At 36.7% G+C, this 72089-nt stretch overlaps 1 protein-coding gene across 1 annotated transcript; it reads right to left on the reverse strand.

Moving 5' to 3' along the window:
* Nucleotides 1-4784: 4784 nt before the first annotated feature.
* Nucleotides 4785-56025, reverse strand: TARP (TCR gamma alternate reading frame protein). The gene is made up of 6 exons (XM_090287370.1): nt 55983-56025; nt 55578-55887; nt 20821-20894; nt 10886-11215; nt 7478-7525; nt 4785-5353 (listed from the first exon to the last, which is right to left on the reverse strand). Exons 1-6 carry the CDS (start codon nt 56023-56025, stop codon nt 5211-5213), a joined length of 948 nt encoding a protein of 315 aa, XP_090143496.1. The 3' UTR covers nt 4785-5210.
* Nucleotides 56026-72089: the final 16064 nt, after the last annotated feature.

Genomic DNA, 72089 nt, shown 5'->3' on the forward strand with positions numbered 1-72089 from the left:
GAGCTCAGGAGCTAGTTCAGTCACTCTCTGGCCTCAAGCCTGGCTACATATTCGAATTACTGAAGGAGGCTGTTTAAAGTCTGACACCTAGCCTGAAGGAAGTCTAGGCCTTGGTGCAATTTTAAAGGCTCCAAGAAGAGAGCCACTGATATAATGGGTAAAACAGCAGATTTTAAGTCAGATGGCGCTGGAATCGTGTGGACTATGACACTACTCCATGATTGGCCTTGGGCTTATTTCTTAGCCTATCTGGTCTTCCCATCAGTGAAAGAAGCGTTATGCCTGTACTGTGTGGTACAGTGAGAGCACTAGACACAGAGCATGCAGACTGCCTGGCAGAATTCCTGTTGCTCACTATGTTATAGGTACTTGCTCTTGTTCGAACAAAACAAAAGAAAGCAAACAAAAGTACCCTAAGAGACCCTGAAAGAGACCATGCATTCACCCAAGTGAGTTTTCATGGCTCACCCAAGTGTTGGGTTTCTAGCTTTTTGGCTGAATTGCATCATGTTGCTATAGTATCTGGCTATCTTATCACTCAGAATTAGCAATAATTTCTTTTTGTGTGTGTGTGTGTGTTTTGCATACCTTTTATTTATTTATTTATTTTTTTAATGTGTTTTATTGATTATAATATTACATTTGTGCCAATTTCCCTTCCCTCTGCTCCCCTCCACCCGGTGGCCCCCCTCCCTCCAGTTGTCCCCCCCTTTTAGATCATGTCCATTAGTTGTGCATACAGTTCTTCTCAACCTCTCTCTGTCTATTCCATACCCTCCTACCATGATCCTTAATTCCTATATCATCTCCCTCCCTCTCCCCATTCCCCCTCCCTGTTGACCTCCCCCCAATATGTTCCCCGTACCTATAGTTCTTTTTCCACTCTCGTTGCCTGTTTAGTTTGCCTTTGTTTCAATTCACTAGCTTCTGTTGTTTCTTGTGATGCAGTTTTCATTTTAGATTTCATTGTCTTGATCCTCCTTTTTCTAAACCAGTCCCTTTAACATCTCATATAACAGTGGTTTGGATCTAATGAACTCTTTCAGTTTTATTTTGTCCTGGAAACACTTTCTCTGTCCTTCTATTCTGAATGACAATTTCGCTGGATAGAGTATTCGTGGTTGTAGGTTTTGGATTTTCATTACTTTGAATATTTCTTGCCAGTCCCTTCTTGCCTGTAGGGTCTCCCTTGAGAAGTCAGCTGATAGTCTAATTGGGACCCCTTTGTACATAATTCTTTTCTTCTCTCTTGCTGCTTTTAAGATTCTCTCTTTATCTTTAATTTTTGACATTTTGATTATAATGTGTCTTGGAGTGGTTCTCCCTGGGTCCAGTTTTTTTGGAACTCTCTGTGCTTCCTGGACCTGTAAGTCTATTTCCTTCCCCAAGTCTGGGAAGTTCTCCTTTATTATATTTTTACTCAATTTTTCAAGTTCTAGTTCATCTTCCTCGCTCTCTGGCAAACCAATGATTCTTATGTTGGGCCTTTTATAGCTGTCCCAGAGGTTTCTGATCCTCTCATCGTTGCTTCCCATTTCCTCTCGCTGCATTGGTTGACTGCTTGTTCCTTCTCCATATTCCAGTTTGTTGAAATGAACTCTGGATTTTTTTTCCTCACCATCTGTCTCGTATGTGGTTTTGTTCCTTTCAGTATGAGTGTTTTTCGCTTCTTTCTCATCTTTTTCCAGATCTTTTGTGAATTCTGTAAGCCACCTGATAACAATGGCCCAGAACTGAGCATCTGACAGGTTTCTTATCTGTTCATCTGTCAGGTTCTCCATCTGTTGCCTGGTGAGCTGTGCCACCGGGATTTCTATAGTTGTCTGCCTCATTTTGACAGATGCGTTTTGTTTTCTTGGGCCGGCTGTAGGGGGCAGTGCCTGTGTACTCGTAATGACCCAGCGACCGGTGCCATTCGGCAGCCTTTCTTGCTGCACCGTGGTGCTTTGTCGTCACAATCCAGCGACCGGTGCCTGTCCGCGACCTATTTCGCAGCCCTGCGGCGCTTTCTTTGGGGGCGGGGGTCCAAGATGGATTCACACAGTCATTCCGCTAGGAGACCGGGATCCATCCTCCCGCCCCCCTGGGCCTCACTGTTCAAGGCGATGTGGTGGCTGCTTTCCCCAGCGTTGGGGTCGCGAGCTGCCGGGGGTTCGACTGCAGCCGGGGTTGTTCTCCCCGCCGCTGTCCCAGGTGCCACCGCAAACAGCACCGCCCCCTTTCGCTTTTCTTACCTGCCCAAAGGGCGCCGCTGGTTTATAACTTCGTATGTTGGGCTTCCGTGTATTTTTATTTTCTGGAATTTCTAGTTATCCTTTGTTTTGAAGTAGTTGTATTCCTCTCTAGTTGTAGAGGGAGACCTAGCGCGTCCGTCTAAGCCTCCATCTTGGCCGGAAGTCCCAGCAATAATTTCTAATTAGTAGTTATATAGGACTTAGATTAATGTAAAGGGAAAATCGAGTATTACTTAATTGTAGCCTGCTTGATTGACAGAAAGCCTTCAAAAAAAATCTGAGTTTATGTAAAATATCCCTAAACAGTGGGGAGAATTCATACTGGGAAAAAATTTTTGAGAGTTGTTTCTTTATAGTTCGACTTATTTTATGGTGATAAGTGTGTGGAGTATGCTAGCTCTATAAACATTAGAATTAGTGCTTTTAGTGGAATTGTATAAATCATTTCCATCACACACCTGTGGATGCAGCCTGTTGCTCTGGTATTATTTTATCCAAACAATTGGCATGGACATTAATGACACATACCTGATTTGGTGGATGGGAGGTCAACATTTAAAAATCTTCCCAACATGAAAATGTGTGGCAGGTTGCATACATACCTCTAATTTTATGAACAGGATAGGAGTAAGGAGAGAAAGTCTATGCAGAGAAAGAGGCAATTCTCTTCATCAGCGTTCAGCCTAGTAATAAGGAACTATTTCTGTCTTAATTCAAACCTAAAGGAACCTGTTTCTACTGCACATAGTAGCAAGTAATGTAGAAGTTATGAGCAGAACCCTGGTAGGCAGGCGCCTTGAGTTCAAACCTTAGCTGTGCTTGTTATTAGCTAACTGGGAATATTCTTTATCCCCTCTTTGCCTCAGTTTCCCCATCTGTAGAACAGACATAATTGTACTTGTTTCATGGGTTCTTGTGAGAAGCAGATTAACACATGCTTAGACCAGTACCAGTAAGCACTAGACAAGCATTTGCTATTATTACTTCATTAGGATGTAATCATTGAATTTGTAAATTGTGCTAGAAATCTGAGATTATTTATAATTTAAACACTTTTTCTAAAGATAGGTAAATGTAGGCAATATGACATGGTCAGGAAGAAATGACACAGCTAGTTCGAGCCAGAGCAAGTAACTGAGGCTCTAACTAGGGAGTGTGAGGTGAAACTTCTGGTCCAGTGTTTCTCCCACCACACCAAATGGCAGTGCTGCTGTAATGGAAAAGTCCTGGACCAAAAATGAAGTATACCTACCTCCTATCTCAGAAATGCCCACGGACATGCCAGAGGCTTCCACACGCTGATTCTCAGGTCCTCAGGACCCATTCAGTCTAAGGGAGGTGCTGGAATGTCAGAATGTTTCACTCAATGACAACATCAAAGGTCTTGCTTTGCCTGAGACTATCATTTTATTTCATTAACACCCCAAAAGAGGAACTGAAAATCCAGGACACACATAAAATAAGGCAGAGTTTTCATACCATTGATAATAAAGGGAGCAATTATGGTTCTACCAGAGTATACAGATGAGGAGAAAATAGAGATGCAACCACAAGCCTTTAAACTGTCACAGACTTTGAAGAATGCCTTTAGTAAAGAAGCAGTGCATGTTTTCTTTTTCCACGTTGAAAGTTGGTAAAGGGGAAGCCACAGATACTAGGTAACAAAATACGGACTCTGAGTTTAGAGAAACCTGGCTTCAAATGACTATTACTTACAAAATGGTGACCATGAACAGATAATGTAATCTCTCCAATCTGTGAACTGTGGACTATGCCTTCCTCCAAGGGCTCTGAGAGGATCAACGGGATTGCCTGGTGCATACCAGAAACTCACTGAGTCCCTATTCCACCCAGGGGAATAATATTAGAGATGATTGTCAGAGTAAGAGTGAGTGTGCATGTTTCTGCATGATATATGATTTCTAAAGTAGAGCAACTAACAATAGTCATTCATGACCTACATGTACCAAACATTATTAACTCATCTAATTCACACAATTCCAGGAGACCAGGCACTGTAACTTCATTTTACACCCAAGAAAATTATGGTATATAGAGTTCAAATAGTTTGCCTAAGGTCACACAGATGCCAATACTCATCCCAGGATTCAAAGCTAGACACTTAGGGTTCGGAGTAGAGGGCTCAAACCTCTACTGTACTGCCTCTCCAGTGTCAGTGCCATTCTCATGGATTACTGTGAGGATCAGGAAACTTGATGCTTGTGAAACACTGCTATAGCTCTGAACACACAGTGCCAATCATGGTAGATATTATACTATCACCGTTGGATTTTGCAAACCAAATGATTATGAATATGATGACCTTTGAAAAAGAACTAACCTGGGCACATTCATTTGGTTCTGGCCTCCTTTGGAACCAGGGCCCCAAAGAAAGGATGATAACTACTGTCTCAGGGAAAGAAACAGAAATGTGTCAGAGTATTGACCATGATGACAATGCTGAATTTGAGAGCTCACTTGCCATGTTCTTTCTTATCTAGGACCCTCAATTAAATGTATCAGATTAAAGTAAATAGACAAAATACTTGATTTTTAAAAAACTTTATTGTGCCTATTATAAAAAACAAAATACAGAATACAAGTAGCAAAGACAACAACTTCAGTATGTGAAATGGAAAGCTTTGAGGCACTTATCTGAATAAAAAGTGCTAAGGAACATGACTAGGAACTGCATGCTGTCTGTTCTCAGAAGGCATGATTACTTGGGTTAGCTAGAGAAGCTGATCGAGATTATGGGAAGAGTGGTGCTGAAGGGCACCCTTTGGCCCTGCACCTTAGTAATGGCAGAATTTGTTATTGTTACAGAGAGAAATTTTATTTTGCCCTGTGGTTTGAAAACCATTATGCAATAATAGAAAAATGATCCAAACCTAGAAAGAAAGTCCAGCTAGACCCCCAGCAGAAACTCAAGGGAAAATAAATGAAGAAAAATGGATCCTTTTGTGCCATCATCTGTTATGAACTCTTCCCATGGTCACAGACTGCTGTTCTCCTAAGCAGACAGAAGGAAATGATGGCAAAGTAGACCAGGCACTTGAGGAGGAGGAGGAGGTAGGTGTAGTAGGCAGAGGTATTGGTGAACTGCAACTGCAATAAATCTAGGAGAAGTCATTTAATTAGCTTCATCTGTCCTTTTGAAAGGTTAGGAAATATTAATGGGAGGGAGTCATATGATTTACTTTTATGGTCTACATTGAAGTGACACCTCCATACCACCAAACCCCAAAATAAACCAACATTTACCACCACCACCACCAATAACAACAAGACAACTTAGAATCTATCTTGCAGGTCAAGTCACTTAGAACCCTCCAAAATATTAAAAACTAAGATTGTGTTTTTAATGAGAGAGTCCAATGAGAAAAAAGAATTTGTAGTAAATAATTTTTATCATTTCTTTACCCCCACTATGTCTCTAATTAATAATAAAAGCTAATATTCTTCATTAACCACTAACCAAATCCTGAACACTCTGTGAGCTTTGTATGCCAAACTTTAATCTTATATAATTATTACAGTACCTATGAAATTATTATGTTGGTTCCCATTTTAAAAATAAAATGAGGACAAAGAAGAAATTTGCCTGATATCATGCACTTAGTAAGAACCACAAACCAAGTTTCAATTCCAGCAACATAACTTAAAAAACACATTCTTAGTTACTCTATAATTTTGTATCTCCAAGTGCAATAGATAATACCCTGATATCAAAGGTTTAGGCATTAATATAAGGTTGGGTTGTTGACTTAGAAACATCTGAGTCATTGCAGGTGCATGCAATATGATTCCTATTAAGGTTACAATCCTTGAAAACATGGTGGTATTCACAGCCAGTGGGTGTGAGGTTTTAGTGGAGGGCATTGTGTTAACTGGAAGAAAGTGGTCAATCCAAATCCTCTGAAAGTTTAAGAGGTCATAAATCTCTCACCTGTCTTCCCTGAATGTCCCTCATTGTGGCTATGATACCATAGGGCAATTGCATTTAATATCCTTTAAGTTTTGCAAGAAATATATGATGTCAAGAAATAATTGATAACATTGATGGTGGGTCAGACTGCTACTCAATAAACCACAAGGCCAAGTCCTTTCCTGTGGAAATTTCCCTTTGACATGCTTTATCTTCATAGTGTCAGAACTCCAGAATAATTAGCACTTGGTGTGGAAAGGGATCTATAGAGCTGCTGTGCTCAGAACTCCTTTGTGTTGGTCAGGTAAGATGTTAGCTGAGGTCTGAACCTCCTTGATATTGGAAACGGAGGAGAGGCCAGCAGGGCTAGAGCCAATGCTTCTAGTTGCTTTCTTTGTACATACATAAGGAGAAAGGGCCAGAAACTTGTACATATTCTATGCCAGCTAAATGAGATACCCTATGCTGGACATTCCACATATGTGACCTTATCTCTTCAGCAACTGGGTTAGTTCTAATTATGTTGGCAGACAAGGAAAGTATTTCTCAGAGAATTTAAGTATTCATATTCATGCCACTAATAATTAAAAGAACTGTGGTTGAAGTCCAGTCTGTGGTTCTCCGAGGCCAGGCACTGCCCACAACCCCCACCCTAGCCATGCATGCATCCATTGAGTTTTGGGGTCTTGACTTTGGGCTTTCTTGTTCTTGCTCTATGACTCGCCTCTTAGAAGAAGAATAGAGAACCAAGTAAGTATATGAACTCTTTATTCTGATGGCCTGGGTTAAGACCCTGGATTTAGCTGTTTGGCATGGTATAAGGGACTTCATTTTAGCTCATTGCTCTCATCTGTCAAATGAGAAAAATATATTGTACACTTCCACAGGAGTATGAAGAGAATTAAACAAGAAAATGCTTTCAAAACACATCACTACACCTTCTGTATAAAAAATGTTCAGTAAATGTCAGTTCATGTTATTAACTACTAACAAGGAAAAAAGACAAAAAGATATCTAGAAGTAACTTGATATCATGTGTTCCCTAGTCATTAGAAACAAAAGCCATACAAATGAATTAAGTACAGTGTTGAAATAATACCAAGCATATGATGGTACCTGCTAATTCATAATCATCTCATACTAAAAACTAGCATTTGCTATAGTAAGATGACTACAAGGAAAGCATAAATTGGCTTAAAATATCACTCAGTCTATTCTGCAAAATCCAGCGATTCCAGAGAAGTTCAAAACTTATGTTGATGAGGAGGGAAAAAATGCTATAGGATGACATAAAGCAAATATATGCAAAACGTACCACTTTGATCTTTCAGACAATCTTCTTTTGTAGGATTAATGCCAGCAACTTCTACAAGAAATGAAAGCAACTGTTAATGAATTGTTCTTAACCATTATTTGCCTGTGTGTGTGGATAGACAGACACATAGATGATAGATGATAGATAAATATATTATGAAGATAGATGATTGATAGACAGATAATATTGAGAGAGAGAGAGAGAGAGAATCTTCCTATAGAGAGGAGAGAGCCATTAAAAACATAAGCCCAACAATTCCAGGAGGAGATGCCCAGATTCTATGTAATTCAGTAAATCTAATTCATGTATTGTGTCTCTGCACATGAAGATGTTGAAGTTCAGGAAGGATACAATTTTTCTTTTTAATCATAACTGGAGTGCACTATCCAAGATTACCTACTTTCCTCCTGTATTCATCACTCCTAGCACAGTGTCCATTGCAAAGTATCTGTTCAATAAATACAGCACTTGTTGAATGGAAAAAAATAAACAGCAGAAGGAGCTGCTCTACAGTCCTCAGCATACACTACTGACATAAACAGTTGCTACCAAAATAAACTTGTTTAATTGTAGAATCCATAACAGAACCTTACATATTTGAAGGAGTCCGGTGTAGGCAAATTTCCCGTCTAAACCATGCCTTTCCCATTCATTTATATCCCCAATGACCCCAGCTCATGCACATAATTTTCTGGAGTTGTGGTCTTTGTGGACATGACACCAATATCAATAAAATATAATGTCCATTGAGTGATTATTAGTGTGCAAGACTGTGTGGCATAGTGTAGGTTAAATGCTTCACATGCATTACCTCATTTAATACCCCAGTAACACTGAAGTGAGTTTTATTTTGGAGGACTCCAGGCAACAGACAAGGAAATGAGGGTCGAGAGTACTAGTAACTCGCTGAGAGTCATATCAATGAAGGCAGAGCCAGCATTCAAAGGATTGTAGTGGGAAATTAAATGGAAGAGAATATGTGGAAGACACTGTGTAAAAATAACCCATAGAAATAGAAAATAGTCTGTAGAGAGAAAACATAATTCCAACGTTGTGGACACTAAAATATCTTCTCTTCTAGATTTTTTCAGTATACTTAGCAAATGACGTTTCTAGTTCAGGAGCTCAGCATTTCGGTGCAATTCTTTCCAGGAATAAAAGGATAAACCAAATTAAATTTATAGTTCTATGAATGTATAAAACCTGAGGTGAGAGTTGTATTTATCTATAATTTTTTTTAAAAAAGACATATTTAGATATAAGATAAAATTTCTTAAAAAGTTCAGGGACTGTTGGATGGGGGAAAACAATGGCAATGGTTGCTTTGGTTTATCCTTTTCTACTAGATGTGTTCCTGTCCATATGGCTAGAGTTCTGGTGTGCAGTTATAGGCACTCAATGAGATCTTTTCTTGGTGTGCACTAAAGAAATGAGTGTGAGGTATAGACTTTGGGGTAAACCCCAAGATTGAAACTATTAGTATAATCATTTTTAGATGTTAAAATAGCCTCAAAAACTCACTTATTGTCTCTTAAAATTCTCTTACTTTCCTTACAGTGACTTTATTCATTAAAATATAAATAAAAATACTCTTATCTCCATGTATTGCTTGAGGTAAAAACAATAAAGTAACAATTTTTCCTAATAAAATCTGTGTGTATATTCTAATACTTTTTTTAATCTGGTCAAAAACTTGAACTAGATTAGTGTTGTCTCCCTTCAGAATCACTTCATTGATTTGTGTTTCCGTGTTGTATTATTAGCTTTTATCAGAGGGAAAAAAAACCTTACAAGAAACAGCATTAGAAATTTGCTGTAGAATGATGTTAACAGAAATGCCCTTATTAGCTTTATTGTCACGAGAAGCTCAAGGGAGACCTTTGTTTCAGAAATTAAGTGCCAAGTAAAACCTCTTATCAACTGGACCTTCTCTCCTTTAAGACGGTTATCCCTGATCACTATAAAAGTGAAAATATAATAAAGTACTTAACCCCAGTGCTTATATTAAACTTGTGCTTTGCATATTTGCTTGTTCTCTGTTTCTTAGCTGTAGAAATAGAAAAATTAGGGCTGTTTTGACAATCTTACTTTAGTTTTAGGAAAGGATATAAATAAATACATATAGATAAATAAATACATCTATGTTATATTTTTGAAAGAAAGCATTTTCACTGATATTATTTCATTTGCTCTTCATCACAGCCCCAGTAGAAAGCCAAGGCCAGGTTCAAATCAGGTTTGATCATTGGCGAAACTCAAGTCTGAGAGGGGAAGTCTTACTTCTGAAATTCAGACGGTTACATAGCAAAGGCCTTAGCACGTCTTGTTATATGTTTGTTCCCCACTGCTTGAAAGGCCCTTTGACCACTGTTAAAGTACCAAGTGGTTCTTCCTATGGGCACTCTGATGCCTTTGGTCTGTAATGTTAATACTCAGGACTTTAGGGTCTGAGTCTCATGAGTTAGCAGACCACTGCTGAGGCTAGGGCACATTCAGTGCTCTGCCCGCACTGTCTAAATACGTACAAAATCTGAATCAAAGGCACTCCTTTGAGACATCATACCTAGATCTTGAGTGACCCTGTATGTTTAAGGAAAGAGTATACTCTCTTCACTGTGTGCATCCTTCTTGGGACAGCAGTTCATCCTAGTGTATTCATCCATGTCCTTCCAGGCCTGAAACAAGCTAATACTGCAGTACCTGTTTGTTTCCAATGGCAAGAAATATGCCCATTATGTAGAGTGGAAATCTGTTTCTACATGTCAGCCACACCCAGTCTTTCATTATGAAAGTTACCTACAGTGGTATATAAAATACAAATCTGAAAAACCTAGAACCATACAAAAACTTCAGGGCTAAATAATTATTCTGTTTTTGTTGTTGTTGTTGTTGCAATTTGATCCAACTCCCTCAAAAGGACACCATCTGTTACCTAACAATTCATTGATTAAACTTTGAGTATAATAAGACTGAAGTGATTGTGACTTTGCTTGCTGACTAGAAAATTCCTAAAAGATATATAATTGTTCTTATTTCCTGATCAAGATTTTCAAAAGTGGAATCTCTTTTTGAGCATTTATTGTGTGATAAAATGCTAGGTGCTTTCAGGTATGTTGTTTCATTTAAACCATAAAACAACCCTAAAAAACATCATCTGACTTTAATATTTTGCATAATAAAACTGAGGCTGAGAAAAGTAAAACTTTTTATTTTTTTAATCTTTTTATGTTCCAAAGCCTATGCTCTTTTGATTCTGCAGAAAAATAACAAGAAATTTATGCTACTATTAAATGTGCCAACATTTAAGAAAGATGTACATATACATTTTTTATTAATACTTCACAATCACTAGGGGCATTCACTTTGGGAAAGGGAGTGTTCTGAGAGGTTATATTTATATATACATACCTTTATTTACTGAAGGAAAAATAATCTCTTGGTCAACGCTTCTTTTATTATTCTCGTGTTTGACGATGCATCTATGTTCTTTATCCATTGACTTTGCAGTCACGGTCAGCCAGCTGAATTTCATGTATGTGTCATTAGTCTTAATGGTATTTCCCTGCTGGGATGCCAGAATTGTATTGTCATTCTTTTCCTTCCAATATACCTTAATAACATCAGGGAAAAATTTCTCAAGAAGACACAGATATGTGCCAGCCTTATGAAGGTTTATTTCAGCAACTGAAGGAAGAAAAATAATGGGCTTGGGAGCAATATCTGAATCAAGGCTTCTCTCTGTGAGGAGAAACAGAATAGCAATTAAGAATTAGGGAAATACAAACATTGTGTGGTTTGGAACAACCTGGCATATAGTAAAAGGAAGAAAAGCTGCCATTGAATTAGTGCTTATAATGTCCTTTATTCACAATATATTGTGATGTATTTATTATTGTTCTTATTTCTGAGGGGAAAAGAGGTTCAAGAGGTTACATAATTTGCCCAAAATCATAGCTATTAAATGGCACAGCCTGAATTAAATCTTGGCCTGTGTTCTTTCTCCACATGCTAAAATGGGTTATGACTTTTAACTGCTCTAACATTTGTGAACTTATTAATTTGTTTTTAATTTCTTTGATATTTTCATAGGTGGATGGTGGATGAAGGGAATAGGGGAAAAGACCAGAAAATAACTTAGATTATCTCTCTTCAGATGAGAATATTTGGTGGCTTATAAAGTGGAAACAAAAAAGACACGGACAACAGTGTGACCATTGCCAGAGAGAAAGGGGGGTGAAGGGAGGTAGAACAGGGTAAAGGAAGGATAAAAGGTGACCAATAGAGACTTGAGTTTGAGTGGTGAATGTGTCATGCAATATTCTGATGGTGTATTATAGAATTGTATACCTGAAATGTGTATAATTTTATTAACCAGTGTCACCCCAATAAGTTCAATAAAAATAAAATATAAATTAATTCCCTGGCCTATCCCATAAATTTTGTAACTTAATCTCTCTTTGGCTATACATACTCATGTTCTGAAGCTCTGTGTTAACTCATTCTCCATTTAACTAATTCTGGAATGCACTGTATTATCTTTTTTCCATAAAAATAAATGCCTGGAGAAATTTTTTTTTTCTCTAAATGCACAATCACTTTTTAAAATGGGAATCTACTTCAAGTTACTCTTTTAGTTTCAAATATGCCCATGTCCAGTTCCTCGTTCATATCTAATTGTATATAACATCTTAATTTTACATTTGAACCACTCTAAATTTTTTGGGACAGCATTAAAACTACACCTACAAATTATTTATGACTCATTGAATTTAGAAGCAAAATAGCAATATTTTAGAAATTCTATTAAAACTTCTATTGATTATTTTCAGAAATGCTTATATTAATCTAGCAAGTAAATGCCCCTAACAGAATTTCATTTGACCTTAGAAAAGATTCACCAAAAGCATGTTTTATTTTGGAATTTCACTTGAAAATTAAACATATTACACCATATTTTAAATACACCATATTTTGGCCCTGTGTGTCTCCCTTAAAATTCATATCTACCCTATATGGCTGATGAGCTATTTCTAGAGCTTGATCATTTTCTTTGTTTTCATCTGCCAAATAAAACACATACATGATTGGAGTAATGTTAAAAGTTATGCTTCGAGCTCTTTGTAGATATAATGTCAAAATATATAACAAAACATCAGATATTTAAAGACATGTCACATGATGGCTGGAATGTTACTTGTTTATACATTTATTATTAATCTAATTATTGAAATTATAAATATTAAAACCCTTTCCAGTCTGATTTCTAATTAAAATACAAGTTCTTTATTATATTGTCTTTGGGTTAGTTTGGTGTTAATTTAGCAATTTAATAGGCAATTTTTTAAGAAAAAAAGGACTGAATTTTTTATTTAAGAAGGGAAAAAAATCTTGAATATTGCTGCCTACGGAGCAAAGCTTCCTATTTTTATACTAAATCAGTAAGCAAACAATGTTGAATTTTTTATTATGTTGAAAACATAATTAAGTCATAATGTGTTTATTTTAATTTTATACATCTTGCTTTTAGTGCAACAATATTTTATTGACTATAATAGTAAGACATTGTATTATTTCTCCAACCATATACTTGGTTTTTAATTTTAAAAGCATGTTATATAAAATAATATTAATTTATAATTTTGCACTATATTTACATAATTTTAGTCTCTAGTCAATATATTAAATTATCTCATTTTTGTCCAGGAATGTTTTTTCTTCATAGTAATAGGAATTGAAAACCAAATGACAAACTTGTAACATTTCTGTGTAGTAACACAGTATTCTCATTGCCTGTCCCTTTTCCTTAGCTAGACTTTTCGTATGTCATTCTTTTCAAGATAAAATGAATCTTGAACTTCCAAACCTTTCTCAATGTAATAGTTAACTGAGTATTAAATAGTGTACTAAATATATGGTTAGGACCTAAATTTGAATAATTGTCATGTATGTTTTCTTTTTAAACATTTTTAAAATTCATTAACAGTGTTTTTATGGGCAAATATTTTTCATGATGCATATAATAGAAACAAAGTTAAAAAGTAAATAAGTCTTCTAATACATTTCTCTAAAGTCATTAGCATAATCAAATAATACACCTGAGTTAAATTGCCTGAGTTATTGATATTTATTCAGATGCAGCAGCAAGAATTCTATATAAATTTACCAAATTTTATATAAATCTCAACCTATTTTCAACAGAGTTATGATATTTCAAACCTATATATTGATATTGTGTTCTTTATTTTCTTGTAAATAATCTTTTATCAAATTAGTTGTAGCTATTTTATGTTTATGTATAAATTTCAGTTATGACATTTCTAACTATATTTGATTGACTTTACATACTGACCATTTTCTTTATGAATTTAAGCTTTTTAAAATCAATATGAGTATAAAGCTCAAAGTTATTGACTATGAATTTTGAGGCCAATAAATAGTAGTGTTAGAAATATCATTTAAAATAATGTATTAAGATTTAAAGAACATAAGTCAGCAATAAAAATTAAAAACAAACACATGTTAATCTCATTTTTCTTGCCAAGGGTAAGAACAGTGGTGGTAAAAAGAAACCAATACCTCCAAACTCATTTTTTATGAGTAGTCAGAAGTACAGCTGAATTCTCTGGGGAATTTCTGCTCTGTCAGTGTTATTGGCTGCAAACAACTCTTTATACTGGATACAATTCTTCTTTACATTTGAATTGAGGGAAAAGGCTATGTGCAAGTACTTCATTCACACCATTTCAATTAATTCTCATACAGCCTCTCTGGATGCATACTTATCCTATTTTATGCATTAAGAAACTGAGGCCAGAGAATAATTGACCAAATTCACATAAGGAGTAAGTAGTGAAGCTGGAACTCCATGTCATCCTGACTCCAAAGCTCAGGCTCTTTTACAACACCATTACAACCATTAGAAATGGAAATGTGTCAACTTTTGTGTTTGGGCCAAATGCTTCCATGATAATTGTATATGTTATTCATGAGCATTTTGTACAAGTTCATCTACACACAAAAGCCATATCCTGTTATGATGGTGCACAACTTTTTCTATGTACACCTATAAGAATTTCTACATCTAATCCCCATCACATTCCTGTGTTATCTAAATATTCCAATTTAACTGTTTCTTGACTTTTCTACATTATTTTGAAAAATTGCATTCTTCTGATACCTACCTGTGATGACAAGTTTTGTTCCATCACCAAAGAGTTTTCTGTCAAATTTACACAATGATTCAACCAGTATCAAAAACTGTTGACTAATTTAGTTTCTCGGAGTTTTTGGTGGAGCTATGATCGTCTGCAAATCAAGAGATCAGTGTTCTGCTTCTGGTTCATTTTGCTCATAACAAGTTCTGTGACTGAGCCAATAAAGTAAATTTAAGTTTTTGGTGTTTTATTTATCTGAAAACAATGATGCTAGTTTAAATTAATTCAACATCACTACTAGTGAGACAAAAATGAAACAAGATTTGCAAAGCAATTTGATTAAAAATGCTGTCGAAATAAGAGATTATAATAATTATTAACTATTTGATTGTGATGACTTCATGCTCCAACCTGATTTTTTAATCTCATGGGACCAAACCTTGTCCTTTTTAATAAGAATTCAGCACTTTGGGGATGCAATGCATTCCACTTCGCTCTAATATGTCTGAAATTCTCAAAGCCGTCACCTCGGGAAAGATGGCTTTCACACACCTAATTAACACACAATCATTTGTCTTGTCTTATCAGCATTTCCAGTGTTAAAAAATTAAGAGAACAGTGGCTAAAGTCTAATGATATGCAGTCAGTATACATAGATGCTTCACTTGTATTGTCCGAAACCAATAGCTCTCTCCCCAGTCAACAAACAGCACAATATATTTGCACTTTTAATCTTTCACTAGAAATTTCATCCTCAGACTGACATCTTTCTAGCTGACCCTGAAAGTTTGGCTTGAAGCTCCTGGCAGCGGGCCTTCAAACCAGAATGACAAGAGAAATGACAGGATGCCTGTCCTCAAATCCTCCTATTGTCATGTTAGATCGCTAAAACGTTACCTGCCTGACATTATCTGCTGAGGGTCACCATCTGTGAATGACATCAAATGATATAGTGACCATAAAATTGATGCAGTGGATGTGTACAATGTGTTTATTTATAGACCATTTCTTCCATTTTATAAAATGGATGTTGAAGACAGTATTCACTTTGCTTCACTTTCCTCCTAAAGAACTCATGTATTGAAATCGTTTTCTAAGTAAAAAAAAGAAAGAAAGAAATACTCTTTGAAAATTTAGAATGCTTCATTTTATCAATTAATAAAAAGTAGGTACTACACTACAGTTTTTGCTAGACTTTTTTCTTAAGTTCACTTTTGAAAAACTGAGATTTAACTGACGTAACTCTCCTACCTTTGAGTTAAAATTTTACCCTGTGCTTCATGTTGGATCATTACAAGCCATTTTTCTTTTGCTTTCTTTAGTGTTTTTGATTTTGTACTTTTATTTTATGGCCTTACTGTAACTTTGATTTAGGTCTTCTCAAGCAGATTTTGGAAATAGGCAGTTTCAATAAATGACAAATAGTTTGTGCATTATTTCTTTTCCTGCCCATGGTGCTGATAGTTTAATAATGTCTAACTCAAAATGACATGAGGGCTGAGAGGACATGTTTATAAATCCTAGCTCTGTGATATAGATACAGAATGTGTGGAATTCAGACAGACTAAATGTGGCAGAATGTAAAGTGAGGCTTTCTTTTCCAAAATTATCCCTCACAAAGCAGGGGTTGCCTTATATTTCAGTTCTTGTGCAATGTCTAATATTAAAAGATGCTCTCCTAATAGTGTGCTTTGATTTAAAAAATAGTACTTAGACAAGATATCAAGCTAAACTAAATTAATTTTTTAAATTTATTTTAGAAACTTAATACTAGTTGTAGAGCTAGCAATGATAATAGACAATAAAGAAATTTAACATGGACTTAGTGTATTACTGAAGATTAAAGCCTCTACAATTTATGCCTACACTACATGTATAGAATAACAGAAAAAATTTAAAAAAGTAATTTTCTTTCATTTTGTAAATGGTAATTATCTCTTCAGACTGAATATCCAGTGACATCATCATACAGGGATCACAGAACAGACACTCAGTAACTTAGAAGTTGCTCTAAAGTACATGTTTTAGATGCATGGGAAGAGTGGGAATAAAATTTTTAATGAAATGTGATGGCAAAAAATATCACCTGATGTTTGTATTGATTTTTCACCTAATATTTGTTATGGCATAATTTTTAACTTTGTGGCTATAATCTAATTAAGGTACTAAATGTTATACTTGGATATTTGACTTTAATATATATTACTCTAAATTTATACATGCAAGTTGTAACCCCCTGTTTTTACTTCTAGATATTTCTACTGAAAAATGAGAGATCACCTTACATTTAGGTTAATAATAGTTGAGATAATGTTTATCATATTCTAATCATTTTTAGAAACAAATAACAATTAGTCTTAGAGATTGAAAATATTTTGCAAATACTGACCATTTGTTATAAAGCAACCTGAAGACTGGATAAAATTAGTAAACTTAGCTGTACTCAAGATTTCATAAAGAACTCCCATTCAAGGTAATCTGAATTCTGGAGAATTGACATTTTTATTACTGACCATGTCCCAACATTTGTGATAGTTTATTTCCAATATTTAATTTCACTTAATCCTCACAACATCCACTTCAGATTGTTGTTGTATATATATAATGAGTAGATAGAAATATATGAAAATAATAAAATGATCTATCAATAATAAATTCCATTTTATATTTTATTTAAATAATTTTAAATAATTTTTAAAGTTTTCAATTACAGTTGACATACAATATTATATTAGTTCCAGGTGTACAACAAAGTGACTAGACATTTATATAACCTACAAAATGATCACCCTAATAAATCTAGTACCCACCTGGCACCATGCATAGTCAATATTATTGACTATATTCCCCATGCTGTACTTCACATCCCCATAAAAACTTGTAGAATTTTTATAAAAAATTTATTTGAGACAAACAGTGGAGATGCCTGGAAACAAGATCTCAACAAACTGAGAAAAATACTTTCTTTTTCTTACTTATTTTAGTATTTTCCAATTTTTCCATAACTGGCATGTACTATGTTTATAATTTTAATAAAGCAGTAATCAGTGAATCAAAATGTATTTGCTAGAGAATGATTAAATAGAAACTGATAGACCCAGAATGAAAGTCTATGATAATTTTCCCTGTCTCACACTCTCTTAAAAAACATTTTTTCAGGACCCTCATGAATTATACCTGGAACCATTATTTAATTCGATTGCTACAATTTACATTGAGTATGTAGTCAGTTGGAAAAAAAGAGAACCAGAGAAAGTTGTTTTCCAATTTCATACGATCACAACCACTACAAAAACCAAATATATCCATTCTTTTTTTCAATGCTTTATCAATTTTGTGAAAATTCTTTCAAAAGTCTTTGAAAAACCTTCATTTGAAAGGATCTGGTAAGCTAAAACATCCTTGTGAAATGTTTTCCCTCATTCAGGCAGGCAAGGTTTCATTTTTAAGGCTAATGAAGAATGAACAAATTTACTGAACTGAATTTAGAATAAAACAAATCCAGTTTATGACATTCTTAAACATTATCACACAGTTAAATATTTTGATATTAATTATCCTCGGATCAAATGACAACTCTAGCAATTTTTTTTCATTGGTTATTTCGGGTATCAAATAAATAAATTACATAAGGGTCTTTAAAAACCTTTCAACATAAAAATATGAAATGGACTGAACATCTCCACTACTTAGGTTCCCAGAGCTGCTCTTACTAGTTAATTACTTATTCATGTTGTCCATGCTAGATCAGGAAGCAACTGCCTCCCCAAACCTGGTTGGAGTCATTAACCTCTCTGGAGATCACCATGATATGTGACCAAACTGGGACTGGATCCAAAAATTCTGAGCCCGACCCAGCATGTAGTCTGCAGCACCTGCATTACCTGCTTCCCTTCCTTTCCTTAACTGGAGAATTTAAAGAAAATTTACCTGTAACAGTGAGCTGTGTGCCAGGACCAAATATTTTCATTCTCCTGACTTCATTTGCCCACTATCTGAAAAGCCTTTATAGAAACTTTGTTTTGTGCCTGTTATAAAGTTGTACCCATATTTTCAATAGTTAGATAAACATATAAAAATTGACCTCGTGATATTAAACAAATCTGAAGCTCAAGAAAAATCACATCAGATATAAAGGTAGCCCAGAATTAAAAAACTGGCCCCTCTCTGCCTGGTCACCTTAGGTTATGTCTTTTCTCATCTTGACCCATGTTGGATAGAATGATTTTATCTTTTCTCACTGTTTTCCCTGAATCTTCTACCTCTCCTCCCTTGAAGAGTTTTCACGTATAATTTTTTTGTTGCCTTGAGTATAATTTAGAGTTAATATTTCTTTAATTTTCAAAGAGAAACAATAGAAATAATATATTTGCATATTTAATAGATGTATTTCAATATGTTTTATGGGTATGTGTTATTTATATGTATCAATATTAAGAGGTGGATATCTGGATTGATTCTAAAGTAACTTCTTTGTAGAATCCAATTCACACTGATAGACCAGATGAGTTGTTACAGAGTGTTAATTCTTAATGATTATCTAGTAAGCTATTTATTGCTGAAAGACTGCTCCTTTGGACTTACCACCCTTACAGTTTCAGGGCATTTACTGCACTTGCTGTGCTGCTTAACAGAGGATACTATTCGGTTTGGTATTTCTGCAGTTGTCCCATCACAAGTGGAAAGGCAGCAGTGAGTTATGCAATTTAATAATGCAATTTGGTACAACTGATTTAGTTTCTTCACCAGCTACAATATCTAGCAAATTTGATGCCAATACAGAAAGAAAATTGAGTGGAAATATGTCAAAATGACTTGGCATTTTATAGAAATACCCTAATAATAATTTTTAGGTATTTAATAGATGCATATTCAACATGACTTACTTGATGTTTTGGGGAGAAGAAAGGAGTGCCATGATTAGAAGCAGAAGCATTGTTTTAACACAAATTATGAGCTATTTCTCATTAAGTAGTCAATTAAAGAATTCATTTCAATGGTCAGACTATAGAAGAGTAAATATTCAGAAGAAAAGAAAAGCATGACAATATTTCTAATATCGCATGATGGTCCAGACAATGTACTTTGGAGTAGACAATCTCTATTGAATCCTAAACTTTGCCATAGGAACTTATCCTGTGACTTGAGGCAAATAACCAAAATACTCTAAGCCTCAGTTTTCTCATCTATGAGGTGGAAATAAGAAGATCTCCTGTACAGGGCTATTGAGGAATTAGATAGGCAATAAAACTGTTAATCATGTTGTCTGGCTCTCAATAAATATTAGCTAATATCATTCTCTTTAATGGGATGGTCTGGGATCATTTTATTGAATTCTTCCATGAAACAAAATGTATGTGTTTCATAAGCAATAACTCTTATATAAATTACAGAAGGAAATAACTCATGAACCCAAGAACTTCTGTCTCTATGGTAGGCACAGGCCAAAGAGCAGGGCACCTAATCAAGCCAGAATTTAGAATGCTTATATATTAGACTAGAAGTTTTTTGAGGGTTGGGACTACATCTCTTTCATTCTTTTATCTCTAGCATTCAGTACATAAATTGTCTTCTATAAATGTTTGCTGAGACAATGAATGAACAAATGAAGATGTAAAACCCTTAACACACTTTTCATAGACTATGGAACTCAACTGGCTTATTGAGCTAATAATTACATTAAAGGCAGTATAACAAGACTAGTAATAGCATAAATTGTAATGTTCTCTACTCATTCACTGTAAGAATTAAGTTTTTGCACTGCTGTTAGGGATGAAATAAAAACCAAATAATTTATCAGATCATTGAGAGAACTAAGCACTATGTTTTATCTCAAAACATAGAGATTATTAATAAAAGTGTTTCAATTAAAAGACTGCCTACAAGTATCTTAAATCCATAATCTATACCAATGGTTTACAGAGATGATACTCAACATATTTTAATTTCTAGCCCAAGTCTACCCTTTTTTGTGTATGTGTATTCTAAGAAAAAAATTTTAATTGACAAGCAGAGAAGGTAATAAATCATTTAAAAGTAGTTTTGTTTCCATATACAGTGACCAGTAGCTGCAAAATTGCTGTTCATATGTTGAGACTGAAAATGTGCCAGTCAGATTAGGGTCATTATAAATTGTTTTTATCTAAATAGCATCTACTAGTCTTTCAAAAATAGAAAAAAGTTACTTACCAGCAGGGATTACTATGAGCTTTGTCCCTTCTGCAAATATCTTGATCCAGCCTGAGCTAACACACTGGTTACAGCTCCTACAAAAATTTCTCCATTTTCCTAAGCTTCACATTATGACCTACATTGCAAAAAAAAAAAAAAAAAAATAGAAGAAGCAATTTGACCATCTTGGTTCCTTTCTAAGTCCTTAAATATAGGTTTTGTGGCATGTGATATTTTATATGTTTTCCTCAGATAAATTGACCCAGATGTCTGTTTTCTATCAAGGCAATAATTATTGAAAAGAATTGGTAGAAAATGAAAAGAATAAAAGCAGGAAAAGGAGTGACCAAGCCCAACAGGTTAACCACAACTTTTCTAAATTACCAGAAAATGTATTCAGAGAAGACTTTTTTACTGCCAGGTGTGCAATTGTGTGAAACTTCTCAGCGATTGCATTAAAGGAAAGGCCCTTCCTTCTGTTCTCAGAAACACCAAAGCTGTTCCTCTAGTGGCTTGGAAATGTGATTCTGAAAGGCAAAAGCTCTTCAGTAACTGAAAATGTAAATCTGCCAACACAAAAATGTTTAATAAATGTGAACAAACTTCTCCATTTTTTAACAACGCCACATTTATAATTTGAAATTGCGATAATTTACCAGGTGACTCGAAATGAGAAAATAATTTCTTGAGGACACTACTATTACTGGAATAAAAGAATAAATTTGTAGAATTCTATCTCCTGTGAAATAACAGATATCTTATTTAAACTCAAATTTAAAAACAAAATCCATTTGTATGATATGTCGAAAGGAGAATCCTCTTAAAAGCTGTTTGTAATCTTATGCCTTTTATCTTGGATCAGGGGAAAAGAAATGGTTAGAAGCAGCTGAGTGCTCCTCAGAATATGCAGGTTTGTCCATCTGCTCAGACCCAGAGAGGACATGCCCTGGTGACTCCCATGTGCATGTCAGATCCCCGTCAGAGTTGGGTACCCTGAGAAAATACTGCCTCTGTCCCTGAGAATGAAGCTGGAATGTGGTCAAAATGGGAAACTGTCCATTCACAGCACAATCTAGACCTAACACAATGAGAAAGGATGTGAGGGATGAATAAAAGTTTTGTTTCATATGTTATTTTTTAACTGAGCATTTCAAGTTATTATTACTTAGCAGTATCAAATATCTTTTGTACCTATTGTAGAGGTAAATAGTACCCAGTCAATTCTTTTCTTTATTTCCTTATTCTAAGATCAGAGAAAAGTCATTTGGAGCTTTAAGAGTTGTCTATATGTCGTGATCTATGAAAAATTTAAGTGATAAAATGCAAGAGAGTAAGGTGTTACAAAATCTTTTATTAAATTTACAAGAAAATATGAGAACTATATGAAGAAAACAGTATAAGATTTACTAAACGGAATAAAATAAAACCTGAGTAAGTGATAGATATACCATATTCATGAAGAAAAACCTTAAAATAAAAATTATGTTAATCCTTCTTAAATTCAAATATATAAATTGACTTCTATTACAATCATAATTTTAAAATATTTTATATTTTTTGCTATGGTGTAGAGTTGAGGGTGGGCAAGATAATTCGATTTTAAATAATATTGTGGAAAATAAATATGAAATAAATGAAAAACAATTTTTGTAAAATAGTGAATAGACATTGGACACTTATTTCAAAGCCACTGATATAACATGATAATGGTGTAGAATTTTAAACAAAATAAAATAGAAATTCTTTACAAAATTTCCAAAGTGTATGTTGATATTAAAATATGATATGGATCCTTCCTACTTTGTTCTTCTTTCTTAAGATTACTTACACTATTTAGGGTCTATTTTTTGGTCCCATTAAATTTTTGAAATGTTTGTGCTAGATCTGTGAAAAGTGTGATTGATATTTTAACAGAAATTGTGTTGAATCTAGAGATTGCTGTGGATAATATAGATATATTAATTGTATAATAGATATTTTAATTGTATTAATTCTCCCAACCCATGAACATGATGTATTCTTCCATTTATTTAAATCTATCTCAAGTTCTTTCTCCAGTGTTCTATAGTTTTCTGAGCACAGTGCTTTTACCTCCTTGGTTAAATTTATTCCCAGGTACTTTAATTTTCTTGTTGCTCTAGGAAATGAGATTTTTTTCCCTAGTTTCTCTTCCTGATATTCATTGTTGGTTTATAAAAATGCCATTGATTTCTGAATTTTGACATTGTATTTTGTTATTTTACCAAATTCATTTATTAAGTAAAGTAGTTTTTTGGTGGAGACTATGGGGTTTCTATGTACACTGTCATGTCATCTGCTAATAATGACAGTTTTACTTCCTCCTTTCCAATTTTGATGCCTTTTATTTCTTTTTGTCATCTGAGCTCTGTGGCTAGAATTTCTAATACTATATTGAATAAAAGTCGTGAAAGTGGACACCTTTGTCTTGTTTCTGATCTTAGGGGGAAAGATTTTGATTTTTGCCCATTGAGTATGATATGGGCTGTAGGTTTCTGATATATGGCTTTTATTATGCCCCCTCTATTGCTATTTGGCTGAGTGTTTTTATCATAAATGGTGCTGGATTTTATCAAATCCTTTTTCAGCATCTATTGATATGATCACATAATTTTTGTTCATTTTGTTTATGTGGTGTATTGCATTTATTGATTTGAAAATATTGCACCATCCAAGCATCCCCTGGATGAATCCCAGTTGATCATGGTATATGATCTTTTTAATGTATTTCTGAATCCAGATTGCCAGTATTTTGCAAGGATTTTATCATCTATGTTTATCAGAAATATAAGCCTATAGTTTTCTTTGTTGTGTCTTTACCTGGTTTTGGAATTAAGATGATATGGGCCTCATGGAAAGATTTAGGAGTCTTCCCTCTTCTTGAATTTTTTGGAATAGTTTGAGAAGAATTGGAGTTATGTCTTCCTTAAATGTTTGGTAAAATTCATTGTGAAGCCATATGGTCCAGGGTTTTTGTGTGCTAAAAGTTTTTAATTACTGCTTCAATTTCACTTGTTACCTGATATCAAGCTATACTACAAAGCCACTGTAATAAAAACAGTCTGGTACTGGCATAAGAACAGACACAGATCAGTGGAACAGAATAGAGAAACCAGAAATAAACACAAGTCTCTACATCCAATTAATATTTGACATGCGCAACATGAGCACACAATGGAGTAAAGATAGCCTCTTTAATAAATGGTGTTGGGAGAACTGGACTAGTACAAGCAAAAAATATGTAAACCACACCACTAACTTACATCATGCACCAGAATAAACTACAAATGAATAAAAGACTGAAATAGAAGTCATGACAGCATAAAAGTTTTAGAGGAAATCATAGGCAGAAAAAGTTCATGTACCTCACATAGCAATATTCTTGCCAATATATCTCTTAAGGAATGGGAAATACAGAAAAAAATAAACAAATGGGACTACATCAAACTAAAAAACTTCTGCACAGCTAGAGAATCCATCGTCAAAATAAAAAGGGAACTGACTGTAGGGGAGGACATATTTTCCATTGATACATCAGAAAAGGGTTTGATCTCCAAAATATATAAATAACTCATCTGACTCAACACCAAGAAGACTAACAATCCAATTAAAAAATGAACAAATGACCTGAACGTTCACTTTTCCAAGGAGGACATAGAGATGGCCTATAGGCACATGAAAAGATGCTCAACATCAAAAGCCATCATAGAGATGCAAATTAAAACCACATTGAGATATCACTTTACACTTGTCAGAATGGCTATTATTTATAAATGAATAAACAAAAAGTGCTGATGAGGATGTGGAGAAAAGGGAACCCTAGTGCATTGTTGGAGTGAATGCAGACTGGTGCATCCACTATGGAAAACAGTATGGAATTTCCTTAAAAACTAGAAATGGAACTGCCTTTTGATGCAGTGATTCCAGTGCTGGGAATATACCCTAAAAATCCCGAGTCACCGATTCAAAAGAACCTATGCACACCTATGTTCATAGTGGTGCTATTTACAATAGCCAAGTGCAGGACGCAGCCTAAATGCCCATCAGTAAATGAGTGGATCAAATAGCTGTGGTACGTGTACACAATGGAATACTATGCAGCAGTAAGAAAGAAGGAATTCCTATTTTTTTTGTGACAGCATGGATGGAACTGGAGAATACTATGTTAAGTGAAATAAGCCAATTGGTGAAAGACAGCTACCATATGATCTTGGCCCTAACAGGAATCTAATGTACAAAATAGAATCACAAGCAAGGAAACCAATGGATCAGACTGAAACTGACCAGAGGGGAGGGGGAACGGGGATAATGGTGAAAAGAAGGGGAAGAGATTAGACAAAGAACATGTGTAAATGACCCACGGACATTGACAACAGTGTGGGTATTGACTGTAGGAGTGGAGCGTGAGATGGGCAGATGAAGATAATGGGGGAAAAATTGAGACAACTGTAATAGAATAACAATAAAAATGGTTTTAAAACAAAATACAAAAAATACAATGTTATATAAATATTAAAATGGTACAGATACAATAGATTACTTAAGATCTGACTTTATACTATTGATGATCTACTATGAAAATGAAAATAGTTCTCTACCTCATACCATATAAAATAGCATCCAAGTAAATTAAAATTTAAATTAGAAAGTAACTGGAGATATCAGCTAGTAAGAACAAGTAGACTTATTGTGTCCATTGCTAGAAGAGCTTGCTATGGAAAGTGGGTAGGAGATACTTTTACTTTATACTTAATTTTTAAGAAAGAGGAACTTAGAAAATTTTTACCCCATAGTATTTTCAAATGAAAATCTTTTTTAAAAATATAAATAATTAGCACTTAAAGAAAGAAACATATCAGATCTATACTTTGAGAAGATAAATATATAAGCAGGAAGATAGGCTGGTCAAAATATATTTCAAAGATGATGATCATAAGCCAGTAAGTGGAATCCGAAGACCCATGTTACTGTACTGATAGTTAGTGGGGATAGCAGAAAGGCTGATGCAATCAATATTAATAGATTTATTAGAGTAGTAAGAGAATTCACAGGAGGTAAATAAAATTACCATTAAGGAAGTTGAAAGTGAAGTAAAAGACATTTAAAATAAGAAAAATCGGTTCCAATTTCAGGTCTTTGACTCCTAATGATGCATCCTGAGGCCTTTCTTAATGCCTTAGTTTCCTTATCTTTAAAATGGAGATGATAATATCTACTTCTCAGGACTTTTGTATAATGGATTTGGAACAGATGATGCAAAAGTTCACCCACAGGAAATTCACTTTCTAAGAAAGAATTGAAACATATTAGTCTTGTATACAAAAATCAATAATTTCATCTATAACTCTTCTTTATGTAACACACACACATAAAAACTCACTCACCACATTCTGAGGTGACTAGCTAAGGAAACAAAAATTCTCCTTCAAACATGGTAATGAATAAATAAATATATAAATAATGAGCAAATCAAGTGAAGTAAACTCAAATTTCAACAGAATTACTTGAAGTTTTACATCACTTTTTTATGTTTGATGATGATTTCATAGTTAACCAACTACAACCAAGTTTAGTAGACCATCAAAAGTTATGAAGGTATCTGTCTTGTTGAGTTCAGGGAAATAATCCAGGACAAATTCAGACATGTAGCTTGGGGATGAGGGAGCACACCCACCACCTCTCTTGAATTTCAATGGCCCCTTCCCCAGCAGGGGATATTCCCAATTCTGCCAGAAGCCCTTTCAGAAACAGTTGGTGTCAGGCTGGCAGGAAGAGGCAAGCAAAAGCAGATCCTGCTGTACCTTGAAATATTTGCTGACCCATCCTTTGTCTCTGTGTTAGTAAAAGTTGAACTTCTATCACAGCTTAGTCTTTTCTGTGTGAAATCAAGCTCAGTGGATGTAACCACAAACTGTGGATCACTTATAGCTTCGAACAAGCTGCCATGGGCCAGACATGGACAGCATCTGACATTGATTTACACCAACATCAGACAACATCAGAACAGAATCCAAAGGGAAATCCTAGAAGGCAGGTATTAAATTCTACTGATATAAATTCAAATTAGTTATTTTTTATTAATTTTTCTCTTTCATAACTATTTTATTAATTTTTTTCTTTTTCTCTATTTTTTCTTTCATATCTCTTATTTTACTCTTTCCTTTACTTACTATGGCAAAGGTGCCACATACACCCTAGGCTCTGTTGGAAGTTGCTCTGTTCAGCAGAGGCTTCGTGACCATGGCAGAAAAAACTTTTACCCAGGACACTTTGTTATGTCTGGGGGAAGGAAGGTGACTGCCTCTCTAGTGGAGACCAGCAGCTAGACCTTCTTCCCTCATGCCTTTTATTGGGGAGGATACACATGAGAGATACAAGGTCAAGATTCATGAATCATCAATAGCTTGGAGGCGTTAGGGTTACAGCTAACAATAACAGATTACATGTATGAGTACAGGGGGCACAGTGATCAGTCTGTGTTATGGTTTATTAAACATCTTGGCACCACACTGGCATTAGGTGCAAGGTTTCATACATTTCTATCTTGAAATAATTTATATTATACTACAGATAAAGAAAGCAGAGCAAGTTCTAAAGCATAATAAGCATTTTTCAAATCTAATTCCTATGGCAACCATCTGAGTGGTTTCAGTCATGTTCCTTACACAACCTTATGTTGAGACTAAGAGACAGGCATGGCCGGGATTGCTGGCAGAAGTCATGCTCAGGCCGGGGCTACAATTTCCTAAACCACGAGGAGTGGTTGCCCACACTTACTGTATTTTTCTTCTTTCCTTTTATTATTTTTTATGCTTTCTCATTCGTTGTTCTTTTTTGCCATTTTATTCTTTCTATTCCTTACTCTTATTTCTCTTCCTCCCCTCCACTTATAATCATTTTTTTCACCCTTTGGTCATCTCATATACTTTTTTTCTTTTTTACTATTCTGTTTCTCTTTTCTTATTTTTTGCTCTTTTGTTATTGATTTTGCTGCTGCTGCTGTTGCTGTTATTGTTCTTGATTTTTTCTTAAGTTGATTTGTTTTGTTCTGTTAACCAACAGTTTGCAAGATGGAGTTGTGGTTGAGTATCTCAGTTAGCCAGCCATGGAGGATATCTGACCAACAAATGAACCAACAAAAATAAGACCTAATTACAATAGAAGAGCCCATGTGCCACACACAAGGACATTACTAGAGTATCCAGCTCAGGAAAGGTCAAGGAGACTCTACCAATGGGTCCCAAAGGACTCTTACCACATAAGGCCACCCCATGAAGACTGGGAGTCAAAATGCATCTAACACATAGAAGCAAACACAAAGAGAAAACTAAAGTGAGGACATAAAGAAACAACCTCAAATTAATGAATGTGGGAAATCCTCAGAAAAAGAGCTAAATTAAGGCAAGCAAATTTTCAGACATACAGTTCAAAGCAATGGTTATCAGAATGCTCAAGGAACTTAGTAAGAACTACAAGGAACTTCAGGGGAACTACTAGGACCCTGGTATTGCACGAGCATGCAATAGGACATAGAAATTATAAATAAGGATGAGTTAGAAATTAAGAGTGCAATATCTGAAATGAAGCATTCACTGGGAGAATTTAAAAGCAGGCTAGAAGAAGCAGAGGATTGAATTAGCAATGTGGAAGAAAGGTAGAAAAAAATCCAATCAGAGAAACAAAAATAAAAAAGACATAAAGAGAACAAGGATAGTTTAAGGGAACTTTAGGACACTGTAAAACATAACAATATCTGCATCATAGCAGTACCAGAAGGAGAAAAAAGGGAATGAGAGAGAGAGAACCTGTTAGATGAAATGACAGAAAAATTCCCCAACTTGTTGAAGGGAAAAGATCACACAAGTTCAGGAAGCATAGAGTCCCAATCAAAACAAACCAAAAGAGACCACACCAAAACTCATCAAAATTAAAATGGCAAAGTTTAAAGACAAAGAGAGAATCTTAAAGGCAGCAAGAGAGAAGCAGTTAGTTACCTATAAGGGAGCCCTTATGAGGCTGTCAGTTAATTTCTCAACAGTAACACTTCAGACCAGAAGGAGTTGACAGAGAGCACTTAGAGTAATAAAAAACAAGGACCTGCAAACAAGATTATTTTCTCCAGCAGGCTATCGTTTAAAATTGAAGGTGAAATAAAGAACTTCCCAAATCCACCACCAAAAAAGAGCTAAAGGAGTTAATTATCACCAAACCAGCACTACAAGAAATGATAAAGGGATTGCTTTAAGAAGAAGAAGAAAGAGAGAGAAAAATGAAAATATAAAGAAAAAATTGTAATGAATAAATACTATCAAAAATAACCTTGAAGATGCGTTCATGGTCCACTACGCTGGGCATGTAACCAGCCCATCCACAGCAGGCCCTGTGCTAATGCAGAAAAGCCTGACACCCGCCTGCCCCAGGGCACAGCCGTTCAGCCTGCCCCTGACCTGCATGAGTGAGCACACTCTACCCTGGCTGAGGCCAAAGGAGGGTGAAATGAAGCAGAGGCACTTTGTAAAAGTTTTGGGTACCAGATCTGGAGGAAGAGCTGGGAGAGCAGGGGATTATATCCCAGTGCAGAATCATCCACAGTGCAACGAAAGAAATCTCTTAAGCAGACTACTCCTCTCCAAGTGGCATCAGCCAGAAGCAGAAGATCAACAACTGTATACAAGAAGGTCATACCACAAAGGCAGGAAACAATAGCAGGTCAATCTAAGAACAAAAACACAAGAAGAACCGCCCAAAATGGGGAGAAGGAGAAATAAAACCCCAACAAAGGGAAAGGAGAAATTCCCAGAAGGAAGGATAGATAAAATAGAGGAAAAAAAATTATCAGACATGGAATTCAAAACAATGGTAGTGAAGAACCTCAATGAACTCAACAAACTCAGAGAAAACTACAATGAACTCCAGGGGAACTACAAAGAACTCCAAGGAAGTGACAAGGAACTTAATGAGAACTACACCAGCATAAAAACACACACACACACACACACACACACATAGAAACTATCAATAAGAGCCAGGAAGAAATGAAAATACAATTACTGAACTGAAGAACACAGTAGAAGCAAACAAAAGCAGACTAAATGAAGCAGAGAACCAGATCAGTGAGCCAGAAGACAACATAGAAAAAAATTTCCAGACTGTGCAACAAAATGAAAAAAAAGAATGAAGAGAGTTTAAGAGAGCTTCAGGACAATTTTAAAGGCAAGAATATCCAGATAATAGGGATATAACAACAAGAAGAAGAGGAGCAAGGGATAGAAAACCTGATTGAAAAAGTAATGACAAGAAGCTTTCCAATAATGAGAAAAGAAAGAATCTCACAAGTACAGGAAGCACAGAGGGTCCCAATGAAGATGAACCCAAGGAAGCCCACTCCAAAGCACATTATAATTAAAATGGCAACATTCAAAGACAAAGAGAGAATCTGAAAGGCAGCAAGAGAAAAACAGCTAATACATACAAGAGACCTCAAACAAAGCATTTAACTGATTTCTAAACAGAAACACTGCAAGCCAGAAGGAATGCTAAAAAATATTTCAAGCAATGAAAAACAAAGGCTTACAACCAAGACTACTCTACACAGCAAGGCACTCTTTAAAAATGAAAGGTGAAATAAGGAGTTTCCCAGACGAAGGAAGATTAAAAGAATACATCTTCACCAAACCAGAATTGTAAGAGATGCTAAAGGGCCTACTTTAAGAAAAAAAAGAAAAAGAGAGAGGGAGAGGAACACGGGTACAAAGGGAAACAAATAAATACCTGTCAATAAGAACCCTAAGTGTAAAAGGTGAAAGATTTATATGACCCATGGCCATGGACTTGGCAGGGGGTGATTGCTGTGAGTGATGGTGCTGGGCAGAGGGGACCAGAGAGGAAAAGATGGAACTATTGTAACAATATAATCAGTAAAATATACTTTAAAAAAAAGAACCTTAAATGTAAATGGATTAAATGCTCCAATCAAAAGACATAAGGTAGCAGAAACATGACCCACATATATGTTGTCTACAAGAAATACACCTCAAAACAAAAGATATACAAGCCTGAAAGTGAAGGGATGGAAATATGTATCCCAAGCAAATGAACACACACAAAAAGAAAAGGTAGCAATATTTATATCAGACAAAACAGATTTCACAGCAAAGGTCATAAAGAGACAAAGAAGGACATTTCATAATACTTAAGTGAATAATCAATCAAGAAGATCGTCGGCAGCCGTCCGTCTCGAGAGACGATGGTGTTGCTTCTTAAGAGTCTATCTGCACCGCCGAGAATGGCTGTGCAGTCCGACTCGGGAGTGACATGGTATCTGTCTCCTCCTGTGTTGAATCGACATCTTGCGATGACGCTGAAGCTACAGAGCCTGGGCAGGGTAATATGGAGGGTCTGCTGTTGCCCATGCAGCAGACCCCCCCTCTCTTCGCAGCTGAAGGGTCCGAGGGAAAGACGGAGTCGATACAGCTTGGCTTCAGGTGCGCCGCAGGAGTTGCCGGTGTTGACTACAACGTCAAACCGCCTTAGGGACTCCGGCTCCGGATTTTCTGTCGGGGTTTACTCCCTTAGCCTTTCCCCTGAAGAGGTATGCCGCAAGGCAGCGGAGGTTTTTTGGAGTCAGAGTTTTCCTTCTCTGATGTACCCTGACTGGAAGATCGAACCAGCGACACTTAGCTCGCAGGCCGACGCTCAATCCACTGAGCTAAACCAGCCAGGTATAACCCTGGTAAACATATATGCACCCACCATAGGAGCACTGAAATATATAAGGAAAATCTTGGAAGACTACAAGAAAAATATCAACAGCAACACACTCATAGTTGGAGAACTTAACACCCCATTGACAATAATGGACAGGTCTTCAAAAAAAAGAAAAAACAAAGACATTGAGGCATTGAAAAACACTCTAGATCAAATGAACTTAGTTGATATATATATAACTTTTCACCCCAAAGAAGCAAAAAATACATTCTTTTCAAGTGCCCATGGAAAATTTTCAAAGATAGAGCATGTGACTTGACACAAAACAAGCCTCAACAAATTCAAGAAAAGTGAATATGTATCAAGCATCTTCTCAGATTACAATGGCCTAAAGCTGGAAATCAACCTCAAGGAAAAGACTCAGAGACATTCAATCTCATGAAGAACGAATAACATGATATTAAAAAAGGAATGGGTTAACAATGACATCAAAGAAGAAATCAAGACGTTTCTGGAAACAAATGATAACGAGCACAAAATAGCCCAAAACTTTTGGGACACAGCAAAAGCGGTCCTGAGAGGAAAATTCATACCAATACATGCCTACCTAAAAAGAAAAGAAGAATCTCAAACAACAACAAAAAAAATCTAACCCTACAGCTACAAGAATTAGAGGACAACAGCAAACAAAGCCCAGAGCGAGGAGAAGGAAGAAAATCATCAAGATCAGAGCAGAATTAAATGACATAGAGACTAAACAAACAATTCAAAGGATCAATAAAACCAGGAGCTGGTTCTTTGAAAAGATAAACAAAATCGACAAGCCCTTAAACAGGCTCATCAAGAAAAAAGAGTCCTGGCTGATGCGGCTCAGTGGATTGAGCATCGGCCTGCGATCCAAGTGTCACTGGTTCAATTCCCAGTCAGGGCACATGACTAGGTTGCACATCAGGTCCCCAGTTGGGGGCACAAGTAAGAGGCACCCACACAGTGATGATTCTCACGCTCTCTTTCTCCTTTTCCCTCTCTAAAAAAAAATAAACAAACAAATAAATAATAAATGATTTAAAAAAGAGAAAAGAAAAAAGAAAAAAAGAGAGAAGACCCAAATAAACAAAATCAGAAATGAAAGAGGATAAATCACAACTCATATCACATAAATATAAAAGATTGTAAGAAACTATTACAAACAACTGTATGGCAAAAATTTGAAAACCTAAATGAAATGGGCAAATTTCTGAAATATACAATCTTCCAAAACTGAAGGAAGTAGAAACAGAAAGCCTGAACAGACTGATAACAAAGAGTGAAATTTAAGCATTAATCAAAAGCCCTGGACCGGATGTCATCACAAGTGAATTTTACAGAACATTTAGGAAGGATCTAATGCCTATCCTTCTCAAACTTTGCCAAAAATCCAAGAACTGTCCAAGCTCTTTCTATGAAGGCAGTATTACTCTAATTTCAAAACCAGGTCAAGACACAACAAAGAAAGAAAACGACAGGCTAATATTGCTGATGAATATAGATCAATGGGACAGAATAGAGAGCCCATAAATAAACGCAGGTCTATATGGTCAACTAATATTTGATAAAGGGGAAAGGAACATAAAATGGAGTGAGAAGAGACTCTTCGACAAATAGTGTTGGGAGAACTGGACAGGGAAGTGCAAAAATAAAAATAAAAATAGACCACCAACTTACACCACAAACCAGAATAAACTCAAGATAAATCAAAGATTTAAAGGTGAGCCACGACACCATAAAAGTCCTAGAGGAAAACGTAGGGAGGAAAATTTCAGATATCCCATGTAGCAAGATTTTCATTGATGTTCTCCTAAGGCAAGGGAAATAAAGGAAAGAATAAACAAGAGGGACTACATCAAACTAAAGAGTTTCTGTACAGCAAAAGAAAACATCAGCAAGATGAAAAAGGACCAAACATATGGGAAAAGATATTTTCCAATGATACCTCAGACAAGAAATTGATCTCCAAAATATATAAAGAAGTTACACGTTTCAACACTAAGAAGATGACAACCCAACTTAAAAATGGGCAAGGGACCTGAGTAAACAGTTCTCCAAAGAGGACATACAGGGGGTCCACAGGTATTTGAAAGAACATTCAACATCACTAGCCATTAGAGAGATGCAAATAAAAACTACAGTGAGATACCACTTCCCACCAGTCAGAATGGCCATCAAAACAAATCAACAAACAACTTGTGCTGACGAGGATGTGGAGAAAAGAGAACCCTAGTGCACTGTTGGTGGGAATGCGGACTGGTGCAGACACTATGGAAAACAGTATGGAATTTCCTCAAAAAACTAAAAATGGAACTGCCTTCTGAACCAGTGATTCCACTGCTAGGATTATACCCAAAGATACATGAAACCCCAATTCAAAAGAACTTATGCACCCCTATGTTCATAGCAGCACTATTTACTATAGCCAAGTGCTGGAAACAGCCTAAGAGCCCATCTGTAGATAAGTGGATCAAACAACTGTGGTACATTTATAGAATGGAATACTATGCAGCAGAAATAAAAAAGGAACTCCTACCATTTGCAACAACATGGATAAAACTAAAGAGAATTATGCTTAGTGAAATGAGCCAGGCAGGGAAAGACAAATACCACATGATATCACCTAACACAGGAAACTAATGAACAACATAAACAAATGAGCAAAATTGAACTAGAGGCATGTAAACAAGGAAGAGAAAGAGAGTAAGTAGGAGAAGGGTTTAATAAAGGAACTAGTATAAATAACCTATGGGCATGTACAACAAGATGAGGATTGACTGTGTGAGAAGGGGTGGGCTGGATTGCAGGGAGCAATGGGAGAGAAAGTGGGGCAACTGTAATAGAAAAACGATAAATAAATCAAAAAAACTTTTTAAAAAGATGGTTATCCAAAATAAAAATAGTTGAAAGATAGAAAAAAGAATCATATTGGAAACCTTTACTTTATTTAAAATAAAGCTATAAATAAAATTTAAAAACAAACAAATAAAGCAAATGTATAGAAAAAAATCGAATGTAAATTCATTAAATACTCCAATAAAAGACATACGTTAGCTGAATGGATAAGAAAAGATGACCCATATATATGCTGTATCCAAGAGATCCTTCTCAGAACAAAAGGTTTACACAGGTTAAAAGTGAAGAAATGGGAGAAAATATTCCATGCAAATGGAGATGGAATAAAAGCTGGGGAAGTAATACCTATACCTGAAAAAATAGACTTCAAAACAAAGGCCATAACAAGAGACAAAGAAGGTCACTCATAATATTAAAGAGATAGATACAACAAGAAGATATAACTTTGGTAAATAAATATGTACCCATTATAGCAGCACCTAAACATTTAAAGAAATTGTTGGTGGAGTTTAAGGAAGAGGCAAGACCAATACAATCATGTAGAAGATTTTAACACCCTACTCTCACCAATGGATAGATTTTCTAGACCAAAAAACCAAAAATTTAATAAAGAAACAAAGACCTCAAACACACTAGACTGAATAGATATAATTGATATATAGAGAGTATTTCACTTCAAAGCAGCAGAATACACATTCTACTTAAGTGCATATAGATCATTCATTTTTTTAAAGTATATTTTATTGATTGTATTGTTACAATAGTTCCAATTTTTTCCCCTTTACACCCCTCTGCCAAGCACCATCCGTTCCCCAGGAACTTCACCACCACCCCACCCCACCCCCAGTCCATGCCCACGGGTCATGCATACAAGTTCTCTGGCTTCTACCTTTCCTATATTCTTCTTCTTTTTTAAATTAATTATGTAATTAATTTTTTATAACAATAAAAAATAACAATCTCCCGCTCTCAGACTTAAGATACTTTATAATCTTATAAAGGACAAAGGGCAAATGTCTCGTGCTCCTCTAGCTGCTTCAAGTTGGGCACGGTCGTCGTCCTGCCTACCCTTGGATCCAGAAATTCCTAATAAGAGTCGGGGTTTGGAGGGGAAGGTGGGTTTTCCGCATGGGGAAGGATCTTGCAGACTTTAGGTCAGCTGGCTGTCCCTGGACAGCGACGTGCTTGATTTAACAGGCTGCCATCCTTGTTGTATCCTGGGGGCAACAGATTTAGCAACAGGGTTAAAAAGCATCATTCAATCCATAACCACTAGGGGACAAAAGGCAGGGATTAATTTTTTAATGTCCCACATTAGGGAAAAAGGGGCTTCTTTGGAGGAAGGTGTGCCAGGCACGTCACACCTGTCCAAAACCCTTTTGCCCACTATACTTATTCTGGGCTGAGGGGAATATTTTAGTTTTTCTCCCTCTCAGACTTATGGGCCCTTTCTGTCTAAGCCATAAGGATATAAAAGAGAAACCAGTTTTAAAGTGAAGCCCACAGACCATTCCATTCTTCACCAAACCAACGACTTAGTTCAGCGAAACCGTTGAATCTCAGGAGGCAGTAATGCAGAAAGGATTAAGTGAGGCTTATAAGTAAAATCAGTCAGGTAATTCGATCATAGGCTTATGCCCTCTGAAAACAGAAAACACATGTTAATTTATGCAACATAACCCACAAACCAGTCTCTAAATCTGTAAGATTGTCTTATTGGAAAGACATCCAGTTGCAAGACATTTGTTATTCTTCTTGCCTGTAAAGTAAGCATCTTTGATGATGCCAAATACCTAGTTTAATTAAAAGGAAAAAACTTTAAATGAAGAGAAACTTTAAATACAGTTAGCTGCACTAGTTTATAGTTTACCACTGAGTATTATGATTTTCCTTGAATCATGATTTTTCTCCCTAAGATTAGCCTCCTTGTCATTAAAGGGACTGCATTAAGTCCAGTTTTAATTTATCCTGTTCATTTGCATAAACACAACAAGAGCAGAAAATGATCACTTATGATCTTTAAGTCTGCTTTGCTGAAACTTACACAAGGAACATTTAGGGTGACCTTCAGTTTGCCCTTCAGGGCACAGAAGCTGAGCCACATACCAGTCATTCAGCCTTGCTTGTAAACACCTATCTTTTCCAAGTCCTTCAGGTTTTCCATTGTGCCTTAAGGTCCCTTCTAGCCATCTTTCAAGAAAGCAACCTTTGTTCCTTCCCTGGAGAGGTTGCCATGGACCACAAACCAACCAAGGTACCAGGCCATTTTTTCTTGTGGGCTTTTGTTACCTTTGAAGGTCAATCTTAGTTCCTTAGGGCTTTTTGGTAACAACCAGAGCCCAAGCATGTCTCCTTTGGACATGACATTCCAGTCAAAGTCTTGGTCAACAAAACCTCTATAAACAACTGGTCTTATTTGTTTCATGCAAAGAACCTTATGTCATTACTTACTTTCTCAAATTGTCAAATTCTGGAGGGATCAGGTAGGAAGAAAAATATAAAGTGTGAAGAAAAATTCTTGTCCTTCTAGTATTCAATAAAATTGCATTTCCATTCTTTATATTTTGTTTTTTCCCCAATAAAATTTTTGTTTGTTTTTGATTACAGTTGTCTCACTTTTTTCCCTATTGCTTCCCCACACCCTGCCCACCCCTTCTCCCACAGTCAGTACCCACCCATTTTTCCATGTCCATGGGTCATTTATACATGTTCTTTGACTAGATCCTTCCCCTTCTTATTCCCTTCTCCCCCTCCAAGCTCTCCCCTTGTCACTGTTAGTCTACTCTTTGTTTACATACCTCTGGTTTGATTTTGCTCATTAGTTTGTGTTGTTCATTAGTCTCCTGTAATAGGTGATAGCATAAGATATTTTTCTTTTGTTGCCTGGCTTATTTCGCTAAGCATAATTATCTCTAGTTCCATCCATGTTCTTGCAAATGGTAGAAGTTCCTTCTTTCTTTCTGCTACATAGTATTCCATTGTGTAAATGTACTAGTTTTTTTATCTAATCATCTATAGATAGGCACTTAGGTTGTTTCCAGCACTTGGCTGTTGTAAACAGTGCTGCTATGAACATAGGGGTGCATAGGTTCTTTCAAGTTGGTGTTTTAGGATTCTTCTAATATAATCCTAGTAATGGAATTTCTGGTTCAAAAGGCAGTTCCATTTTTAGTTTTTTGAGGAAGTTCCAAACTGCTTTCCATAGTGTCTGCACCAGTCTGCATTCCCACCAGCAGTGCACCAGGGTTCCCTTTTCTCCACATTCTCACCAGCACTCGTTTTTGATTTGTTGAAGATGGCCATTCTGATTGGTGTAAGGTGGTATCTCATTGTGGTTTTTATTTGCATCTCTCTGATGGCTAGTGATGTTGACATTCTTTCATATGTCTATGGACCCTCTGTATGTCCTTTTTGGAGAACTGTTTGTTCAGGTCCTTTGCACATTTTTTAATTGGGTCGTCTGTATTCTTGATATTAAGTCATGTATGTTCTTTATATATTTTGGAGATCAATTCCTTGTCTGAGGTATCATTGGAAAATATCTTTTTTTTATATGGTTGGTTCCTTTTTCATCTTGCTGATGTTTTCTTTTGCTCTACAGAAGCTCTTTAGTTTGATGTAGTCCTATTTATTTATTCTATCCTTTATTTCTCTTGCCTTAGGAAATATATCAGTGAAAATGTTGCTACACAGGATATATAACATTTTTTCTGCCTATGTTTTCCTCTATGACTTTTATGGTGTCAGGGCTTACATTTACATCTTTGATCCATTTTGAGTTTATTCTGGTGTATGGTGTAAGTTGGTGGTCTAGTTTCATTTTTTTTCATGTCCTTGTCCAGTTCTCCCAACACCATTTGTTGAAGAGGTTCTTCTCACTCCTCTTATGTTTCTTCCCCCTTTGACAAATATTAGTTTACCATAGAGACCTGGGTTTATTTCTGCGCTCTCTAATCTATTCCATTGATCTATATGTGTATTCTATGCCAGTACAAGACTGTTTTAATTAGAATGTCTATATAGTATAGTTTGATATAAGATATTATGATTCCCCCAACTTTGTTCTTTCTCAAGATTGCTGAGACTATTCAGGGTCTTTTTTTGTTCCATTAAATTTTTGGAATATTTGTTCAAGATCTTCAAAATATGCCATTGATATTTTAATAAAAATTACATTGATTCTATAGATTGTTTTGGGTACTGTGGACATTTTAATGATGTTAATTATTTCAATCCATGAACACAGTATATGCTTTCACTTATTTGTATCTTCCTCAATTTCTTCAGTGTCTTATAGTTTTCCAAATACAGTTTTCTTACTTCCTTGGTTAAATTTATTCCTAGGTACAGTACCATTTTTTGTTACAATAATAAGTGGGATAGTTTTCTTAGTTTTTCTTTCTGGTAGTTCATAATTGGTGTATAAAAATGCAATCAATTTCTGAGTATTGATTATTGTATCCTACTAATTTGCTGAATTCGTTTATTAGGTAGAGTGGTTTTTGTGGGGTCTCTAGGGTTTTCTATGTACAATATCATGTTAACTAGGACTTCCAGTACTATGTTGAATAAGAGTAGTGAAAGTGGACATCCTTTGTTGCTGAACCTAAGGGAAACACTTTCAGTTTTGGCCTATTGAGTGTGAAGATGCTGGCTGTAGTTTTTAATAAATGGCCTTTATTATGTTGAGGTATAATTTTTTATCCACACTTTGCTGAGAGTTTTTACCATAAAGGGGTACTGGATTTTATCAAATGCCTTTTATGTATCTATTAATATGATCATGTGATTTTTATCTATCATTTTGTTTATGTGATGTATCACATTTATTAATTTGTGAATATTATATCAACATTGCACCTCTGGGATAAATACCCTTGATCATGGTGTATGATCTTTTTAATATATTGCTAGATCCAGTTTGTTAATATTTTGTTGAGTATTTTAGCATCTATGTTCATCTCAAATATTGGCTTATAATATATTTCTTTGTTGTGTCTTCATTTGGTATTGGGATTCAGATAATATTAGCCTTGCATAAAGAGCTTGGAAGTCTCCCTTCCCCTGAATAATTTTTTGGAATGGTTAGAGAAAGATAGATGTTAGTACTTAATTGAATGAATGGTAATATTCACCTGTGAAGCCATCTTATCCAGGACTTTCACTTGCTGGATTTTTAAAATTACTGCTTCAGTTTCATTAGTTGCTTTTGGTCTATTCATATTTTCTGTTTCTTTCTGATTCATTTTTGTAACATTGTATGTTTCTAGAAATTTATCCAGTTAGCCCAGGTTGTCCAATTTCTTGGCATATCATTGTTTATACTATTTTTTTACAATCCTTTGTATTTCTGTGTTATCACTTGTTACTTCTCTTTACCTTACAATTTTATTTAGTTGGGTACTCTATTTTTTGCTTTGATGAGTCTGGTTATAGGTTTGTAAACTTTGTTTATATTTACAAAAAAGCACCTCCTGGGTTCATTGCTCTTTTGAATTGTTTTCTAGTCTCTAGGTCATTTATTTGTTCTCTGATCTTTATTATTTCCTACCTTCTTATCACTCTGGGCTTTGTTTGTTGTTGTTTTTCTAGTTTTGTTAGGTGTAAGGTCAGAATGTTTACTTGATATTTTTCTTGTTTCTTAAGGTACGCCTGTAATGCTATGCACTTCCTTTTCAGGACTGTCTTAGCTGTGTCTCATAGTTTTGGGGTTGTTGTAGGTTCATTTTCATTTGTTTCCAGGTAATTTGTAATTTGTTCTTTGATCACACTGATAACCCATTCGTTATTCTATAACATGCTATTTAGACTCCATGTATTTGAATGTTCTTGAATTTTTTTTAAAATTGAGGTTCATTTATGGTCCCATGCTACTTTGACCTGAAAAAAATGTTTAATATGTTCAATTTTTTTGAATTTGTTAAGACTTATTTTGAGTCCTTACATGTGATCTATCTTTAAAAATGATCCAGAGATCCAAGATGGCAGAGGAGTAAATGGAAGCTACACCAGCATCCTCCCAGGACCAGTCTGGACTTACAACTTAATTGTGAGAAATCATCTGGAATAACCAACGAACACCAGCTGGAGAAAAGTCTTATAACCACAAAGAGCCGGAAAGGCTGTTTCATCACAATGTGACCGGAAGGAAGTATGGAGACATGAAAGGGCTGGCTGGGCTCCCACAGGTGGCAGCTGAAGGGACTGAGAAACAGCTCAGCAGCTGGGAGTTCCCCCTGAGAAGGGCAGGATCTAAACCACAAGCTGGGCTTCCCAGACTACAGCAACAGAGGAAAGTAAAATAGTATCCAGCTGTGAAAAGCGAAAAGCCACAGGATTTCTTGCTAGCCTGAGCTGGAAAAAAAAAAGAGCTCTTAGAAGATCATGTATGAAAATATGTTGGCACCCACTTACAATGGGTTCAAGCAGAGGGAAGGAAGGGAGGACCAGAGACGCTTGGGAAGAATTTGGGGCAGTGGCTTTGAGGGCAGAACTGGGAAGCAGCTGACCAGGTCCCAGTGCTGATTCATTCCGCATACTGCAGGCAGACCATTTCCCTCCAAGTGGCATCAGCCTGAGGGGAAGCAAAAGTCCTGCCTACAGGAATTAAACTGCCCCACCCTCGGTCCTTAGGCCTGATGGCTGATCACAGGTTGAATATATTGACAACTAAAGGGGACAGACAAAGGCAGTAGTTCTCTGGTAGCCTCCAACAAGCTGCCTAGGCCCAGACTGGTACATGATCTGATGCCACCAGGGGCAGATCCAGAAAGTGCAGATCAATAGAAGAAGCAGTAACAAACAAGAAGAGTAACAAAAATGGGGAGACAGAGAAACAACACCCATTTGAAAGGAAAGGCAGAATCACCAGAAATAGTGCTAAATAAAATACAGGGAAACAAACTATCATATATGGAATTCAAAAGATGGATTATAGGGAAGCTCAATGAGATCAGTGAGCTCAAAGAAAACTACAAATAACTCCAGGGAAACTACAAGGAACTTCAGGGAAACTATAAGGAACTTACTGAGAATTACACCAGCATGAAAAAAAACATAGAAGCTATCAATAAGAGCCAGGAGAAAATGAAGAATACAATTTCTTAAATGAGGAACACAGTAGAAGGAATTAAAAGAAGGCTAGAGGAAGGAGAATATCGAATCACTGAGCTGGAAGACAACGTAGAAAAGAATTCTCAGACAGTACAACAAAATGAAAAAAGACTGAAAAATAATGAAGAGGTTTTATGGCAGCTGCAGGAAAACATGATACATAATAATATCTGTATCATAGGAATTCCAGAAGGAGAAGAAGAGGAGGATGCGATAGAAAACCTGTTCGAAAAATGAATGACAGAAAACTTCCCTAACTTGATGAGAGAAAAAGTCATGCAAGTCCAGGAAGCACAGAGGGTCCCAATGAAGATGAACCCAAAAAGGCCCACTTAAAGACACATCATAATTAAAATGGCAACATTCAAAGACAAAAAGAGAATCCTAAAAGCAGCAAGAGAGAAACAGTTAATATTATACAAGGGAGCTCCAATAAGACTATCATCAGATTTCTCAAAAGAAACACTACAAGTCAGGTAGCAATGACAAAAAAAAATTTAAGCAATAGAAAACAAAGGCCTACAACCAAGAATACTCTACCCAACAAGGCTCTCATTCAAGATGGAAGGTGGAATAAGGAGTTTCCAAGACAAAAGAAGACTGAAAGAATACATCTCCAGCAATTCAGCATTGCAAAAGATGATAAAGGGTATGCTTTAAGAAGATGAAGAAACAGAAAGAGACAGAGAGGAACACAAGTACAAAGGGGGAAAATGACAATGAATAAGTACCTATCAATAATAACCTTGAATGTAAATGGATTAAATGCTCCAATCAAAAGACATAGGGTAGATGAATGGATTAGAAAGCATGACCCACATATATGCTGTCTACAAGAGAACCACTTTAGAACAAACGATCTACACAGACTGAAAATGAAGGGATGAAAATATCTATCCCAAGCAAATGGACATAAAAAAAAAAAAGCTGGGGTAACAATACTTATATCAGACAAAACAGATTTGACAGCAAAGGCCATAAAAAGAGACAGAAGGATATTTCATAATACTTGAAGGAAAAATTTATCAAGAAGATATAACCTCGGTAAACATATATGCACCCAGCATAGAAGTACGCAAATATGTAAGAAAAATTTTGAAAGACTTCAGGAATGATATAAATAGCAACACACTCATAGTAGTTGACTTTAACAATCCATTGTCAACAACAGACAGATCTTCAAAGCAAAGAGACACCAAAGACATTGAGGCATTGGGCAATACTCTAGATCAAATGGAATTAGTTGATATATATACAACCTCCCACCCCAAAGAAGCATAATATACATTCATTTCAAGTGCACATGGGACATTTTCAAAGAAAGACCACATGGTAAAACACAAAACATGCCTCAACAAATTCTAGAACATTGAAATTTTATCAAGCGTCTTCTCAGATGACAATGGCTTAAAACTGGAAATCAACCTCAAGGAAAAAACTAAAAAACATTCAAATTCATAGAGAATGAATAACATATTATTAAATAATGAATGGGTTAACAATGACATCAAGGAAGAAATCACCATTTCTAGGAGAGAAGGAAGATGGCGGATGAGTGAGGGGAGGCTGCGCTTTCAGGCTCCCGAGACTCATTGTGTAGTTTGGACTAATTGCAGACAGAACATCTCAGTGAGCAGCTGAACGCTGGTAGGACTTGAGCCTTGGCACTGCTGGATTAGAGAAAAACCATCTGGGAACCTGTTTAGTGAGGATAGAGGAGGAAAAAGGGAAGAGACAGGATTCCTGACTGGGGTGGCTGCCCAAGCTGTGGCTGGAAGGACACAAAGGCTTTTTGGTGACCACAGGCTTCCCTAGAAAGGAGTTGGGAGGAGAGCGGATCTCTGCCCGCTGGCAGAGACAGGACTCGACCAGGTGGCATTGGCGCTGAAAGACAGGAGACAGCATACTGCTGTGCAAATGAGAACATAATTTTCCTTTATATTTTTCTTTTGTGGACTGCGGAGAGGGGTGGAAAGTTTGGGGGTAGTAGGACATTCTTGAGGAGCGCAGGCACAGAGGCATGCTTGTCCACTCCAGAACCCTCCCCTTGGGTCGTGCGGGTGCGCATAAGGCAGTGCCCTCAATTCACTGACCCAGGTGCACGGGGCCGCGAGTCCAGGTGCCCCTTAGACACACCCCAACAGACATAAAATCAGTGTCCCAATGGGCGCAGGGAGGGCCCACTGGACACGCAGAAGACCGTGCGCTGACACCCCTGGTCAGCTCCAGTGGCCGCCAGGCTGGAGCATAGAGCACTTGCTCAGGCTCTGCTCATGCCCACCCAGACGGGTGTGGGAAATGTGGATGGCTGTGGCGTGGGAACAGAGGGCAGCAGTGACTCATAGATGCTCACTTCCATTGTGCACAAGGGTCTGGGGCCCTGCCCTAAGAGGCAAGAGACCAATTCCCAGAAGGCGGCTCCGCAGGTCAGAGGCAAGCTCTTGGGCCTCCTTGTGCAAGCAAGGGTGCGCCCACAAAGGCACCTTGGCTAGCTCCAACAAGTGCCAAAGGAACGCACCGTGCCAGCCACCGTGGGCACATATTGCTGCTGCAAGGAACAGGAATCTCTGACCTGACTCATTTGACCAGCTGTGGACGCAGAAAAAGAAGACGACACACAAAGGCTGAACTGAGTAAAAACATTCCTTTTTTTTTTTCTTCCTTAAAAGGAAAAAACAAAACAAAACTATATCTCTAATCTGTTTCATACAATCTCTCCCTCTCATCCTTTCTCTTTAATTGTTGTTTATTTGTTTGTCTATTTTAGCCTCCCTTTCACTCTAAATAAATAGAATATACTACTATATAAATCCAATACCATACAATCCCACTTTCTTACTATATTCTGCACTATTCCCTTTTTTTCTTCTATAGTTATTAACATACAATGTAAATGCTACCTACTATATTGCATAGTCTCAACTATGATTAATCTATCATCCCCTCTCTCAAAAATTATATTTTTTTCTCCCTAAAAAGAACTCTTACCTATTCTTTCTATAGTATAAAAGCTCTAATCTCTCCACATTTATATTAATACTGGCTCGTTGGCTGACAAAAGCAGGATAGAGAGTGGGGGATATTTTTGAGGGTGTGGGTCTTACCTGGGCTGTGTGTTTATGTTTTTAACAGCATCTCCACAAAAGAACTCAAGACAAAGTGGACAGAGTAACTGTCAATCAACTAGCCAGAGGGAAATCCTACCAAAGAGCATCTGAAATATAACCAGACAGCATAAACAAACGACATAAAGGGTACCCCAAGAACATCAGGCTCAGGAGATCAAAGAGACTGCACCATTGAAACCCCCAGATATCCTATAAAAAATTTCATACCACAAAGGTAGGAAGGCAAAGCAGACAAACCCAACAAACAAACAAACAAACAAAAAACGAGAAGAATCCAACATGGTAAGACGCAGAAATAACCTCTCAATGAAAAGAAAAGAGGAGTCCCCAGAAATAGAGGTAGATGGAATAGACATAGCCCAAATGTCAGATACGGAATTCAAAACAATGGTGGTGAAGAAGTTCAATATACTCGACAACCTTAAAAACAACTCTGACAACCTCCAAGGAAGTTACCCACAGCTCCAAGAAAATTACAGGGAACTTGCAGAGAACTACACCGGCATAAAAAAAGACATACAAACTATTAACAAGAACCAGGAAGAAATAAAGAATTCAATCTCTGAACTGAAAAACACAGTAGAGTCAGTCAAAAGCAGACTAAACAAAGCAAAGGATCAGATTAGTGAGTTAGAAGATAATGTAGAGAAAAATTTCCAGACAATACAACAAAATAAAAAAAGATTGAAAAAGTATGAAGAAGAAGTAAGGGAATTACAGGATAGCATAAGGAAAAAAAAATCAGAATCATTGGAATTAAAGAGGGATCAGAAGAACAAGGATTAGAAAAACTGACAAGAGAAATAGTGACAGAAAATTTTCCCAACCTGATGAGAGAAAAAGTTATACAAGTTCAGAAAGCACAGAGAGTTCCAATAAAGAGGAACCCCCCCTCCAAAAAAAACCCACTCCAAGGCACATCATAGTTAAAATGGCAACATTCCAAGACAAGAGAGAATCCTAAAAGCAGCAAGAGAAAAACAGCAAATAACATACAAGGGACCTCCAATAAAATTATCAAACAATTTCTTAACAGAAACACTACAAGACAGAAGGAAATGGACAAAAATATTTCAAGCAATGAAAAACAAAAGCCTACAATCAAGAATACTCTACCCAGCAAGGCTCTTATTCAAAATGGAAGGTGAAATAAGGAGTTTCCCAGACAAAGGAAGACTAAAAGAATACATCTCCACCAAATCAGCATTGCAAGAGATGCTAAAGGGAATACTCTAAGAAAAAAGAAGAAGAAGAAGAAGAAAAGGAGAGGAACAGAGGTACAAGGGGAAATGAATAAATATATGTCAATAATAACCTAAAATGTAAATGGATTAAATGCTCCAATTAAAAGACATAAGGTAACGGAATGGATAAGAAAACAGGACCCACATCTTCGCTGTCTACAAAAAACACACCTCAAAACAAAAGATTTACATAGACTGAAAGTAAAGGGATATAAAAAAAAATATTCCAAGCAAACGTACCTGAAAAAAATGCCGGGGTAGCAGTCTCATATCCGACAAAACGGATTTCAAAGCAAGGGCAATAAAAAGAGACAAAGAAGGACATTTCATAATACTTAAAGGAACAATCCATCAAGAAGATATAACACTGATAAACATATATGCACCTAACATAGGAGCACCCAAATACATAAAGAAAATACTAGAAGACCACAGGAAGGATATTAAAAACAACACACTCATAGTAGGGGACTTCAACACTCCATTACCAACAGTAGACAGATCTTCGAAGCAAAGAAACACCAAGGATATACAGGCATTGAACAACACACTAAACCATATGGACTTAACTGATATATATAGAATTTTTCACCCAAAAGAAACAAAATATACATTCTTTTCAAATGCACATGGGATATTTTCAAAGATAGACCACATAATAGAACACTAAACAAGCCTCAACAAATTTAAGAAAATTGAAATCATATCAAGCATCTTTTCAGACCACAATGCCTTGAAACTAAAAATCAACCTCAGTGATAAAAATCAAGGACACCCAAACTCATGGACAATGAATAACGTGTTATTAAATAATGAATGTGGTAGCAATGACATCAAAGAAGAAATCAAGAAATTTCTGGAAAATAATGATAATAAACACACAACAGCCCAAAACCTATGGGACACAGCAAAAGCAATCCTAAGAGGGAAGTTCATATCAATACAGACATACCTGAAAAGGATAGAAGAATCTCAAATAAAAAATCTAACCCTAAAGCTACAAGAACTAGAATAACAACAACAAACAAAGCCTAGGGCAAGAAGAAGAAAGTAAATCATCAAGATCAGAGCAGAGTTAAATGACATAGAGACTAAACAAACAATTCAAAAGATCAACAGAACTAGGAGCTGGTTCTTCGAAAAAATAAACAAAATCGACAAGCCTCTAGTCAGGCTCATAAAGGAAAAAAAGAGGGAAGAGCCAAATAAACAAAATCAGAAATGAAAGAGGAGAAATCACGACTGATACCACAAAAATACAAATGATAGTAAGAAATTACTACAAACAATTATATGGCAAGAAATTTGACAACCTAGAAAAAATGGACAAATTTCTAGAAACATCTAGCCTTCCAAAACTGAATCAAGAAGAAGTAGAAAGTCCCAGCAGACCATTAACAAAGAAGAAAATTGAAACAGTAATCAAAAATCTTCTTGCACACAAAATGGACAAAAACTGAAAGCATTCCCCCTAAATTCAGGAACAAGAAAAGGCAGTCTACTCTCTCCACTCCTGTTCAACATAGTTTTGGAACTCCTAGCTACAGCAGACAAGAAAAGGAAATAAAAGGCATCCAAATTGGGAAAGAATAAGTAGAGCTATCATTATATGCAAATGACATGATAGTATACCTAGAAAACCCTATAAACTCCACTAAAAGACTACTCGATATAGTAAGTGAGTTTGGCGAAATAGCAAAGTACACAATAAATATACAGAAATCTAAGGCATTTCTGTACACCAAAAATAAAATATCAGAGACTGAGACAAAAAAGAAAATACCATTTACTATAGCAAGAAGAAAAATAAAGTACCTAGGAGTAAACTTAATCAAAGAGTTTGAAGACCTGTTACTCTGAAAATTACATAACATTGAAGAAAGAAATTAAGGAAGATAGAAATAAATGGAAGCAAATACCATGTTCTTGGATGGAAAGAATCAACATCATCAAAATGGCCATACTACCCAAAGCAAGCTACAGATTCAATGCAATCCCTATTAAAATACCAAGACAAATTTCACAGACCTAGAACATATACTCCAAAGATTCATATGGAACCAAAAAAGACTCCGAAGAGCAAAAGCAATCTTGAGACAGAAGAACACAGCAGGAGGAATCACAACACCAGATATCAAACAATACTACAAAGCCACTGTGGTCAAAACAATCTGGTACTGGCATAAGAACAGACATATAGATCAGTGGAACAGAATAAAGAGTCCAGAAATAAACCCACGCCTCTATTGTCAACTAGTATTTGGTAAAGGAGGAAGGAACTTAAAATGGAGTGAGAAGAGCCTCTTTAACAAATGGTGCTGAGAAAACTGGACAGGGACTTGCAAAAAAATGAAACTAGACCACCAACTTACACCACACAGAAGAATAAACTCGAGATGGATTAAAGACTTAAATGTAAGCCATGACACCATAAAATTCCTAGAGGAAAACATAGGCAGGAAATTTTCAGATATCTCACATAACAATATCTTCACGGATACATCTCCTAAGGGAAGAGAAATAAAGGAAAAAATAAACAAATGGGACTATATCAAACTGAAGAGTTTCTGCTCAGCAAAAGAAAACATCAACAAGATGAAAAGGAAACCAACCATATGGGAAGATATATTTGCCAATGATATCACAGACAGGGGACTGATCTCCAAAATATATAAAGAGCTTATATGACTCAACATCAAGAAAACAAACAACCCAATTAAAAAATGGGCAAAGGACCTGGACGAACACTTCTCCAAAGAGGACATGCAGAAGTTCCATACACACATGAAAAAATGCTCAACATCATTATCCATCAGGGAGATGCAAATAAAAACCACAATGAGATACCATTTTACACCAGTGAGAATGGCTATCATCAGCAAATCAATAAACAACAAGTGCTGGCAAGGATGTGGAGAAACGGGAACCCTACTGCACTGTTCATGTGAATGAAGACTGGTGCAGCCACTATGGAAAACAGTATGGAATTACCTCAAAAAACTAAAAATGGAACTGCCTTTTGAACCAGCGATTCCACTGCTAGGACTATACCCGAAAGATTCTAAAACCCTAATTCAAAAGAACTTATGAACACCTATGTACATAGCAGCACTGTTTACAATAGCTCAGTGCTGGAAACAGCCTAAATGCCCATCTGTAGATGAGTGGATCAGAAAACTGTGGTACATTTACACAATGGAATACTATGTAGCAGAAAGAAAGAAGGAACTCCTGCCATTTACAACAACATGGATGGACTAGACAGAATTATGCTTAGTGAAATACGCCAGGAAAAAAGAAAAATACCATATGATATCACCTAATACAGTAAACTAAGGAACAACACAAACAAACAAACTAAATAGGACAAAGAGCAGAATAGCAGTGAATAAAGGGGAGGGAGAGAAGGGGGATAAGTAAGGGAAGGGTTTAGTCAAAGAATGTGTATAAATGACTCATGGACATGGACAACGGAGAGAGATATGATTGTGGGAGAAGGGGTGGGCTGGGTGGGGGAGAGAAATGGGGGAAAAATAGGACAACTGTAATTGAAAAACCAAAAAATAAAAAAAGGAAGAAATCAAGAAGTTTCTGGTAACAAATGATAATGAACACAAAACAACCTAAAACCTATGTGATACAGTTAAAGCAGTCCTGAGAGAAAAGCTCATAGCAATACAGGCCTACCTAAAAAGGATAGAAGAATCCCAAATTAAAAATCTAATCCTACAGCTACAAGAACTACAACAACAATGACAAACAAAGCCCGGAGTGAATAGGAGGAAGGAAATCATGAAGATCAGAGAGAATTAAATGACACAGAGACTAAACAAACAATTCAAAAATCAACAAAAGTAGAGCTGGTTATTCGGAAAGATAAACAAAGTCGACAAGGCTTTAACCATGCTCATCAAGAAAAAAGAAGAGAGAGGACCAAAATAAATAAAACCAGAAATGAAACAGGAGAAATCACGACTGATACCACAGAAATACAAAGGATTGTAAGAAATTATTATGAACAACTGTATCACAAGAAATTTGAAAACCTAGATGAAATGGACAAATCTCTATAAACACATAACCTTCCAAAACTGAATCAAGAAGAAGGAGAAGCCTGAAGACCAATAACAATTAGTGAAATCGAAGCAGTCATCAAAAAACTCTCAGCACACAAAAGCCTTGGACTGGATGGCTTCACAGGTAAATTTTACAAAACATTTAGGACAGAACTAACTCCTCTCCTTCTCAGACTATTCCAAAAAATCCAAGAAGTTGGAAGACACCCAAACTCTTTCTATGAAACCAGTATTACCCTAATTCCAAACCAGGTCATGACACAACAAAGAAAAAAAACTACAGGCCAATATTGCTGATGAACATAGATGCTAAAATCCTCAACCAAGTATTGGCAAACAGGATCCAGCAACACATTAAAAAGATCATACACCGCAATCAAGTGGGATTCATCCCAAGGATGCAAGGATGGTTTAATATTCACAAATCAATAAATGTCGTCGTCGTCGGCAGCCGTCCGTCTCGAGAGACGATGGTGTAGCTTCTTAAGAGTCTATCTGCACCGCCGAGAATGGCTGTGCAGTCCGACTCGGGAGTGACATGGTATCTGTCTCCTCCCGTGTTGAATCGACATCTTGTGATGACGCTGAAGCTACAGAGCCTGGGCAGGGTAATATGGAGGGTCTGCTGTTGCCCATGCAGCAGACACCCCCTCTCTTCGCAGCTGAAGGGTCCAAGGGAAAGACGGAGTCGATACAGCTTGGGTTCAGGTGCGCCGCAGGAGTTGCCGGTGTTGACTACAAGGTCAAACCGCCTTAGGGACTCCGGCTCCGGATTTTCTGTCGGGGTTTACTCCCTTAGCCTTTCCCCTGAAGAGGTATGCCGCAAGGCAGCGGAGGTTTTTTGGAGTCAGAGTTTTCCTTCTCTGATGTACCCTGACTGGAATGTAATACACCACATAAACAAAATGAAAGACAAAAACCACATGATCATATCGATAGATGCAGAAAAAGCCTTTGATAAAGTACAACACCCATTTATGATGAAACCTCTCAGAAAAATCATAATAGTGGGAGCATACTTCAAAATAACAAAGGCAATATACGAGAAACCTGAAGCCAACATCATACTCAATGGGCAAAAACTGAGAGCATTCCTTCTGAGGTCAGGAATAAGAGAAGGATATCCGCTCTCTCCACTCCTATTCAACATAGTTTTGGAAGTTCTAGCCACAGCAAGAAAGAGAAGTAAAAGGCATCCAAATTGGAAAAGAGGAAGTAAAACTGTTGTTATTTACAGACGACAATATAGTGTACATAGAAAACCCTATAATCTACATGAAAAAACTACTCTACCTAATAAGTGAATTTGGCAAAATAGCAGGGTACAAAGTCAATATTCATAAATGAAAGGCATTTCTGTACAACAACAATAAAATATCAGACTAGAAACTAGAAGAAAAATCAAATTTACCATAGGAACAAGAAAAATAAAGTACCTAGGAATAACTTAACCAAGGAGGTAAATGACCTGTACTCAGAAAACTACATAATGCTGAGGAAAGAAATTAAGGAAGATATAAACCAGAAATAAACCCACAACATCATGGTCAATTAATATTTGACAAAGGAGGCAAGAGCTTACAATGTAGTAAAGACAGTCCCTTCAATAAATGGTGTTGTGAAACTGAACTAATACATTAAAAAATATTTAAAAAATAACTTAGACCAGCAACTCACACCATATACCAGAATAAGCTCAATGTAGTTAAAAGACTAAATATAAATCACAATACCATAAAATTCCTAGAGGAAAACAGAGGCAGTAAAATTTCAAATATCTTTCAAAGCAATATTTTTGCCCATATGTCTCCCAGCACACACACACACACACACACACACACACACAAAAAGAGAAAATAAACAAAAGGGACTACGTCAAATTAAAAATGTTCTGCGCAGCTAAAGAAACTATTATCACAATGAAAAGGGAACTGAGTATATGAGAGAACATATTTGTCAATGATACATTGGATAAGGGTTTAATATTCAAAATACATAAAGAACGTATAGAACTCAAAACCAGGACACAAACAATCCAATTTAAAAAATGAGCAAAGGATGTGAATAGACACTTCTTCAGGGAGAACAATAAGATGGCCCATAGACATAAGAAAACATGCTCAACACCACTAATCATAAGAGATATGCAAATTAATAACACAATGAGATGTCAACTTATATCTGCCAAAATGGCTATAATTTAATAAGTCATCAAAAAATAAGTACTGGTGAGGATGTAGAGAAAAAAGGGACTCTAATTCACTTTTGGGAATGCAGACTGGTGCAGCCACTGCCAAAAACAGTATGGAGTTTCCTCAAAAGGTTAAAAATTGAATTCCCTTTTGATTCAGAGATTTATTCCACTTCTGAGAATATGTCCAAAGAATCCCAAAACACCAATTGAAAAGTATATATGCAACCCCATGTTGTTAACAGTGTAATTTACAATTGCCAAGATTTGGAAACAACCTAAGTGCCCATCAGTAGATGAGTGCATAAAAGACATGTGGCACATTTACACAATGTAATACAATGCAGCAGTAAAAAAGAAGGAACTCTTACCTTTTGTGACACTATGAATGGACCTGGAGACTATTATGCTAAATGAAATAAGCCAGTCAGTGGAAGACAAACAATATGATTTCACTTATATGTGGAATCTAAAGAACAAAATAAACTAATGAGCAAAATAGAATCAGGAAACAGACTGAAAGCTGTAAGAGGGGAAGTGGGTGTGGGGAGTGGTTTAAAGAAGGTGAAGGGATTAACCAAGAACACATATGTATGACCCATGTAAATGCACAATGGTGTGGTGCTTGCCTGAGGAAGTGGGAAGTGAGTGGAAGGGGACAAAGAGGGGTGGATTGGGACAACTATAATAGCATAAACAATACAATACAATATATTTTATAACATTATGGCGATACATTTCATGTTTTATTTAAGAATATGGTGGCCATCTTGTAAAAATATAAATTTATACAACTTTCCCACATCGGTTTATCTTCTAGAAATTTTGATTTATCAGATTTTAATTAAATCTGATAAATGAGTAAGTTACAGAGTCTTCTGTAAGAAAGATGGCCAGGACTTTGTCTTGAAGCAAAATAAACATATTATTTGACATGTACAAGAGAAAAAAATCACTACTATCTGTGACCCACTAGTTTTCACAGTCTGATATAATTTTGATTTTACCCATTATTTAGATCATATCAGATATATTTCTATATAACACAAAAGATAATTGGAAAGTACTGTGTTTACTTGTTTATAAACACTCAGGGCAATGTTCAACAGAGGCCAGGTTATTTTACATTCAATCAGATTCTTCCCTTTAGCATTTTTACCATCTGTCATCATTCTGAACTTGATGAACTTCTAGTCTTTTAGTGCAGTTTTCCATTTTGGGTACTTCACATGCTATCATGTGCAATTCAGATACTTCTTAATTCATAAGCACCTATAGAAAAACATGTTTGATGAAGTACTTGTTTATAGAAGAAGTGCTTGTCTGTTCTGAATAGGTATGCATGAAAGGCACATTTGTGTGAAAAAATCTCTCTTGGAGAAGGCACACTGTACCATAGTTCCAAATCTCCTTTCCTCTTATTTCTCCTTGCTCTAACAGAACAAGCCATGGCTCTGTGTTCTCTAGTAGTGATAGAAAGAGAAATTCATTCATGTGGAGTCTCGTCTCTATTTAGCAGCATCCATACATATATTTTTATTCAGCTTTATCTATACAACGGTTATTGCAGTAAAAGGCAGAGAAGGCGCTGAAAGCTAGGGATTTTAAACTGAGCAGGAATTTGATTTCAAGATCACAAAATTCCAAACCCTTTTCTTTCAAGTACTTCACCCTTCTTGAGTGGAGTTGGAAAGATGTGTGTGTGGCAAGGACAATTTCCAGGTCTATTCCAGGTCAATATATTCAGAGGAACTGTATCTCACCTAGTCAAATATGAGATATTGGGTGTTGCTTTCTGAGAATTACAGGAAATATCACCCTAAGTAAAAAGTAGGTGAAAAGCAATGGGCAGTAAGTGCAAGCACCTAGCAAAAGAATCTGGGAAGACTGGACCTAGTTTAATTGGAATATCCAATTAAATTCTACAACTTAGCTTCTTTTCACTTGTCCTCGAGTTACACTAGGAGATTAAAGTGTCCACCAGAACATTTGGACCACACAGTTCAAATTATACATATTATTTTTATTAAGTGGTTATTTCTTTCATGAGCTTGCTGATTACACTGCACGTGTAGGCTAGAAAAATATATATACACTTTCTAAACTTGCTTAACTTAGAGATAGAGGAGTGGGAGTTCTCTGCACTGGATCTAAGGGTTTAAGTTGGAGATTGTCTGGAAAGCCAATTCTAGTCTCAAGTGGTGCCCCTGAGGTTGGCTGGGTTTGTGGTTTACTTTCTGGCCAGTGAAACCACATTTCCCAAGGTCTCCTGTCTCTATTTTCAAGTCTCAAATCATGGGAAATGCCTAAAGAATCCTCAGGTTTTGTCATCATTTATTCTCTCATTACTAGAGAAAGCAAACGATGTAGAATAATGAAGAAAATACATTTGCCTGACAAAACATCCTTGCCATTGTGTTCAATGATACAATACACCTTTGTCATTTTCTGAGACAGAAAAGTTCATGGAGAAAAATAATACAAATTGTGGGACTTGGAGTGAAAGAATGATATTTGAATCAATAATCTTATTCTGCGTACTTATTAGACCTCCAAGAAGAGGGGTTTTCAGCCGTAATGTCATACTGTACTGTTGTTCTTGTTATTTTCAAGTTGTGGATGTTAAGACCTTGGACATGAAAATGTCCTGAGTCACTCTAACTATACAGAAAGTAGGTCAGTTCTATCAAATTTGGAACCAAGGGCATAACCACGTCAGAGTGAAAAGCAGGGAATTTGAACTTTTTCAGCAGATTGTTCTGTAACTGGCAAACATTTACAAATATATTTATGAAAAACCAATCTCTACCTCCCACATGCCCAAATATTTGGTGTGTATGCCAGAAAACTATTTCAATTATTGGGTATTTCAGAACAGACAGGAAACTACAGAAATGAAGGGAAATAAATAGCCATGGCAAAACAACATGGAGATAGAAGAAGCTTGGAGTCCATCCCCTGCTGACCTTTACCCCTTCTCAACAGTGTGAAGTCACTTACTTTGCTACATATTAGACCTTATCACATTCTGGGGACCTCAACTGAAGAAAAAGTATAGTTAGTTGCTATAGCTTCCTTTTTGAAAGAATTACAATTGTGCTAAAAGAAGTTCAGCACTGACCATCAGAGAGACAGGAAAAGACACTGGACTGAAAATCTGAAATGTAAGTGGAGCATTACCTCTGTCGTTAACTACCTTCAGAGAAGTCACTTGCCGTCTGTGAGCCGGCCCCAGCTTCCTCATTTCAAGTGTGAGCACTGTTCTGATTATGTCCTAAGAGTCCTCCTTGTCCCAATAGTTTATGAACTTATGATTAAGGGTATTAAAGAGTCTGTTGTAGTTGTTTGAGTGTGACAGGAGTTATGGGTTAGTAATAGAAAAGGTTTTCTTACAGAGCCCTTGTGACTCTGTGACATTGTGAGATCCCAGCAGGCACAGTAGTAAGTGGCTTCATCAGACTTGACAACATTATTGATGATCAGGTAAAAGATTCCGTCATCTTTCTGATATGTCTCCAAGCGGGGATTGAGCTTGTCATCCTTGTTGTTCTTGGTTGAGCCATAAAGGATCCGTCTCAGGGGCTCCCCTTCTTTTTGTTGATACCAGTGCACAATGGCATTCTCGAGGGGAAGCCCAGACAGCTTGCAGCTTATGTGCACTGTTTTGTCTGGTGTTTGGGTAAAGGAGAGTCGATTCTGAGATATTCTCATTTTGGTGTCTCCATCTGAAAAGCAAGGGACAGAATTCAGAGGCACTTGCAAAAGTTGACTTTGGAGACAAAAACAATGACAAGATAAGTGAGGGAGAAAGTCAACCTACAAACCCAAACCAAAGACACAAGGAAAATCCATGGGGTTGGCATTGCCAGTGACTAGTTAGAATGGACACTCTGAGGGGTGTGAATCAGGATGGGGATGCAGTGACAACCCTTGTTCTGCAGAGGCAATGATGCTGGAGGGTAGAGGGGAGGTTTGCTTTGTAACCCATGAAAGTCCTCGGTAAAATCAGTCGCAGAGTTATTTTTTCATGTTCCTGGTATTCAGAAACTCTCAGATCCAAGAATACCACATCAAAATATCTGTGTTATAATAATTCAATGATAACTTCTTGAGAGCTATTTACTCCCATTTTTCTTAAAGTGTTGCTTCATATATACCTATTCTTGTGAGAGTGTGTGTAGCTATGTATGGCTAGCACGAGAATGGGAGGAAAGTATCATTACCTTATAATGACTAATGAAATCATACTTCTACAAATTAATGCAGAAATATGTACATTTTATAGATCAATAGTTTCCAGAAAGTTTATAAGTTTAGTAAATATTAACAATTACAGTGGGTATTGCTTTAAATGCTATGATGCTACTAAACTTTGCTGTGAATGAAGATGCTGGAGAGAAAAATATCTCCTTGTTTGTTTCCTTCCACTCTTTTCCTATTCACAATTCTTAGCTTTTCAGAATCAAAGCTATGTTTTACTGTTGTTTGGAGGACAATGTAAATTGTGAATTCTGAGGATTTCCTGAGATGGCTTAGTAAAGTGGTTTAATGATAATGGGAAAGGACATTGTGACTTGTTGAACACACTGCAAAAACTTTCATGTATGAAAACCCATTTAGTCCTCAGCAATCCTATGAAGCTGTTAACACCATGACCACTTAAAATTAAGATTTAGTAATTTTCCTGGATTGTGCTGTCAGTAAGAGGCTGAGCAGAAATTTGAAACCAAGATTTATGTCACCCGAATGGCTTTGTATCTACCATCATTCATTTATTCATTCATTCAAGTTAACAAAGCATGTTGAGCATTGGATTATGGCTTCCTTTCAAGGAGGCTCCCTCCCCATAGGTGGGAAGCAGAGACAATTTAAGACACTTAAGGAAGCTAGTATAGGCCCCAGAGAGGTAAGGATAAATGATAAAGTGACATTACTGAAAGGAGCATCATAAATTGACTCCTTGGGCTAGCTCAGGCCTTGCTCAGGACACATGTGCAGGAGAAAAGTCATCTAGTCAGTAATCAGGTCCCTCTGGGTGGCAGAAATGAAGAAAGGTGTGCTTTTGTACAGATGCAACAGAATCACAGGGTTTTTGTCCAGTGATAGTGAGCATTTCTATGCAGTGTATTACATCCAGCAGGCACAGTAATACAGTCCAGCATCTGCCTCTTTAACCCGGTGTATCCTGAGACTGGCCAACAAATTACTCCGCTGTTTCCTTGCTTCATATCTTTCTTCACTAACACCTTGTTCATGGATAACATTGTCATTTGAAGAAATATATAGAATTCGTTTGAGTGGCTGGTCTAGCTTCTGCCGGTACCAGTGTATATATACATTCTTCCCTGATATATCTCTTATTTGGCATTGAAGAAAGGCAGTATTTCCTTCTTTCTTGGTAATGGATGTTATGGCTTGTGTTATCTGAATATCGCCAGTTGTGTCTGAAAGAAAAACAAAAGTAAAAATTAGTGAAATTTTGGCATTCATTAAAATGGTATATATTTGTTCTCTGGTAATGAAAATCTTGGGGTCTGCAGTTTCCATTTTTTTCCTGAAGAATGAAAGGTGTGGTGGAATCTGTCACTTTAGTTTGAATGATCATGTAGCTTTTTTCCACCTGCATAGGCTACTTAGACTGTCCAGGCTTTCCATTGCCTCTCTTCAAATGAAGAAGGTATCTGCTGGGTAAAGCCACTCACAACTCCAAAGGTAGGCCACCACGATGACCTGGGCCAGGAGCAGCATTCTGCAAGCACTTGTCCGTTGAGGTGATTGAATGGGATGATCGCAGAGCAAATCCAAGGATTAATTTACTAACAGGCAGTGGCACTCTGAACACACAGCTAAGACCTAGAAACTGCAGGAAAGGGGTTCATGGTATTTCCCCAAAACATCCTGGGGAAATAGGCCTGTTAACCAAATTTATTAGATTTCTGTCATTTATTACCATGTGACTGTTGCCATCCAATGATATTATTGTAAAGAAGCCATTTTCTTTTTGTTAAAGAACTAAAGTCCTTTATTGATCTAAAACAGAGATGGGGAGATGGAGAGGCAAAGGGAGAGAGAAGGAGAGATAAAGAAGGATATTTTTGTTGGGTTGTCAGGTTTGTTTCTTTTTAATTCTTTATAGAGATTTCACTCCAGTGGTTCCTTGCTTGCTTGTTTCTGATGGAAGCCTGCTATTTCCCCCCCCCCTCTGGCTGCCTTCAAGATTTTTTCTTTGTCTTTGGTCCCTATCGCTAATTCTGGAAGACTTTCAGCCATTATTTATTCAAATATTTATTTTTCTCCATTTTTTCTTTCTTCTGCTTCTGGCATTCTAATTACAAATGTGTCTGTAAACTGGATATTGTTTGTGGTTTTGTACTTTTATGATTAGCTGCTCTATCTCATCTCCTTGAATTGCAGTGTGGGGAATTTCTAGGGGTCTATCCTCATGTTACCAAATCCTTTCCTTATCTCTACTGAGTCTACTGATGAGCCCTTCCAAGGCATTCTTCATTTCTGCTAGTGTTATTTATTTCTTACATTTCCTTTGCTTTTTTTGTGATTTTCATTTCTTTACTTATCTATCTGATATTGCATGTTGCTTTGTTTTTTCCACAGAGCCATTAATATATTAACCATACTTATTTCAAATTCCCTTTCTGTTAGTCCCAACATCTGTGTCATGTGTCAGCCTGGCTCTAATGATTGCTTTGCATCTTTAGACTGTTTCTTCTTGTCTTTTGTATGTCTCTGAAATTGTTGGTTGAAAGATGAACATGTATAGTCCAATAGATGCTGAGGTAAATATATTTTTTGCTTGAAAGTGAGCACACCTTTCCTTCTGCTAGGCCTTTAGTGTGGTGATTTGTGTTATTCTAGTCAGGAATTATACCGGTTTGAAAGTTGGTTAGGTTATCAGAGTTGGAGTTTGTTGTTTTTAGGGTGCAGATATTTAAAATTGGTGGTCATGCTTTGTTTTTGTCTTCCCATTTGGCTTCGAGTCTTCCCTTTGTTCCACTCCCTTAGCTATATTCCACAGTTATTTTTATTCAATGTTTGCTATCATGCTTGTGAGATGTAAGGAAAGTAGTCATTCTCTCTGACTCAGTTGTAAACAAACTGGCTGTTAAAAATTAGGCCTTCATGAGTGTTTCTGCCCCTCTTCCAGAGGTGGCACATTTTTACCCATGTTCCTTCCCCTACTGCAGGAGGTATCCACCCACTTCAGGCTAAGGTTTTGATGCCCATCCTTCTTCAGATGAAAACTTGTTACTATGTGAAGTTGGGGAGATGGTTTGGTTCCAGGCAAAGTTTTGGTGGTGGCCTCATTTCTACATGCACAACTGCAATGGGATTCCACCAGTGCCTTTCCCTGCAGATTGGGTCTTTTTCTTCCTCCAGTGGGGATGGAGTGGATTAGGGCTGGATAAATTTCAGCAGTAGCCGTGTCCCCCACCTGCAGCCAGCACTATGGGGGTAACTTTCTCCACATTCTTCCTTGTTTTCCTCTGTAGGAATCATGTTGGCTTCCTGAGGAAATGCTTAAAAGATAGTAGAAAATACCCTAGATTTGTATTTTCCAAGGGTTCATACTCTCCCACTGGTCTATACTAAGCTCCTGTCATTTTATTAAAATTTTCTGTTTAATCTTCAACCAGCTTAATTGGTGATTGGCAGCATCTGTCCAAGGTAAACAAATGCTCAGCTTCCTGTTGTTGAAGAGCTATTCGTTGTTTATTTTTGTGTTTACCTGGCACCTTGATAAAAATCAATTAACCACATATGTCTAGGCCTATTTCTGGATTCCCTTTTCTGATGTTCTTATCTATGTATCTCTCCTTTCACCAACCCACTGTCTTTCTCATTGTAGCTTAAGAGTATGTTTAAGATTTCAATTTTTTCAAAATTTTGTGGCTATTCTATGTCTTTTGCCTTCCCTTACATATTTTACAAGTTCTTGATTTCTACAAAAGTCTTATTGGGATTTTAATTGTTATTAAATTAGATCTACTTATCCATTTGGGAAAAGTTTGATATTTTAAATATATGAGTCTTCCAATCCATGAACATGGCATATCTGTCCATTTATTTAGTTTTTCTTCAACTTCTGTCATCACAGTTTTGTAGTTTTTGGCATATATATCCTTTACATTTTTTATTAAATTTATATTTAAATAATATATAGGTTGTTGTTTCTATTGTAAATAGTACTATTTTGAAATTTAAATTTTCAATTGTTCATTTCTATTTGGTTTACCCATTAACAACACAGTTTTAAACTGCATGGGTCCACTTATATGTAGATTTTTTTCCCATAAATATTGTTGTCTTTCTATATAGATGGGTTTTCTATCCACAGATTCAACCAATGACTGATCAAAACTAGCATTTTCAGTCTTCAGTTTGGAGTGTCAGATGCAAAGGGCTGACTGTATGCATTGTTCTATACCACTTAAAATAAGGATCTTAAGTATCCACAGATTTTGGTATTTTGAAGGAGTCCTGGAATCAATGCTGAAGGTTGACTGTAGTTAAGTTTTTGGAGAATCAAAAGTTATTTTAGATTTATTTTTACTGTTTAGTGGGTAAATGCTTCTAACTCCCACGTTTTTCAAAGGTCAGCTGTATACAAAATTACAATTAATTTTGTATCTCTCATTCTATGTTACAGCTGTACCTACCACATTATGCATGTGCCATCATTTATTTAATGAATCTCCTATGTTTGTATTTCTATGTACAGTCCAATATTCTACAGTTGCACAATGATTAACTTTATATATACATTTTTTTTAATATTGTTGAAAGTGGTGCTTTCAGGATCAATATAAAAAGAGTTTCTGCTTGGTGGAAAGGTAAATTCATAGAAAGTATTATTATATAGTTCCAAATTTCCCTACAAAACATTGTAGTTTGTACTTCTACCAGCAATGGAAGAGTGCCTATTTCCCTCCATCACATAACCAAAAGAATATCTTGTCAAATTTTTTAATTCTTTCCAATCTCGTGGGTGAGAAATAGTATCTCAATGTAGCATTGGTTTCCATTTATCTTACATCAAGTAAAGTTGAGCATCTATTTATAAGCCTAAGAGCTCTTTTTACATTACTCTTCATGAATTGACTTTTTATGTCTTTTCCATTTTCATATAGGATATTTTTAATGTTTTTTCTTCATTTTTAAAATGTAGTTTTTTAAATATCAGGGATAGTAGGGTTTTATCTTCCAAATGGGTGGCAAATATTGTCTATAATTTGTGATTGGTCCTTTCATTTAAGTTATGTTGGTTTTACTATGCACAATTTACTTTTATTTTTATGTAGTAAAAGTAATCAATATTTTCTCTTTTTGCATCTTGAATTTTAATTATACTTACAGACCCATTCCTTAAGCCCATGTTGCACAACAGAGGCTGACATATTTTTTCTGTATGTGATCAGATGAGAAATGTTTTAGGCCTTGTGAACCATAAGGTCCATGCTGTGATTACTCACCTCTGCTCTTGTAGCTCCAAAGCAGTCATAGATAGTATGTAAATGCATAGGTGGGGCTGTGTTCCAGGAATGTCAGGGACAGATATTCTATTAGAAACTGTGCTAAAAGAAAGGGTTTCATTTTTTTATTTATTTCTGTTATCTCAAAAAATAATAAAATGATATGTTTTTGTTTTATATTTCACTATATTTTGAAAGTCAAAACAGCCATGGTATTTATACTATTGCTAGGAAGACAACACAAACTCAGACTCAGCTTAAAATAGCAATCTCTTTGTTTCAGTAATTATTTTGTGAATGAGAGTTTGTTTTCTCTTTAGCTGTGTGAACAACAGACTAAATGCCATTTCTAATGCCTGTTTTCAGAGGCAGGTAGCACACTGGTTTTAGGACAGTCAATGAAGACAGAATTCCAGTCCTCCATCCACACTTAGCATCTCAGAGAGCACAGACCAAGTCAATAATATCTCTATGCCTCTGTTTCCTCATCCATAAAGGGTCAATGAGATAGTATGTCAACAGATTGTCACAAACATGTGATGAATTAGAATGTAGCTTGAGAAAGAGCAGCAGCTCTGAGTGGATGACTGCTATGACCCTCCCATGATCCCAGCAGAGACCTAGGGAAAGGGGTCCTGTCAGTATTCACTCTGTTGTGTGATCATCTAATGCTCCCAGGGAGGGTCTGAGGCCTGTACAAAAGGAAGTGTGCTGGTCAGGTAGTGACAGATCCCTCAATGTAGAATGAACGATCTCCCTTTCCCCAAGAGGAGTGGGCAAGCACTCCATCACACATCCACCTCCAAAATGTATGGAAAAAAGAAACACTGAACATCTTCAGGATGGTCTGACAGAGTTGATGCAGTATGGCGTTTGGGGTTTTGAAAGTAATTTTATCTCTCTAACATCAAAGTATTAAAAATAAAGTGGGAAAAAGATCATGACGGTGCAAAAGAGCTGTGATTACATAAAATAATATCACAGGCATGTTTCCTGGCACTTGATGATTTCCTCTTTGAGTCTGAGCCGTATCATTTACATTATGAGTAATCTTTGTAGTCAAAAAAATAGTAGATGACTTAAATTCTGTGAGCAGGGAGTCTCAGGCAAGCTCAGACTCAGGCTCAGCTCTGGACTCTATGGTTGCCCAGATTTAGAAGGGTGTGTGTGGGCAGACCTGAAATATATTGTGCAGGTATCTTGGCAACTCTAACACTGTGGGTGCCAGTCCAGCAGGCACAGTAGTACATGGCCTCGTCTTGTTTCTCTAAGAAATTTATTTTCAAGGTGACAGTGGAAGTGTGAGGATCTTTATTTGCCTCAAGTTTGTTGTTCTTCCAACGAGCAGGGGTTATTGAGTGAACGGCTATTAAATGTCCTATACCCTGATCTGGTTTCTGCCAGTACCAGTGTATGTAGTCTGTGTTAAATGTGCTAGAAGACACCTTACAAGATATATAGGCGCTCTTATCTCTTGCCTCGGAAATTGATATTTCAGGTTGCTCCAGTTTTAACTGTCCAAGCCCAACTGCAAGCAAAAAATTATGATAATTAATTAATTCCCATGAACAAATGACATGAAAAGAAGAAACAATTAAGAAATTATTTGGTCTCTCTTATATGAAATGTTTGGGGGCAACTCACAAGCCCAGAGGGAGAAGATGATTGCTTCCAGTAGCGGCATCCTGCAGGCCAGGCTGGCTCCCCAGGGAGAATGTGAGAATGTAAGAAAGTGAGGTCCCTGCTAGCAGACCAGTCTCAGAAGGGCGGGGCTGCGTCTGGTTTCTCAGAACTGGTGGCTCAGACAGTTCCCTGGGGTTCTTCATGATCTGCTACAGATATGAGCAGTTCTGGGGCTTCCTGTGTCCTATGAGTGCTGGGAAGATTGGGTAAGAATGTTTGTGATCTGGAAAGAACATCTTGGGATTAATGTGTCCATCTTAGGCTGGGGCAGGGATGGTTCTGATACCCACTCAGCCATTCTCCATGAAATACCGTGGCATAGAAACATTGTTTCTGAAATGTGAAGACATACCTACTGTGTTCAGCCCCTATGTCTATCTTTCTGTGACTTGCTATGGATTCTTGATTTGGGAATGAAGCCTGATCTGTATTTTTCTTTAGCACAAAAACACAAAAATAAGGCATTGAAATACTTCATTGACATTATTTATGATGCCATATGCACAGGCACTGAAGAATGTGTGTGTGTGTGTGTGTGTGTGTGTGTGTTTAAATTAATCAAGATGTCACCTCACAGACTATGATGCAGGGCAACCAAACTTTATTTAGAATCTGGGTGCCTCCTAGGAGGAGCTGGACTGCAGTAGCTGGCAGATAGAAGAGACAGAGCAATCTACGGCACTCAGCTTCCCATTCCGGACCCTGGAACTGTCTCATGAACACAATGCCACATGCAGGAGTAATTTCAAAGCTATATTATGCTTAAGATATAATAATATACTTTCAAATTAATACAGCATCTAATATCTATTGAGGAACTTTTACTTGTAAGGAATTATTCTAAATGCTTACTTAAATTAATTAATCCTCTCAATAAAAGTCCTGTGAGGTAGCTGTTATGATAATCTCCATCTTGCCTAGAGGACAGTGGCAAAGAGAAGTGACTTAGACACCCAGATTTGGGAAATATGAGAACTCAGATCATTAACAGTTATGTATTAAAGTCTGAGTAAAATGAGGTATAAAAAAATGACAGAAAGGGCACCCATCTTTTATTATTACTTTGAATTCTTCTCTACATATTTATGAGTATAAATAGGATTGCTTGGTATTATATATAAAATTTTTTAAGTGGAATTTAAATATTTGGCTTTTATTCTCTTCTTTCAGTTAACTTATTATAGTGAGCAATATTGAGGTCTGTAAATAATCTATGTAAGTATTATTTAATGACCAAAGTTATAATTAAACACCTTCCTATACCACTTAAGCTTATCTGACATTTGTTGTGTTACTTAAGCTTCTAGTGCTTCACTTTCCACATGTTCATGTTGTCTCTATGTGTATCTTCCAGAAGTATGAAGAGGCTTACATGATCACATTACATGAGGGTTATGCCCGAAGCACTCAAATGTTAGTACCTGACACGTCATGAGTCTTCAATGATGTTATAAAGTCTTATTATTAGTCTTATTATCAAACAAGACAAAATTACTTTGTTAAATACATTTTATAATGCAAGCCTACTAGCTCATTTAGGAAAATATGTAAGTTAATCAAAGTACATAGAACAAATAAAGCCATCTCTTTCCTCAGGAATAATCATTCTTAAAGTTTTAGACATTTCCTTTCCTCCCTTTTATTCTTCTTCTATCAACAAACTTTTATTGATAAGAGCCTATTATATACTCATTAATTTTATATTATATTTTTATATTGTATTATATTTATATTCATATATTTGTATATATGTATATATTTTATTGTATTATATTTTATATTTATATTATATTTTTAAATTGTATTAATAAATCCACAAAACATTGTTTTCAATGGCTGTGTAATATTCTACTCTTTGAATGCAATGTGAAGCATGTGTGTCATTCCCTGTAATTAATCATTTAGTCTGTCATATAAAAAGCTGTTTCAGTGTTTTCTTCTAAGATCTGAACACAGGGAGTGCCTCACTGTCAATAACTCATTACTGCTCTACAAGGTTCTTTTTAGACAGCCATGTAAAGAAGCTTGTCTATACATTTCTGTCTGAAAAGGGCTTATGTTGTCAGGTTCTTTGGATTCTTTCATGTCTTTCTCTCTACCCTTGCTTTTATTAGAAGTTTAGATAATCAGTAAAGCCCTATATAAAAAAAATAAATAAATTGTGATCCACACTGAGAGAATAAGATGGTTAGGACACAGAAGTATGAAATAATGAAAGGCCGAGGGCATCAGAGGTAGGAGGAAAAAGGCTGACAGGCTGATGCTATATGAGTCTTTCTTATGAATCTCCTTTCTTTCTTCCAATGGCCTCCCAGAACTGAGAACTAGAATCATGGCCCTTAGAAGTTGAGATGATGGGGATGAATATGTTATCATGACCTTAGAAATTATCAAACACACCAAGGAATATATATGACACAGATGCAAAGTGATGTCTATTCTCCATGGAGTGCTCAGCATGTGCTGTATAAAAAGAATGTATGGTTTAAAGTGTAGTCATTCATTTCACAATATTTTAGAGGTGGCATTATGGAGCTATAGAATTTTTATTTTATATTTTGGAAAATAAATTGGTAACTTATAGACATTGTACTTATTCTATGAATACTCGTGATCATTCAAATCCTGCTCACATGATTCAATACAAAATAGTAAATAGTGTCAGGGAATGTTTCACAGAGATTAGCTCCCCCCCCCACCCCCATGGGTGTAGGAATAATGCACAGCACTCCTTTTTATCCTCTTACGATTCAGAGGTCAGACTCCGAGGTTAGGTTCCGTGGGTCCAACCCTACGTTGCTTTCTATCAACTGTGTGACTTGGACAGTTTCCTAGGATACAAAATATTTCACCTTATGAATCAAAGGTCTTATAGTTATAACAGAAGAGACCTCAGATGTTACCATGAGGGTTGGAGAAGTTCATATGCACAAAGAATTAAGAGCACTAGTAGACAACTCTCACACAAAAATTATTAGCTGCTCCTTCTCTTGGCCCATTCTCACTCTTCTTTTGTAAGCAGAACCAAGGGTCACTAACAATGTGGTGAGCTCATCTAATGGCCCCAGAGGGTCATATCTGTAGTCACATTTGCACAGTCCCGAATGTGAAGTAAAAAACTATCTTTCTCCTTCCCAATGAAAAGGATTCCAACTTTATCCCAAATTTACCTCAAGTATTTTGTTTTTATGAAATTGTGATGTTTAGATTTCCAGTCAAGATGTAGGGGTAGGTAAACCTGCCTCACTTCTTCCCACAACTACAGCTAAAATTAAAACTAGATTACATAACAAATATCACCCAGATATTTGTTTGGAAGTCCAACAACCAAGGAATTAAAGAATCCACATTCATCCAAACAGGTAGGAGGGGCAGAGACACAGAGAGGCACAGGTAGGAGGAGAGATGTGGAGAAGTGTGGAGACACAGGGCGGTGGCATGGAGAGTCATGGAATTGAGGAATGGGTGGTCCTAAACCCACATGTGGTAGTAAAAAATCAGAAGGGATACCTCTGGAGTGAGGGATCCCAGCCTCACATCAGACCACCCAGACTATGATTTCAATACCTACAACTTTTGGCTGTAAAAACCAGTGGGCATGGGGTGGTGAAAGAAATGTTGAGATTCTCAGGAATCTTCTCTTAGGAAATTAGGAGACTTAGGACTTACACTGACTCATTCCTTCTGCTATTCAGCCCCAGTCAACACTGGAAGGGTACCGGTGGCTTATGGGGAAAAATTGAAGTGACTGGCATCAGGGTGAGTACTGGGAGACAGCTTCCTTTCAGGCAAAACTCTAGAGGCTAGGCAGTGGCATTGTCCCTTCTCCAAGCCCTCCCAAACACTGAGCCACAGAGAGATGACATGGGTTATCCTTCCCTAGTGATTACCTAAGGCTCCACTCCATAGAAATTGGAGGTGTACTTTTCTAAAATAGGCCATGCTACTAAGGCAGGGAATCAAAGCAGCTCTACCTAATACGCAGAGACAAACACAGTGAGGCTGCCAAAAGGAAGAGACAAAGAATTATGACCCAAATGAAAGAACAGAACAAAACTCTAGAAAAAAAAACTAAATTAAATGAAGATAAATAACCTATATAATGTAGAGTTCAAAACACTGGTGATCGAGATGCTCAAGAAACTCATTGGGTACTTTAACAGAATTAAAAAGATCTGGGTTTAAATAAAGTTTACATTAAATCAAATAAAGGAAAATCAGCAGGGAACCAACAGAGGAGGGGATGAGCTAAGATTCAAATCAATGATTTGAAACATAAGAAAGAAAAAGCATTCAATCAAAACAGCAAGAAGAAAAAAGAATTTAAAAAATCTCAGACAGGCTAAGGAACCTCTGGGACATCTTTAAATATACTAACATTTGAATCATAGGGGTGTCAGAAGGAGAAGAAGAAGGTGAATAAAATGAAAACTTTTTTGAAAAAATAATGAAAGATAACTTTCCTATTCTGGTGAAATAGAGAAATAGACATATGAATTCAGGATGAACAGAGAGTCCCAAACAAGATGGACCCAAAGAGGATCCAGATCAACACACATCATAACTAAAATACCAAAGGTTAATGACAAAGAGAGAACCTTAATAGCAACAAGAGAAAAGTAGATAGTTACCTACAGAGGAGTTACCATAGGATTGTCAGTAGATTTCTCAAAAGAAACTTTGCAGGCCAGAAGAAACTGGTAAGAAGTATTCAAAGTGATGAAAAGCAAAGACCGAGGTTCCAGGAGGGAAGATGGCGGAGGAGTGAGGGGAGGCTGCGCTCTCAGGCTCCCGAGACCTGTCTGTAGTATGGACTAATTGCAGACAGAACATCTCAGTTAGCAGCTGGACACTGGCAGGAGTTGAGCCTTGGCACTGCTGGATTAGAGAAAAACCATCTGGGAACAACCTGTTTAGTGAGGATAACGGATGAAAAAGGGACGAAATGGGATTCCTGACTGGGGTGGCTGCCCGAGCTGCAGCTGGAAGGACACAAAGGCTTTTTGGCGACCACAGGCTTCCCCAGAGGGGAGTCCAGAGGAAAGCGGATCTCTGCCCGCTGGCAGAGATGAGACTCGACCAGGTGGCATTGGCGCTGGAAGACGGGAGAGATTGTGCTGTTAAGCAAGTGAAATCGTAATTTTTCCTTTGTATTTTTCTCTTTTGAACTGTGGAGAAGGAGGGAAAGTTTGGGGGTGATAGGACATTCTTGAGGAGCGCAGGCACAGAAGTGCTCTCGCCCACTCCCCAACCCTCCCCTTGGGTTGCGTGGGTGCACATAGGGAAGTGCCCTCATTCACTGGCCCAGGTGTGCAGGGCTGCGTGTCCAGGTGCCCCTCAGACACACCCCAACAGACATAAGATCAGTGCCCGAATGGGCACAGGGAGGGCCCACTGGTCACGCAGAAGACTGTGCGCAGTCACTCCTGGCCAGCTCCAGTGGGCGCCAGGCCAGAGCGCAAAGCACTTGCTCAGTCTGCTCATGCCCACCCAGGCAGGTGCAGGAAACGTGGGTGGCTGTGGTGCGGGAACAGTGAGCAGCAGTGACTCACAGACACTCACTTCAACTGAGCACAAGTGTCCGGGGTCCCGCCCTTAGAGGCGAGAGACCAACTCCCGGAGGGCTGTGTGGCAGGCCTGAGGCTATCTCCCCAGCTGCCTTGGGCGGGCACCGGTGCTCAAGAACAAAAGCACCTCCCCGGCTTCCCCGGAGTGCGACTGCGCAGCAGGCCTGAGGCAGGCTCTCGGGCCACGTTAAGCACTCATAGGAGTGCATGCAAGGGCACCTTGGCTAGCTCCAACAGGCACCAAAGGAACGTGCCCTGAGGGGGCACACCATTGCTGCAAGGAACAGGAACCTCTGACCCACCTTGTTAGACCAGCTGTGGACACAGAAAAACAAGACAACACACAAAGACTGAACTGACATCTCCACAAAAGAATTCAATATAAAGTGGATAGAGTGACTCTCAATCAACTAGCCAGAAGGAAGATCCTAAAAAAGAGCATCTGAAATACAATCAGACAGCATTAACAAATGACATAAAGGGTACCCCAAGAACATCAGGCTCAGAGATCAAAGAGACTGCATCACTAAAACCCCCAGATCTCCCATAAGAATCTCATACCACAAAGGTGGAAAGGCAAAGCAGACAAATGCAAAGAACAAAAAAAAAAAACAAGAAGAATCCAACATGGTAAGATGCAGAAATAACCTCTCAATGAAAAGAGAAGAGGAATCCCCAGAAAGAAAGGTAGATGGAATAGACATAGCCCAAATGTCAGACATGGAATTCAAAACATTGGAGGTGAAGAAGCTCAATATACTCGACAACCTTAAAAACAACTATGACAACCTCCAAGGAAGTTACCAGCAGCTCCAAGAAAGTTACAGGGAACTTGCAGGGAACTACACCAACATAAAAAAAGACACAGAAACTATCAACAAGAACCAGGAAGAAATGAAGAATTCAATCTCTGAACTGAAAAACACAGTAGTAAAAACAACTATGACAACCTCCAAGGAAGTTACCAGCAGCTCCAAGAAAGTTACAGGGAACTTGCAGGGAACTACACCAACATAAAAAAAGACACAGAAACTATCAACAAGAACCAGGAAGAAATGAAGAATTCAATCTCTGAACTGAAAAACACAGTAGAATCAGTGAAAAGCAGACTAAACAAAGCAGAGGATCAGATTAGTGAGTTAGAAGATAACATAGAAAATAGTTCTCAGACTATAGAGCAAAATAAAAAAAGATTGAAAAAGTATGAAGAAGAGGTAAGGGAATTACAGCATGACATAAGGAGAACAATATCAGAGTAATTGGAATTAAAGAGGGATCAGAAGAACAAGGAATAGAAAAACTGATAGGAGAAATAGTGACAGAAAATTTTCCAAACCTGATGAGAGAAAAAGTTATGCAAGTCCAGGAAGCACAGAGAGTTCCAATAAAGAGGAACCCCAAAAACCCACTCCAAGGCACATCATAATTAAAATGGCAACATTCCAAGACAAAGAGAGAATTCTAAAAGCAGCAAGAGAAAAACAGCACATAACTTACAAGGGAGCTCCAATAAGGCTATCGACCGATTTCTCAACAGAAACACTACAAGCCAGAAGGGAATGGTCAAAAATATTTCAAGCAATGAAAAACAAAGGCCTACAACCAAGAATACTCTACCCAGCAAGGCTCTCATTCAAAATAGAAGGGGAAATAACGAGTTTCTCAGACAAAGGAAGACTAAAAGAATACATCTCCACAAAACCAGCATTGCAAGAGATGCTAAAGGGAATACTCTAAGAAAAAGGAAGAGAAAAAACAAAAAAAGAGTAGACAAACAGAGGTACAAAGAGAAATGAATAAATACACGTCAATAATAACCTTAAATGTAAATGGATTAAATGCTCCAATTAAAAGACATAGGGTAATGGAATGGATAAGAAAACAGGACCCACATATTTACTGTCTACAAAAAACACATCTCAAAACAAAAGATTTCATAGACTGAAAGTAAAGGGATATAAAAAAATATTCCAAGCAAACGGACCTGAAAAAAAGCTGGGGTAGCAGTTCTCATAGCAGACAAAACGGATTTCAAAGCAAGGGCAATAAAAAGAGACAAAGAAGGACATTTCATAATACTTAAAGGAACAATCCATCAAGAAGATATAACACTGATAAACATATATGCACCTAACATAGGAGCACCCAAATACATAAAGAAAATACTAGAAGACCACAATAAAAATATTAACAACAACACACTCATAGTAGGGGACTTCAACACTCCATTACCAACAGTAGACAGATCTTCGAAGCAAAGAAACACCAAAGATATACAGGCATTGAACAACACACTAAACCACATGGACTTAACTGATGTATATAGAACTTTTCACCCAAAAGAAGCAAAATATACATTGTTTTCAAAGGCACGTGGGACATTTTTAGAGATAGACCACATAATAGGACACAAAACAAGTATCAACAAATTCAAGTAAATTGAAATCAGATCAAGCATCTTTTCAGACCACAATGCCTTGAAACTAGAAATCAACCTCAGAGATAAAAATCAAGGACACCCAAACTCATGGAGAATGAATAACATGCTATTAAATAACGAATGGGTTAACAATGACATCAAAGAGGAAATCAAGAAATTTCTAGAAACTAATGACAATGAACACACAACAGCCCAAAACCTATGGGACACAGCAAAAGCAGACTTAAGAGGGAAGTTCATAGCAATACAGACATACCTGAAAAGGATAGAAGAATCTCAAATAAAAAATCTAACCCTAAAGCTACAAGAACTAGAACAACATCAACAAACAAAGCCTAGGGCAAGAAGAAGGAAGGAAATCATCAAGATCAAAGCAGAATTAAATGACATAGAGACTAAACAAACAATCCAAAAAAAATCAACAAAACTAGGAGCTGGTTCTTTGAAAAAATAAACAAGATCGACAAGCCTCTATCCAGGCTCATCAAGAAAAAAAGATAGAAGACCCAAATAAACAAAATCAGAAATGAAAGAGGAGAAATCTCTACAGATATCACAGAAATACCAAGAATTGTAAGAAATTACTACAAACAACTATATGGCAAGAAATTTGAGAACCTAGAAGAAATGGACAAGTTTCTAAAAACATATAACCTTCCAAAACTGAATCAAGAAGAAGAGAAAGTCTCAACAGGCTGATAACAAAAAAGGAAATTGAAACAGTAATCAAAATCTCCCTGCACACAAAA

Source organism: Furipterus horrens, unplaced genomic scaffold (genome assembly GCF_987537825.1).
Source record: "Furipterus horrens unplaced genomic scaffold, mFurHor1.1.pri manual_scaffold_9, whole genome shotgun sequence".
NCBI lineage: Eukaryota > Metazoa > Chordata > Mammalia > Chiroptera > Furipteridae > Furipterus > Furipterus horrens.

What these genes read in the sequence shown, in the direction of transcription:
- TARP (XM_090287370.1), bottom strand. Translation starts at nt 56,025, where the DNA reads ATGCCAACCCCATGGATTTTCCTTGTGTCTTTGGTTTGGGTTT. An exon ending in GCTCATAGTAATCCCTGCTG is followed by an intron (nt 11,216 to 20,820) that starts GTAAGTAACTTT and finishes TTCTCCTCACAG; the next exon opens with AGAGAAGCCTTGATTCAGAT. An exon ending in TTTTCCTTCAGTAAATAAAG is followed by an intron (nt 7,526 to 10,885) that starts GTATGTATATAT and finishes TTCTTGTAGAAG; the next exon opens with TTGCTGGCATTAATCCTACA.